The 72,089-nt window shown below is 42.3% G+C and overlaps 1 protein-coding gene and 1 long non-coding RNA gene across 6 annotated transcripts; one reads left to right on the plus strand and one right to left on the minus strand.

Moving 5' to 3' along the window:
• Positions 1-1,640: 1,640 nt before the first annotated feature.
• Positions 1,641-18,481, minus strand: LOC120397181. Its single transcript, XR_005593701.1, has 3 exons — positions 18,387-18,481; positions 14,123-14,214; positions 1,641-1,697 (listed from the first exon to the last, which is right to left on the minus strand). It is a non-coding gene; the product is annotated as an uncharacterized LOC120397181 (long non-coding RNA).
• Positions 18,482-33,606: 15,125 nt separating this feature from the next.
• Positions 33,607-48,623, plus strand: PTHLH (parathyroid hormone like hormone). Of its 5 annotated transcripts, none has more exons than XM_039522744.1 (4): positions 33,610-33,818; positions 36,937-37,059; positions 43,289-43,711; positions 48,122-48,623. In XM_039522744.1, exons 1-4 carry the CDS (start codon positions 33,811-33,813, stop codon positions 48,129-48,131), a joined length of 564 nt encoding a protein of 187 aa, XP_039378678.1. In that variant the 5' UTR covers positions 33,610-33,810; the 3' UTR covers positions 48,132-48,623. The 5 variants fall into 5 exon arrangements, with proteins under 5 accessions (XP_039378689.1, XP_039378678.1, XP_039378720.1 ...); XM_039522786.1 differs by lacking the exon at positions 33,610-33,818 and adding an exon at positions 33,902-34,168; XM_039522775.1 differs by lacking the exon at positions 33,610-33,818 and adding an exon at positions 33,902-34,153.
• Positions 48,624-72,089: the final 23,466 nt, after the last annotated feature.

The following is a 72,089-nucleotide window of genomic DNA, read 5'->3' on the forward strand; positions in this document are numbered from 1 at the left end:
TAAAGGCTCAATGAACTAAAACCAGAAAAACTGTACTTGGTACCTAATAAAACATTTTAACAATGGAAAAACTATCCATTAGGAGTTAATTACCATTAAGAGTAGCAAACATATTGAAGTTTCTAAAGTCTTCTTTAAAAAAAAATCACAAAATGAAAGCCAGGTCTAAGTAGTCTTCAGCCTTTCCCAGAAAGTTTTAGTGTGGTTAATTATAGAACAGTAAGACATTCTAACACTTTCAAATAAAATTGCAAATCTTTTCTCTCTCACCCCCTCCACCCCCTTTTCTATTAAAAGTCAACAGTGACCACCAACCACCACACCACTAAAGTTACATCCTTTTCCATGGATACCGCAGTGTGGTAACTTTACTGTTGATTTTTTAAGTGAGGTTACCATATTGTACATACACAGACATACCCTCTGCACACACTTTTCTCTAACAGTGCCACTCCCTTGCTTCGCTTTCTGTACTGAAGATAGACACCGTCTTTCTCAAGGAGGAAGCCTGAATGTAGTTCTCTTCCATGCTCCCATGATACCACTCTTAATCAGCCAAAGGGGTTGCAGTTGAGCGATGCTAGACATTTCCTGCCACTGTGAAAGCTGTGCATCATGCCTTCAGTGCATCCTAAAATCCTGCCAACAACAGGCCAAATTATAGCATTTAATCTCTGACCCAAGTAGGAATCATGCCATTCCATACCCACAAGGGGCAATTACGGTAGGGATGGTGCCTTGTGGGGTTGGGTAGCACTGTTATACCAGCTGTATAATACCAGGATTCCCCCAAGGCTGGGGAAATTCCTAGCTGGCCAGATCCACTGTGCACCATTCTAGTGACAAAATGTGGTAGCAGAGTGGGGACTCAGGCCCAGCCAGTTTGCATCAGACTTCAGAGCCAAAGGCTGGACTGAGGTCATATAAGGCTCTTTGCAACCTGAAAAAGAAGCCCTTGCATCTATCACAAGTATACACACTTTACAAAGTATTCTGGTTAACTAAGGGCCCCTGCATTCACAAGATCTTCAGCTGTCTAGGGGCAACCATGGCCAGTAAGAGGAAGAAGCAGGCTGGCTGTGAAAGACACTTATCAGGAGATTTTCTTTACAAGGACACAGAGGGCACGCAAGCAGGCCTTCATCAATTTTGTTAAGGAAGGGGAGAAAAGGAAAGAAAGTGGGGGAAAAGCAACAGAGTTCAGTAATAAAAATGTGATGATGGGTCAAATTCTCAGCTGGTGTAAATTGGCATAGCTTCAGGCCACACATCTTTTAACACCCCCAGCTCTGCTTAGCATTTTCCTGATCAGTGATGCAATCAGCAGCTATAACAGCAGCAGATTCTCTTTTCCTTCACATCCCACCCCGTCATTTATTTAGATCCATACACAGCACAGATAGAGAACGGAGCCGGTTACCTGTGAATGAGCAAATGGGTTTCTTTCCACTGTATAGATAGGAGAGTTTTTCTAGCAGTGCTTGGGCCTGGAATAAAATTATTAGTAAAACTTAATAAAAGCATCCCTTGTCCCCCACCAATGAATCGGACTACCCAGGACAATTAGACTGTCCAAACTCCTATGCCATTTGTCTCAGCTTCAGTGGTGCAAGACAATGGACTTCTTTTCTGTTGTTTGTCTGCGAATAGGGAAAGGGTTGTCTTGAATGTGAAGTCTCTCCACGTAATAGGAAAATCTGCAATGAAATATAGAAAGGGTTTTAATTACCCTGGTACAACTAAGTGCAATGATGAACGGATGTTATATTTGCAGCTATTGGACGTAAAGAAAACAAAAACAGGTGCTTCCTTCAAAGATGTTCAACTTCAAGTTTATCAGCGCCCCTTCTGCATCTTGCTACTGACTTTGGAGCTAGGAGGACTGGGTTTGGAAAGCACTGCACATCCTAAAGTGAGCCTAACTCCTCCCTCTCATATCCCTCTTTTATTACTCCATCCCCTTTTGCAAGGCTAATCTTGCTGTAGCCTCTTCCTTCCTTGACTCCTCTGTCTCCAGCCTTGGAGCCAGGATGCCACCTATGCTGTTCCTTGACCAGGGGAGGATCACAGCACTGTCAGGTTTTACTTCACACCCTTCACTGCTTCATTCTGGGTGTAACTCTCATACTTCCCTGAGCAGACTCCAGCCCAGTGCAGGGAACACATCCATCACTGGAGGCTCCTGTACAGCACAGCAAAAGATTCAAATAGTTACTCCAGGAGGGATTGTTGTACATGCCCCTTCTGTGAGGAGCATACCAGGTGCTGTCAAGGGCTGCTGGTACAGACCCTGAAGTGGCTCACAATCCCCTCCTCAGCCCTGCCAGCTTCACTGTCCAATGGGATGCTGATAAGGCCCAGTATGAGGAGGCAACAGTGAGACTGTGGAGGCTGACCCAGAACACCTAGAGAATGAGGAGCATGTAATTCAGCACCACTACTGGGAGGAAGTGGTAGAGGAAGCCTCTCCTCCCCCACCCGACAAATCTGAGGAGGACCCCGAGCTGCGGCAGGAATCAAAACCAGAGGCTAGTAAGTTACAATGGGCCCCACCTCCCCGCCACCACCAATATTGCTTCTTGCTCTGGTGTGAAGTTCCTGATTCTAAGGTCAAGGGCGTTTGAAGTAGTGTGTGCTGACTTTTCCTCCCTGGATAATAGGCCTTGCATTGCTATGTTTCAGAGTTTGAACTTGCAGTGCTGAAGCCCCTGCATTATCACACCGTCCCATTCCCCTTACTGAACTCAGACTTTCCCTCCTCCATCCAGACCACACTCTGCTGTAGCCCAAAATGGTCCCCAAGCATATATGGCTATAAATGAAGGATTGTATTGATTTACGATGAACCACTATTATGCACTGGGCTAAGCTACATCTTAAAACCAGATTAATGAAAAATTACTGTGCCCCTGTGTCGGTGCACTTCTCAGCCAGCAGTCAAGAAGCAAGGGTCCTGGGGCCGTGCAGACTGAGGGAAAGATGGGGGTGGGTTAGAAAGGTCCTGGCTGGGGATGGGACAGTTGAAGAAAACTTTAGACAACCAACTATAAATTAACAACAGCTATCTTTTGTCCCTTGAAAAGAAAATTACTCAATTTCAATGCTTCTCCCACACCTCTGATCTTATCATCCTCTTACAAAGGGGAGCTGTGCAGAACAAAGTGGTGGTGGTGATTGGAGTGGGACGGGGAAGGGAACAGAACACAGTTGTAGAATACTTTCGGTGTCTCAGGAAGAGTTAGTCTCAGAAGTCCTTTCTGCCTTGCAGGAGTAGATGTTTTTGTTTAACCATCCCTGTCCTTGGTGTCTGGCCTCTCCTTGAACAGAGTCATGCTGAACAAGCCAGGTAAAATGGGGGTGGGAGAAGATTCTGATGTGGTAGCATCCAACAATTACTGGAAGGCAAGGCATCTCAGGAAGTACTGCCTGAAGAAATCGGAGCGACCAAACCATGCAGCTACCTGATTGGTCCACACCAATAATTTAAACCAGAAAGTTGCTCCAAGGAGCTGTCTGAGTAACAACACAGCCTCTGGCTTGCTACTGCTGCAGAGCTTGTCTTTCATCCCATCTTGCTCCTGGCCTAGCTTGCCCTTGGAACCTGTCTCCTGGCTCAGCTTGGTAACTAGTCCCAACTCCTGCCTTCAACCCTGGCCCAACAGATGCTACTGTGCTGGCTGCCTAAGCGCCAGCAATTACTCACAGAACCAGTCAATCTGCAACTACCACCTCCTCCTCCAGCTGCTGCCCAAGGTGCTGCTTAGCCAGAGGATCCTGTTTGAAGGAGTGCCCTTCACCCCACATGACCAGGAGAAGAACATGGAGCCTACAGGACCCCGGGACCTCACCCTCCACTGGCACCCAAAAACCCCTCACAGGGTGACCCCAGTAAGGGAACCAATAAGCCTGCAGGAGTCCCGGGCCGCACCAAGTGCCTGTCACTCAAACTCCTAGCAGGAGATGTACCCAGTCCCCTTTCCCCACGGAGTGATTTTCCCTTATCATTTCCCCCCTTGTCAAGAGATGGGCAAGGAGACAGGAGCAGAGACAGTAACATTTGGACAGTGTTCGCAGTAGCATTTCCTTAATTTTAGTATTTGTTGTGGAACTTTCTTTTTTAAAATATTTCAATCACTCTTTCCATCTGGTAGTTTTCATAATGGTTGTGCTTTCTTTGACTTGGGTGAGGCCTCTCTTTCCTAAGTATGATGAACTGAAGATGTTTTCAGGTTCTGGATTGGGCCTGATGATTTACAGTACATGAAACTGAATGGTGTATAACTGTTTGGTGCCATGATACTGCTAACACTTTTCTGTCTCTACCCCACCATCCTCTCATGGATTCAGAAAGATCCAAAGTCCAAAGGATCCAGGGGAGGGATGGAGAAAGAGCAGTTAGTGTATGTGCTTACAGACAGCACTACTACTTTTCAACGAGACAGAACTTAGTCTAAAACACAGAAAAGGTGTAGGTGAACATCTTTATGGCTTAGTTCAAATCTAAACACAATTAAATACAGGTGATGGCAGCATTTGCTGCTACCCTGTGCATAATGGCTTGTCCTCCCTCCCCCCACCCCCCAAACACTTAACAATTTCAACCCTCCTAGGGATTAGTGCTCTGTAATGGCTGCTAAGTGCAATTAGCACTGCTGATAATGAACCAACGGTTAAAGAATAAGAATGTTTACACACTCCACCCCACACAAAATCTTCATAAAGTCCTTAAAAGATTGAGTGCTTCCATTAACAGAGGTTTGTAAGCAAGCAGGAATAGTGAAGACCAAACATTGTCCAATGACTGCATTACAACTCAGCCACCACCCTCCACTGCACAAGCCCAACCCTAAGGTGATAACCCAGTGAAGATGCCCTGTTATAATTGTCTTTAATGTGCGCAACGTCACAGGAGCGACTGTCTAATGACTTTTGGCTGCAAGGGAACAAAACCCTCACAAGTCCACGTATGAACCAATGTTCCCTCTTGTGCATTTCCAGCAGCTGTACAACGTGTGAAGGTGTCCATCAGCACAGGCAGATGTCACCCTCTGCCTCCCTGCTGTGCCAAGATGTGTGGACATATGGCATGCTGTATATCCCTTTTCTGCTAGAGACAACAACCGGTGTGCACATGTAAACCAGACTTGTCCTGAGCCCACTTTGGATGGAGGCACTCCTTTTTACTGTCCCAAAAGTTGTGGAGTGCACAGTCGGCAGTGATTATACAAATGATGTTTGCCACGTTGGCATCTAGCGGGGTGATAGGCAGCACCAACAAGATTTCAGTCTATCAAATGTGCATCCCATGACCATTCTGCAGCCACTGAGTTTGTAACTGAATTCCCTTTTTCCAGGGTCATTGATGTTAAGGTACAGTTTTATGAGCCAAGTTAGTAGTGAGTATGCAAAGTCTCCAAGACAACAATTGGCACAGACACACCATACAGGCTCAGTTTCTCCATACATGCACAGAGGTTGCATGACTTAGCCGATTTAAAACATCAGTTCATAGGGTTGGCCACAAAAAGTACCTAGTGATCAGGTTCCAGGTTTTAAATAGGCCAAAATGTCCCACCATGGACAAGTCATGGCATCTGAAGCTGGGAGTTGCCCCTGGGAAGGTAGAGATGCTCCCGGCAATAAAGGCGGTGGTCTTGTAGATGAAACCTCGAATCTAGGGAAACACCAGTGCTACTTTGTGTTTGGGAGACTGGTGTCATAAATGGGTCGCTTGGAAATAAGGAATAGATAATGATTGTCAAGTGACCAGTGATGGTCCCACAGACAAAGTGGGAAGGTTTAAGGACAGTGGTGAGAACTGCTAGTTCCACTTCGCTTCTTTGAAAAAATGAGAATATCTAAGTAAATGATCACAAATTGGTTGAGGATGCCTCTGAAGATAAAATATAGTGGGGCTGTTACATAGGCCCAATGCTGACCAAGTATTCAAAATGGCCATATCTGGTTCAAAATGTCATCTTCCATTCATCCCCTTGCTGTATTCTGATCAGGTTTTATGCTTCACATTGGCTCAGGTCTTCATGAAGCTCACAGAGGCTTTCCAGGAGTTCATTTATGAGAGGAAGGGGGTATCAATTGCAGATAGTAATCTCGTTGAGAGCTCATCAATCAACAAAAGGTTGGAAGAAGCCACAATAAGTTAGCTGCTCTTGCTGGGCAAGTGGAGAGCTGGATGAACCTTTTCCACAGATTTTCCTCAAGGTACTCCCAGAGGGCCTGCAGCTCATGTTCAGATAAGGCATAGCTATATTCAAAAGGAACCTCCATTTCTGAGTGAGGATTGATTGGGCAATCATAACTGTGGCAAGGTGGCAGAGTGTCTGGGTTCTGTTTTGTGAAATACCTTGGTGTATTCTAGGTACTTGGCAAGATTTCCAGGCATTTCCAGGAATCTTTGGTTTGCAACTTTGGAGCACATCACACAATGCAACTGGCCATTTACTGGAAATGGGAAAGCATTCTCGTCGGCACCACAGTGAACAGAAGAGAATAGATCGTGAGCACCTGCTGATTCAGGAATCATGAGTGACAAGCCAAGGGACACCAAGGATGACCGGTGAATGTGGAGCAAAGATGATCTCTCAGTAACCACCAATGGTAATGACTTCTAGGGGGCTGTCTGATGCGTGATGGGGCCTGAAGAGAGGAGTGATCCATCAATAGCCTCGACAAGCTCAAGGAAATCCATGATGAGGATGGGAATTTGATGCACCTTAAATTTTTGGTTGATGACGTTGCCAGAGATGGCATGGCAGAATGCCAGAGTCAAAGTGGGAGATGGAACGGGGTAGTGTGTTAGTTAGGGATTGCCAAGATTCTGGCAAATAGGCGGTAGTGTCATTCATTGTGGGGGAGGAGTGGAGCACCAACCCAACACTAGCCTCTCTAATAGGGATTGGCTTTGGCATTTCCCGACCCAGAGGTTAACTGGACCTTGGCCAGGCACCCTGCTGTAACATGCCTAGGCCTCCCACAATACACACACAACCATCATGCCTGATGATGGTTCTCTTTGCCAGCAGCGAGGTGGGACTGGACTCAGTCAATTTGCATCAGTTCAGGGTCTGGTAGGGCAAGTGGGACCGTGGAAGTTGGGAGAGTTCTAGCTGGCAGGGGTTGGGTACTGTGCCATTTTCCTTGGGCTTGCTCCATTAGCCAATCATTAATTCAGATGCACAGATTGATTAAAGCTTTCAGGTTAGACAGAGGTTCCACCTGTGCTAGTTTGCCATTGATAGAGTTGTTGAGCCACTGCCTAAAGTGGTGTCTCTGCATGGCCTAATTCCAGTGGGTGTCTACAGTCCGACATGGGAATTCTGATGCATATTTGGCAACAGACCCTTCTAGAGGGTGTGGAGAGCAGCTTCTGCAGTATGTTCTTGCTTAGGGTCATCGAAGATGCCCACCACTGCCTGAACTAAGCTCTTTAAGAGTTCAAGAAGAGGACTGGACTCTTCCAGGAGCAGGGACACCCACTTCAGGGCCTCTCTGCTGAGCGGGCTAAGTACTAATCCAGGGGTAGGCAACCTATGGCACACGTGCCGAAGGCGGGACGTGAGCTGATTTTCAGTGGCACTCACACTGCCTGGGTCCTGGCCACCAGTCCGGGGGGCTCTGCATTTTAATTTAATTTTAAATGAAGCTTCTTCTACATTTTTAAAACTTTATTTACTTTACATACAACAATAGTTTACTTATATATTATAGACTTATAGAAAGAGACCTTCTAAAAACGTTAAAATATATTACTGGCATGTGAAACCTTAAATTAGAGTGAATAAATGAAGACTCGGCACAGCACTTCTGAAAGGTTGCTGACCCCTGTACTAATCCCACACAGTTATGACTGTGGTGGCAAAATAATTGGAGATGACATTGTGTGGCAAAACCCCTACTTATCTCCTACCGGCTGTTCAAACTGTCACATACTGAGGTGTAGCTGGTGCAACCTAGTGGACAGAGCAGGAGTCTGGCCTACTGATCTGAGCTGAATCAGAGGATAGACTTGGAGGTGTGGTCAGGAGACAAGGCAATGGTTAGAGCCAGGAGTCAGGAATTCAGATGTAGGCAGGGACTCAGGCTGGAGTGGGACCAGGCACAGGTTGGACCAAGGTCTGTATAGGGAGTGGGTCTGGCACGGCTGCTGGTGTGGAATGCATTCACTAGCCCCTGGGCTGCTGTTTCTACATGGCTTAAATGGTGATCTTTTGGCTTTTGGGGGTCCAGATAACCTCACTGAGTTGCTAGGCAACCAAGCCCAGAGGCGGCTGAGTTCCTGATAGTCCGGATGTGGGTATACATGTGTACACATCGTTATACGTGTGTCCAGCACAGCGTAGCATGGACACTCAGCATAAATATGGAGAGCATGTACAAGCATGTACATGATCCAGTGCTCAAGTATGCATGCCAACGTAGACACAACCTTAGTTACTAAATACCCACCGTCAGAATGAATCAATGCAGATTTCCTTTAGTCGGTGGCAACAAATCAAGTTTCAAAAACAATTAATTGATACAAAGATTAAGACATGAGAGGACAAAGGCAGAATTAAAAAGGTGTGGGAAAAATAAATTTGGAAAAATTATTCCCCTAGACTGTCATGTGGGTGGACCATGGCCAGAGGCACCCCATTTCTGCCTCCCTTGAAAGGGAAATAATCTCTCCTGAAAGCAAATTAATGCCTTGGCATAAATCAAGCACAGGCATGTATACACTGACCCAGACATGAAGACTTTTGCAAGAATGTGGTTTTCAACTAAGTATATTGCATATCTTTTTTCCATTTACCAAAGCCTGATAGACTTGGTTAAAATGTGCTAATGTTGGAATAAATATTTGGTGAAATTTCTGGAAAGTTTCTTGTAAGTGAATACTATGTTAACCATCTATAGATAAAGAGGGCAGAAGAACAAAGAGAAGAACTGTGCAATTAGATGTAAAGATTCCCAACTCCCTGCTCCCACAAAATGTTTCTGTTGTTCAAGCTACATAGGGTAATCCTCCAGCAGTGTGTTGTGGGGCGAGGTCTCCAAACCAAAGCTGAGGCTAGCCTGTACTGGGAGAATGTTGTTGCTGCTTCACAACTTGGTCATTGGAATTAACCCTTTACTGCAACCCTCTGACGTAGCAAAGCCACTCTGTCATGGCTCACACAGAGATGTTCTGTCAGTCAAGTACTTATTCTGAGGACTTCAACTGTTTTTTTTTTAATACTTGTCAGGGGTGAGAACTCCTCTGGCTATATTACGCCTATAAATCAAGATTTTGTTCGGCTACATGTTATATTTAGCAGGAATGATGGCTATAGTCACAGATGTCCATGAATGAGTACAGGGAGTCAAAACTTTCACCTACAGTCACACTCACCTGGGGAAAAATACCTGCATGCAACATCATTAGCATGACATTTTTATTACATACTCTGTGTCGGGTCTGTTTTTTCAGCATATGCTCTTATATAATGTGAAGAGGCGATGGCACGCCTATCATATAAATATTTTCAAGCATTCCATCATTAGGATACTAAAAGTGCTAGTTTCCAAGTGGTTTCCCCCTTCCTTGCCATCTATTATGGCAATATTTCTATTCACCTAAGGAATCCTGTTGGAAAATTCCCGTTCTCCCCACCCCTAATAGAAGTGGGGGATTTCCCTACTTCCCAAAAAAATTAAAAACAAAAAACAAAACACTACAAGCAGCAGCACAGCACTTCACCTTGTACATATGGATTGGGAGTCTTGGCTGGTACATCATTGAATTACACAACACTAGTAACTTGCCAGTACATTCATGATGGCTGCATTTAGAATAATATATACCTACATAAGGAAATACTAAAAGATTGTTTTGCTTATTATGGGAAACAGCCCCATTGTTTCATCCTTCACAATATTTGACCCCAAACACAAACACCTATGTCTTACCAAGGAGAGGGGGTGCTGAAAACAATTATCTAAATAATGTGCATACTCAGACTTGAATTTCTTCCTTTTTTACCAGCTATCATTAGACTAAATCCATTTCCAGTCCAGCCTATGTCTGTGCAATACCCACATAAGTCTATGCCCCTTCTCTACTGGATAACCTTGTCAGCCCTCCAACCAGCTCCCTAGCTCTCCTGGGTTGGCCAGCTCATTTCTCCTTTTCGAGCCTACTCCTTTTCTTGGTTGCATTTCTTCTCTGCCCCCCCCCAACACACACCCACACCCACACACACCCCTCTACCCTCTTTTATACTTTAATAGCAAATGTAGTGGAGGTGAAAGATGTCAGATTGACAGCCCTGAACAAAGAAGTCTTCTACTTATTCATAGAACTAGTACTGACTGGGAACCGGCAGGGAAAGGTGCCTCCCACTCTCCCCCCCCCCCCCCCATACATATCACTAGGTCAATGTGCTCCAGCACTGACTTGGAGATATCACTTCTAAAGACAGTGTGATCTCCATGCCCAGTTAGTACTCGGACTCCCTGCTAAAACTGCCAAGGAATGTTCCAGTTGTGATGATCTTTGTAGCATAGCTATCTGCCACCCACTGAGAACCAGACTGAGAAGCCATCAATTCATAAATTTATTCTATTTATTTTATGACATCACATCAGTTAAACTTCCATTCCAAAACCCCATGTTATGGCTGAAAATACCTCCAGGCAATACCTTTGCATTTAAGCTAAAAATGTCTCACTTCATCTGTGCCCCGTCTGTTCTTCCTTTCCCACCATTGTAACTCGGAAATTACATACAACGGCTGAATGAGTATGGAAACAAACTTAAAATCGCTGGGGTAGAAGTTACCAGCAAGTGTTCATGTTTTAACTATAAGTTATTAAAAAGCAGTAAATATGGCAAACTAAGCTATTCATCTTGCAAAGAGGGTGGACCCCTGCAGAGAGCCCGAACCACTTTGATGGGGCTATGCAGGGCCACGAGGGTCCACCTTGTAGCACTCACTGAAGGATCTGGGGTGAGCTAAACCCTTGCGCTATTGCCTCTTCAGAATTTCCCCTCAGAGCTGTTGAAAAGGCCATTTGAGTTTACTTACTTTTATATCTTTTTGGATGTATGTCAGCATTTGGGATATTTTCCTTTTTCAGATGTAAACCACTCAACCCAAACAAACAACCTGTCACTACTAAATTTTACTTATTCCTTTCCCAGCATGAAGTAAGATGACAATTGATAGTCTGGAAGTAAAATTACAAAGCAGGAGAACAGATAGCCAGCCAAATCACGCTCTCACATGGAACTCCTCCATGAGTGTAATCGAGAAGAGAATTTGGTACATCAGCATTCATGCCAGGGCATTGTGGAGCTACTCAGATATTGTGGAATTCTCTCTTCCAACCTCTCTTTCTTAACCCCATGCCTCTCCGACTCCTGCCCTGGTTTTACAGCTGGTAGGAAGCACTCCCAGACAGCAGCCAAACTTGGAAAGAGGACTGAATGTGCATCCAGTCTCAAGGTGAATGCAAAGTTAAAGGCATTTTCATGAAATGTAGTATTAATCCTATATTGTGGAGGTCAGAGAGGTGTGACAAAATTAGGCTGGACAGCTGCAAGATGATGGTGGAAGGCAGGCATATTAGCCATAGAATGAAAAAGCCCCTTTTCCCTATAAGCTGAAAAGGAGTTACCTCAGGTCAGCTAGGGACACATGAGCCCAATTAAGGACCGCCTGAGACCTTTAACCCCTCACCCCTTCCCACTCCTCGGTGAAAGGAGAAGGAGGAAAGACAAGCTGCTGCAGAGGGCAAGTGTAAGCACGGAGAAAGGTTTCTTCAAAGTGGGAGGCAGTTCTTCTCCCTACAGGGGAAGGACTAGCTTCCTTGGGCCAAAAACAATGCCACCCTTCCTCCTAGCCCTAGACAGGGGATAGGGAAAGGTATTCCCTTTTGTTTTGTGTTGTGAATTTGTTTGGTGGAGGAGTACTCTTTGGGCCTGCCTCAAGGCCTACATGGAAACACAAATCCTGGTGAAGTGGAGGAGGTGTCTTGTCACAGAGGCCAATAAGGATACTTTGGATACTTTGCATGAAGATACATCTTATTCCATATGCCACACTAGTGGCCTGATCTGCAGAGGTGCTGACATGCAAATGCTGTGCTCCTCTGAAAATCAGGCCAGCTGGTTAATAACATTAAGGTTGTGACAAAAGCTAAACGAGAAATTTTAAAAAAGACATAAAGCTGACGCTCCGACCTGAATTTGATCCTGTGTGACTGGGCATGGCATGACAACGATATTGCAGTGGGAGCTGGCAGCAAGCCTTACACTTAAGTTGCCTAACACTTTCCATTATAAGATTATTGCAACCTATTTTCAAACAACACACCCCTCCATTGTTTGCATCAGGACTCTGAAATTTGGCAGAGGGGGGTTGCCTTGAGGGAAGGAACATGCCTTTTTCTGGTTCCATGTATATCTGTTCAGATTTGGCCAAGTTATAAATGTGTTGAAAATCACCGATTTCTTGACTGTGTTCTCACAGAACGCAGCTGTGTTTTTCTGTTTTGTCTTTTTGGCAGCATGCCAAAAACCCTATAGATGCTAAAGACCTGCATAGGCACCCTGCCCCAGTGCCGCACTACAGCAGCTCCACAGAGAGTTTATACTTTGGATAGGACAAAGACAAAAAAGATCCACCAGCAGATCCAGGAGACCAAACGTGGGAGAGATAGGGGCACACAGAACACAGCGGGGCACAGAGCATAGTGGGGGGTTATATTAGAGGACATCATTCATAGAAAGCATGGTTGCAGCACTGGGTTGAGAGACTTCTGAGGGATACAGAGCATGGGAGTGGGACACAGAGACAGAGAGAGAGAGAGTGTGTAACATATGGACACAGAATGCTGATGAGGAAGGTTTGTTACATTCCCTCCAATGGCTGGTTTGCAGACAACAGGTTTTCTTCCTGGAGCTGATAGCCAGGTCTGCCAGCTGCTGCAGTTAGGCCTGTTGTTCAAGTGGTAGCAGTCTGTGCTGGAGCGCTGAGGGTTCAAATGCTGCAGCTGATGCAAGATAGAGTTGCATAAAGTAGAGTTTGGTTCTACCTTTGGAAACTACACAAAATTACAATAAAAATGATCATTCAAATTGCCAACTCAAGCATTCAAAAGTAAGGAAATGCCAGCTTTTCAGCTGCCTGTTCAATATCAGTTCTGCCCCCTTGTGTGTATGTATAAGTGATCACATACTATTTTCCTCCTACAGGAATCCTGCCTCATTCTTTTACCCGGGTTTCTGTATGTTCTTTACATACTACAGCTCCCCTGAGGAGTTTTAAATGAGACAGAATACAACAAATGAGGAAAGCAGACAAAGGAGAAAGGGGAGGGATATAATGTGACAGGTTACATGCACCTTTTTCATTCTCTTCATTTGACTGGTTTTAAGTTAAGTTTTAAGGGTTGGAGGAAGGTCCAAGAGCAGGTATATACAGCAGTGGAAAGGAAGATAGCAGTGGAAGGCTACCCAAGAGTAGTGAGTTTGAAGGAGGTTTTGTGACTAAAAGGAGGGTGTGGGGGTAGCATGGAATCACAAGGAAAATGACAAGGAGGAGTTGGCAGAGCACTGTGCTCTGTTGGGAGGAGGTGGAAAGAAGGGTTGAGATGTTGTCTGGATGTTGCTGTGTAGAGCCTTTTAGGGGCAAATGAGGCAGCTGAACTTAGAACTCCTTGATGAACTTAGTTAGTAGCCCTATGTGTTGATCTCACATGAAGACAGACCCCAGTGGCTGGCAGACATGTCTCTGAAAGGCAGGGTTCATTAGGGAAATAATGACCGATGTGAAGATTGATGCAGTTGGTGTTGCTCCTCTAGAAACCCCACCCAATAGTTACAGATGAATTTCTAAAGGTTGAGCCCCAGTTCAACTAAGCCCCACCAAAATGCAGATGTTTTGCTATATGAACCTCTCCGAATATTCTCCCTCCCATTTCACTAGTACTTATCCTACCCTTTCCCCGCCAACTCCTCAAACCTTATTGCTAATTCTGCTCCCTTTTATCTGTTCCTCCTAACTTGGACCCAATGACACCCATCCCCCCTTCCCACATTTTCTCCAGATTTCTAACCTGCATTTCCCCAACAAGATACCTTTATCAGTTTAGATCCCACCCAGTCCTGGCAGTCTGGTACACTCTGCTTGCCAGCTGTTGTCTTCAAATCTTGGACACTCCAGTCTCATCCTAGGAACAAGAACTCATTGTGTGCCTCTGACCACAGTTACCCCAGAAGTTATGAGATTTCTGACCTAGGTTAGATTTCCAGACTTGCTGAGACCCTGCAGTAAGACTTTGCAGGTAGCAGCAAAGGTAAAGGACCAGAGGACTTATATAAAGCTATCTAAACAATTTGAAAAAGACCAGTGGCCTGATTTTCTGAGCAGCTAGCAATTCCCGCTGTTAAATTATGGATTTAGAAGCTTAACTTTAGCCTCCTGCCTTTTTTTAAATCTCAGCCCCTGGTTGGTTTACTGTGGTTTTTGATAACAGATTCAAGCAAGTCTTTAGTACTTTCCTATGTATAACCTGTCTAATAGATGAGAAGAATATTGTGAGAAAAGCAGTTTCCACAGTTTCTAGCAAATTCAGGTTAATCTCCAGCAGAGACTAATGAAATATGTGTTTGCTTGTTTCCAAGCAATGTTTATACAAAAATTATCTCAAGATTTCAAGGGACTTTTTTTTCCTGAGGGCTTGTGATAATATATCCTTGCTGAACTACTCTTTATGTTATTGTATACTGATCCAAAGGTTGCACAAGCTCTTTACATTTCTCCCCTGCAGTTAGGTGCATTAAGTCTTTCAGATTAAATCTAGAGGGAAGGTCTTGACTACCTGTGGCCACTTAAAATCCCATTGCATTTTGCATAAACCTGGGGAGGGAGGGAGGTTAACACCAGTGTCCCACCCAAATTTCAATGTGGATAATTACATTCCAATTACTTTGCATTTTCTAATCTATATTCTTCTTCACATATTGTCCTGAGATGTGTACAGTGCTTCTGAGCAGTATTAAACCACTGTTGCATTCTACCCTAGAAGCAACTGCATTTCAGTGATGGGTGAAATGGTCATAGTACCCAAGGCAAAGCCCATCAAAGTCACTCAGAGTCTTTCCAGGAACTTTGGATCAGGTCCATAGGGAAATTTGTAATTCATTTTTTTAAGTCTGCAAGGCATTTGGGGAAACCTCCTGAAAGAAGAATGCTAGAAAAGGTAAACCAAAAACATTATAACATGGGGTGCGGGAAATTACACTGATGGATCCATGTCAAAGAATAACCACTTAATCATGTTTCCATAGCAAGACAAAACAAAGCCCTTTATTATTGAAAATTCATTTTGGCAACCAGAGGATTAGAGGAAAACTGAGTCAGGTATGACATGGAACCATTGAATTCTTAATGCTCAATAAAAATATTGTAATCTTAATTTTAGAAAAAAACACTTTGTTCAACTGTACGTGCATCTTGATGATTAATGCTTCAGCAATGGTTTTAACACCTGAAGGGCGACAGCCACTACTTTCCCATTAATGCAAATATGAATTTAGGGTGTGGTAAAACAAAGTGCTCTGCTTTGGCTGTGTCAAGTGAAAATGGAGTCACTTCTAATTACTGTACAAGTTTGAATCCAAAATAAATGGATACAGGCATGTAGTTAGAACTTGATGAATATGGAAAAAATAATTTATTCCTGGGTGAGTCTACAAACCCATTATTTGTGATTTATTTTCAAAAAAGGTCTTATTGTTTAATCAGACATTTTAGTCATGCTTGTTATCTTCTAGTTCACTGATATACAATGCTAGGGGTGTGGAGGCTGAGACAAATTTGAAAAACCTCAGGATGTAAGCTGTCTAGAAACAGATGTGCAGTTTAGCATTTGTGGTGGTGAATGCTAAGATTCATATGTGGTTTTCCAACCTTCATTTTTCAGTTGCTTATAATATTCTAAAACAAATTCTTTTGAGGATGAAACTTTCCTTGCTTGGTTTCTGCCCAAAGGTGTTTTTTTTTGAGGGGGGGGGGGTTAAAGTTTGAACAAATTAGCTTAGTTCTCTGAGTTACTTAAACATGGAATCTCACCCTCACATCAAACACACACTTTCTATATGTTCCAACTAAAATTTGGCACTTACCTAACTAAAAACATCACTGCTGAAAAGTAGGTCCAAATCCTGCTTCTCCTACTGACATGAGTGATGACCCTGATTTAAATGAGACAGCTCATGTGAGTAAGGCAAGCAAGATGTGGCCTTAACAGTCCACACTGAAGAGGAAAAAACAGTCTAAATTTAAAGAAAACCAGGTGAATATTTGATGCAGCACACTTTCTGTTCCATTCTGCTGGCCTACTTCAAGGCATGCACTCTACAGTGGTTGTGTGTTTATTCACTAGGTTTCAGGGTGAAACAACTGAACTCATGTCAACTTCTCCAGGTTTTTAGCCCAGGTCTCCAAAATTGAAAAGTGAGGGCTTAAATCCAAGAGCACTGTCTCAACTTCACAATTTATTTTTAATATAAATCTTAGTGCTGTGTTCTTTGAATTGCTATAAATTTTCAAGGAACAACATTACCCTTCGAATACAGGCAGACTAGGCAAATCTTATGTGTAAACCATGAGTGATAAATATGAAGTCATTTTTTACTGTGTTTTCCTTTGAATTTTCAGACAACATTTTTCTGTTTACATTCTTCCCATTTGCATTGTTGTTTGAAAGCTTTGGTAAATTACCTGCCAGTTTGTAATCCATAGTAGCTGCTTATATTAAAACATGTCACACTCCTGACATGTTGGGAAGTATCACAGCCCAGTATAATATTTAGCTTTCAAATTTTTGTTTTGCAACAAGAGAACCAACAGTCTTGATCGGCAAAAGCAACTTTGGTTATTAGAGTTAGGACATGAACTTGGCTTACCAATGCCAGAAGGAATACAAGTGCGTCCTTTCATGATCTTAATGAAATCATTAATTATGTCAGCAGCTGAAGCGATAGATCTCTGAACACTTTGCACTACTTAGCAAACCAGTAGGCTTCTCAGTCACTTAGAAATCTTAGAAAAGGTCTTCTTAAATGGACCTCTCCTAACCATAAATAGCTTTCCAGTTTCAGAGATTGCCACTTCCTCCCAACCTCTTCCTCAGTCTCGTCATGGCAGAGAACTCTACTGGTGTTTAAGTAGAAAAAGCAGGCTGAATTAATCTGTCTATACAGAGCAGCATTGCTGCAACCAAGAAATATACCACACTTTTGGACAAGAAAAATATACCACACTTTTCATTCATAAGAAAGCTCTCTCAATAGGCTGCTTTCTTTTTAGTTACAGATTTACTATACTTGAGCTCCTTACCCTAGTTAAGGTAATTATTAATACGATTTTTCTTGATATACATGTCCACATTTTCACCTTCTAAGAACAGTCTTACCTAAGAAATGAAATTTTATGTAGTTATCAGAATTTAAAAGCAAAAAAAGCCATCTCTGGCGGGGAAAAAATGTTTCCAACTGGCCAGGGAGAGAACACACTCCGTGTTTTAAGTTAGAGCCCATAGTTAAAGAAGGAGAAGTTGCAAGTGAGAGGTAGCAGTGTATTAAGGCAGCTTTTGTTCATCCTGAATATAAAAAAATGTGATATGAAGCAGAGTTTTATTCCAGGAGGTGCTAATAGCCTGTTCTATTTCACTAAACAGTCATTCACCTATTCCCTTTTTCATGGCATTGAAAAGCACAGCCACCCTGTTCCCTGATGGCATGAAATGAAGACAAAGTGAATGGCAGTATGATGGGGCAGAGCAAAATAAATCAGAAGTTATTGAACAGATCAAAGTGAGGACATTTTGATGCCAACTTGATCATTACATGTATGTCAGCACATTGCATCAACATGCCACGTTGCCACATGATGATAATGCTGTAAAACAGACTGACAAAGAAGTCAGCCATTTGTTGTCACTGTGGGTGTCATGGGCCCCAGAAGTGATTTCTGGGTAATGACAGTACCCACTATAAAGGCGATAGCACCTTATTTATAAGGTTTTGAGGATAGCTATGGCCATAATAGGCAGATAGAGAAGCTTATGGGTGGTTTTCACTACGGGGAGATCGTAGTGAAGGGACTGAAGTAGAGATCAATTTAGTGGGTCTAGTGAAGACCCGCTAAATCAATGGCAGAGCACTCTCCAGTCAACCCTTGTACTCCTCCTCCCTGAGAAGAGTAAGGGAAGTTGACCAGCGAGCATCTCCGATTGACGCAGCGCAGTGAAGACACTGGGATAAGTTGACCTAGGGCTATGTCAACACCAGCTACATTATTCACATAGCTGGAGTAGCGGAACTGAGGTTGACTTACCCCGGTAGTGAAGACTCACTCAGAGACCAGTGCTTGAGGAGGTGCCTGCTGAAGTTCTTCGATGTTCTTTGAGAATCTGCCAGTCCCCGGCACAGATGAAGAAAGCGGCAGTAGGACTATGGAGATAAACAGATACCTGAGTGCATGGGTTCAGGTTCATAGAAAAAGGGGCTTTCCCTCTGTGCACCTTTCAGATTGGATAGCTTCCATTTGAATTGCAAAGGAACTAGTGTAATAAATTAGGAGAGCTCTAAACTAGGCATAAAATGGGATTGGGAGGTCAAGTAAAATGGGGGCAAAAAGATAAAATGTGCCAGGGAAAGTCACAGCAAAGTATGTGTGTGTCTAGCACCAAAATGGATGTAGGAAGCAAAGTCTTTGTACAGCTAGGAAATACCACAAGGGATATATGAAAATTTGAATGGGCAAAAAGGCACCGAAAATGTGTTCAAACTAATGTGAAAAGTATTGGTAATAAGCAGAATAAAATAAGTACAGTTCTGCCCTCAGTTATGTGATCCTCACTCCCAGTGAAGTTAGTGGCAGTTCAACGCATAAATTAGCTCTTATGAGAACCTTATTATTCAAACAAAACAATACATTTTGTTAACATTACAGACGCATGGTGAAATAAAACACAACTGGACTATCAGTTAATCTTTTGTTTGTTTTTCATGCTATCTGAGACAAAGAGATATAATTTCCCCTATCTTAAAAATAACTCCATACTTGACCTTTCCACTCAACTCCAACTGCTCTCAGTTTAGTCCCCAACAACTTCCTCATGGCTAAATCCCAGGGCTTCTACTCTATCCACATCCTCTTTGGCCGCACAATACCTTTCCACACCGCTTCAGCTACTCCTGACTTTTGAAATCTTGTGTTCTGCTGGGTTTTGTAACTCCTTCCTCTCAGGATTTTGCTCCCATCTCTTTGATCATAACTTCAGCATCTGATTGGGTGGATCTTCCTCTTCTTCCCTTCTCCACCCTTAGGTGGGTTTCTCGCAGGGCTCTGTCCTTAACCCTTGCCTTATTCACTATCACAACCTTTCACTGAAGACTCTTCTTCCATCCCATCGCACATCTCAGTTTGTCTCTTTGACTTCTCCTCAAAGATATTTTGCTAGTATCTTAAGCTAAACACAACTAAGATCTCATCACCTCTCTCATAACCTTCCTTCGCCCCCATTTTTGGTCGCTTTTGATAACACTACAATCAGTCATTCAAGTCCATACTCTGGGCATCATTTTTGACTGTCCTCTCTTTGGATTCCCCCCATTCACCACCACTCCTCTCCCCTCTTGGGCTATAATCAAATCTTGCTGTTTTTCCCTTTGTAAGATCTCCAAGATTCATCCAATTCTCCCTGTTTTGAAGTTGAAAGTTTTTATTCAGGCTCTTATCTCCTCTTACCTGGCCTCAGCCACAGCAACCTTGCCTCCACCAAGTCCATTCAAATTATTCCTGCCAAAACCATCTTCCTTGTTGGTTGCTTTATTCATGTCACACACACTCTCCAAGTCCCACTATCTTCCCCATCGCCAGTGAATAAAATAACAGCTTCTCACCCTTACCTTTAAGGCTTTTCATGATTTTGCCCATCATACCTGGCAGACATTATTTTACTGCATTTTTGACCAACACTTTCCCTTCACCAATGGTGCCAGCTTTTATTGTCTGTCATCCACCTTTCCATCAAGCACATCTGTGCTTTCTCCCATTCTGTTTTTTATGTATGAAACACCACAAAAAAGACCATAGAGCCACTACTTTATACTCCTTTAAATCCCTCCTTGAGATTCGCTTCTGCCTTGATGCCTACAAAACAGTGCCTGGTAATAATGGTTAGGGAAGATGGCTAACCAAAGTGACCCAAAGCTAGTTTATGCAAAAGCATGTTGGTATTACTATTACCTCATCCTCTCTCTCCCTACCTGTTTGTTTCATCCATTGTTGCAGCCAATCCTCAGTCTGGATTTGGCCATATTCTCATCTAGGCTCTTGCCACTGGTTCCCTCATGAGAGCCCCCACTCCTGGGCAAGCTCACTCTTCCCTACAGGAGTTGAGCTCACTTTCTGGGTCCAGTCATTGGCACTACTTCTCAAGTCCAACTACAGGGCACTGATGGAGAGCAGATGTCCAGAGCCATCTCAGGGCTGCAGTGTATGTATACCCTAAACCAGGGAGAGGGAAAGGGAAGGCTAGTCGCTGCCTTGGGCTGAGCTCTGTTGGCTACTAAGCTCCCACACAGTCTTTAACAGCTTCTCTTCTTAGGCAAAATACCCCCTCCCCATCCTGTGGCCAGCTTCACCTTTTTAAGCTCTCCTTCTCCAGGTAGAGCTTATTCTGCAGGTGCACCTGATAAAGGCACTGCCTGCGTGCAGGGATGCTTGTTAGGCTTACTGTCAGTGGAAGAGGACCATGTGCCATGACATCCATCTACTGCATCTTGTGATTAACCTTGGTTGTAAGCTTTTGGGGCAAGAACGGTTTCTTTTATTAAGTGGTGGTATGGCACCCACTACAATGAGACCATGATACTTCCTGGCAGTGTTTAGATAGTACTATAGTATGAAATAATATTTAAAATGTACACGAATGCTCTGAGGTGCAGATGGAGCTAGGATTTTTTGATGAAACATATGTCACATTTTAACATTTAGAGATCTTCTAGAGAATGCCTTATGCAACATTTGTTTGTCTACCAAAACAGGCACATTAATTTCACAATGACACCATTCAGTAGAGCCTAATACACAGGGTAGCTTTTGTTTTATTTTCTATTTTTTTAGTAAATTCGTTTTGCAACATAACAAGTAAACAGCCATAAGGACGAGCCTGGACCTGAAGTTGAGCATCTGCAACTAAGGTAAGATTGACATTGTGTGAATGGGGCTTAAACAGATTTGTGCAAACTGGCTCCCCACAGGTGCAGACAACTATATCATCACTATTTCTTAATGAGTCCAGGTTTCCTGAGGATTGTACAACTATCACAATTGTTTTCAGAATGCTTATCAGTACATCCAAACAAAGTATTTCATAAACAAGCAAGTGGAACCCTTGATTACAAATCCTGTTCTGAATTTTATACAACAGATTACATGGTACACAGCTGTCTTTGATAGCACAGTTTGCTGCAATTCCTCACATCTGTAGATGCTGAAGTGAAATTTGCTTCCCTCCTCCCCCTCGTGCTGGTTTTATATAGCGGCTGGTTTCTTAAGCAGAATTTATGGCTTTTCTCTAAGAGACACATGTGGGATGGTGTGCACTTAAAATGATCTGTAGGATGTTTAAATTGTCAGGACTAACCTAACACACACTGGTTTTGTAATAGGACATTTTGTAATAGGGTTTGTTATTCCTGCTAATCTCATGGCTTTATGCAATATGCATAGTGGTGTCTGGTGAATGAATGGAGAGTGCCATGTACTGCCACTTTGTCTATTACACAATTTTTCCATATTTATGACTGAATGTAGGTCTCCAGGAACAGCTAATCAGAAAGCACACAGTTGAAATCGAGTCTGATATTTGGATGTACTTTCTATGGCACATGGGATTCCTGGAGTTTGGACTTCAATATTTCCAGTCTACAGTACTGGGGGTGGTCTCATTCTCGAAATTACTGCAATGGCTAGGGTCTGGAATGGGCCCTCTTTAGTACTTTGCTTGTGTGGGTTTGACTCCCCAGAACGGCTAAATCCTCCTATGAAACACGGGTCTGAGGAGTTTCTGCAGGTTGGGACATACTATAACTTTGAGATTGATCTTGCACCCATTACAACAAGTGGGAGCTTTGTCACACTTTGTGCCCAGCTCCTAGCCCCTCCCCAGCTCCACCCAAAAGAATGCCCACTTTAGATCCAGAGCAACCCTGCAGAAATAATCAACAGCAAGTCTTGCTGAGCAGGGTGTAGCTAGCTGCACATCCAGCTCAACGACTTGCAGGATCAAGAGCTAGAGTGAAATCCACTCCATCAGAGTATTTTGGCTGTGTGCAGGTGGAGTGCAGAGCAAATGAAGTGAAAGCTACCCCACAACACAGGGCCCAGCCTGTGGCTATATTTAAGCCTCAGAGATGGAATGGCAGCTATGGCCTCCCCTGTCAGTTGTGTGGGGCTTTGGTGCCAATTGGCACAGATCTCTAGCCTCTCTTTGGAGTCAGCCCCATCCTGCCCTAAGTGTGGCCTTCAGTACATCATATGTGGGGCTAGTGCAGAGACCATTTCTGTGGCATGCAAGGAGTGCACAGACTGCTCTCATTAACTCCCTCTTCCCCCAAGCTCCCAGAAGAGGTCTAGAGGGCTTGCACTAGCCTTCCAGACCACAGTGAATTTCACCTGAAGTGATTTGCCTACAGCTAGGAGAACCCAGGAGGTCTGACTAGCAGTGCCCTGTGCTGACCACTATCCCAATTCTCCCCACTTTCATATTTTAAGACAATGCTACCATGACCCGAGTAAAACCAAATACAGCTTTAGAGACTGCCTTACTCTTCTAACCAGTTCCATACAGAGAATCACAGGCTATTTAACAGTTGTACACTGAGACCAGCTGACTCTGAGCCAAGCCAGTTGACTCTGAACTAACTACTTTGTTATTTGGATTAAGAGATGAGATATTCTCTTTAAAAAAAAACCCCACACATCACTTTGATACAGGAGAAACTGTCAGAAGCCACTATAAGATTCATCTGAGGAAACCGTTTCAGTTTCTTGTTCATTAAAGCCCCAATCCTAGATTCCAAGGCCAGAAGGGACCACTGTGATCATCTAGTCTAACTTCTTCTATAATACAGGCCATAGATCTTCTCCAAAATAATTCCTAGAGCAGATTTTTTTAGGAAAACAGCTCATCTTGATTTAACTATTGTCAGTGATGGAGCATCCATCATAATGACCCTTGGTAAATTGTTCCAAATGCTGAGCATAACCCCCCACTGACACTAGCCATTGAAACAACTGCTTTAGTGTGTGACAAGCAAGTTTCAGGTTCCTACAGGATTTAAATCTTGAACTAGAAGGGTAGCGATAATTCCAGTTAATTATGAGAAAACATGAAGGATAGTTGGGTCTCAGAGGGACAGAGATGGACAAATATTATAATACCTATTCTTATTAAAAAGGGAAACCCAGAGACAGACAGAGCAATATTCTTATCTTCAATGGCTGGTAAAGTGTTGGAACAATTTAAGTAACCATTTTTAATCACCTAGAGAAAAAAACCAGGTGAAAATGAGTAGATAACAGGATGAGACCTTTTAATTTTTTTCCCAAGTGAATTTAATTTCTGCCTTTGGTCTGCTAGCAAACAGAGTCCTATCCTTCAAAGGTTAATCATGGCTCCCTCAGGCATATCTGCTATACCAGCTTGCCTGTGCACTACTTCTGTTGCTGAAGTAGACTATGCAGTGAACCGTGGGAACTCTATGCACTACATTACATTACAGGTGACCTGTGTAAAGCAAGTAAAGTAGTTACTCCATTTTACTTGGTGCTGCTTAGGCCTCAGGGGATATGTCTACACTGCAGTGTAAGCCCAGCTCAGAGTCAGGCTTGATCTTGAGCGCAACCCTCTCTTCTGTCTACACACAAATCTATCTGCCTTGGGCCAGCAATCCCTCTGGACCAATGCCCCACGAGACCCAGCAAGAGGAGTGGGTCCAAGTCTGAGTCCCAGTGGAACTCGGGTCCACAGTGCATCATTTTGCAGTGTGGATGCAGCTTGGGCCCAGGTCCCTCAGACTCGTGTCCTGAGAGTCCACCAGTGTTATCCCACAGTCCCATGGGTCAGTGTTCCTATCCTTTCTATACAAAACTCCGAGGAAATGGAAGCAACCACCTGGTTCAAGTGTAGCTGCGCAGCATTTAACCCTTTCGTTTTATTCTGAGTGTTGAGCTGCAAACAGAGTGAACCTTCTACTGCATTAGCTATGGCCACTGACAAGACATCCTTTGCCAAGTGTGCTGCAATCTGGTCACCACACCGCACTCAGATTCTGGTAAATCTGTGGTGCAAGGTGACCATGCCAGCAGGTAGGGGATCTTGGGGGACAATTACTGCACTGGTGGGGTGCAAAATAAACTTTATTAAGAAAATGCAAAAACAGGGAAAATTCAATAGTGAGGGGTATGGGGCTTGTTAAGGTAAACAATTGGGGAGGGGCTTCTTTTGGTGAACAGTATAGGGGGTTTCAATAGTGGGGTACAATACAGTAGGATACAATACAGTGGGTAACCAATTAACACAGAAATATAAATGTAACAGGTAGCTAACAATTTCTATGTAAAGGGTGTGTTACAGCAGCATATAACCAACTAACAGTTATGGATAAAATATGTTAAGTAGCAACAATCCTAGGTAAAAATGTGTCACAGTGGTGTAAATGTAGAATGTGAGGTGTATCAGAGAGAAAAAGTAACCAATGGGGTTTTATGCTAGACTTTAGCAATACAATTGAGGTTTGGCAGCAGTAAGAGCAGGGTGAACACGTGAGGGAAGGAATTAAAAGAGAGAGAGCATGAGGTGGAGCAGAGAGCAAAGGCAGAAGCGCTGTGGAGGGAGATTTAAACTCAGAGAGACACAGAGAACAAACAGGCTGTAAGTTTAAGCAGCAAAGACTGCAACAAGTCAGGGAGACACAGAGGAAGCCCGGGGCGGGGGGAGGCTGACAGTGAGAAGACAGACTTAATCACAATTATACAGAACACAGCAAAATCTTATCTATGATCTAACTTAACCAAGACTACACAAATTAGCAAGTAACAAAACACAATGCAACAATTCTCTAAGCCTAACTTACAGAGTACAATGCAAACAATTTTCTAAACCTAACTTAACCACAGCTATGCAAAATGAAATTACAATTTATCTAGACTAAAGGCTAAACCTAACCTAACGGGTGCACCTTATACTAGGGGTAGTTCCAGAGGGCAGAGTGGTGTGTGCCCAGGATACAGCTCCAAGGGGCGGGGAGGGTTTAACTAGTGGTGGCTGCAGCAGTGGGGCGGCTGCAAGCAGGCTTATTTCGAGCAGCAAAGGCGCTGCAGAGCTACAAGCAGATTACAGATACAGACCAAGGAGTTAGCTTGGGTCTGCCTGCTGGGGAAAGAAAGCCAGCAGCTAGGACAGGGGGAGTTTGCAAGAGGGAGTTCTTACCAAAGCAGCAGCAGGAACTGCAGTTTCAGCATCAGAGGACGCAGAGAGGACTCGATTCGCTCACAATAATCAGGAGATCTCCAGGCACAAATTTGTTGTTCGTGGGAGGGGAGTTTAAAAACGGGGGTATGCTCAAAAACAAATGAGAGCGGGGAGAGGGCGCCCCAAAGACCCCTAGCTGATCAGACCAGGTGGCAATGCAGGAACCTCTCTGAGGTCTGATCAGAAAATGTCTGGTTATAAAGGCAAACTCAGGCAGCTTCCCGCCAGTAACTTTGATTGGTTCCCCTTGTTAGAGGGGAGGAGAGGAGACTTCAGGTGAGCACAGGACATGCCTGGGCAAGTTTCTGAGCCACAGGCATGACTCATATACTCAGCTATTTGGGCCACTTTAGGTCTTGCATTTTTTGGGCAGCGCCCCCTACACCGAGCCAGGTCTGAACAAAGAAGCTAGACAAAGGAGCAAAAAGCCCCCCTCCCTGAGCAGAGCAATGGCTCCAGTTAGTCTGCACAAGCCATTTCCATGAGCAGGGCCAGGCTGTGACTTTTTTAGCCCAAGGCCGGGAGGGGCGGCCACACAGAACAAACAGAAAGGAGAGGAAAAAAAGGAATGCAGCAGGGGGACAGCTGTAACAGACACAAGGCAAGCAAGGTATTTGACTTACAGTAGGAGTACCAGAAATAGCAGATAAGCTGGCAGCATACGGGATTCAATGTACTGCTGAATGATGAAGGGAGCCAATTAATCAGCTCCAGAGTGACCACTAAAAAGGCATGGATGAGAACTGCACCTCTGGGAACGCCCCATCATTTGGCCTCTTTTACAAGGATTGTGACTGGGTGCTGGGTGCTGCGCCGAGCACTGAGCCCCTAGGGGTTCACTCTAACCAGGTAATCTGGGATGGCAACCTTCTGACCCCTGAATCTAGTCTAGGACTGGAGGGGATCCAGAAGGCACCAGATCAGGCTAGTGAAGTGAGTCTGGTGCTCACACCAGTCCCCAAGGAAGCTTTGCCACCAGAGCAGCTGCAACACATTCTGGATTCATATTTGGAGGAGCTGTTTGATAAAGAAGCAGCCTGCTGCAGAACTGGCATTAGAAACGGAAGAGGCAAAAGTAGCCCCAGAGCCTGGTAATTGTTTGATTCAGTGTTTGTTGTTGTTAATATATGAACAGGAGGGATTTCTGGTTTATAACCCAATGCAATTTTTATTACAGGCCATGGGGTAAGAGTGTGCATCCACTATAGGCAGAATTCACACCAATGCCACCCCACCATGTGGAATTCAAAATGAAGACCAGGAAGCACAAAGAACAGTTAAACAATCATTTAACATTACATTTTTACTAGATACCTGCACATTTTTACAAAGATATGCTGGAGTGTTAACATATTGCCTTCTTTTTTTAGCATGCTGCACTGGAGAAATCAGCCATGCCACAGTGTTACAAGCCGTCTGTAAACAGGCTAAGACTCAGGACGGAGGTAGCTTGCTGACTGTAGCTGCTGTCTCAACTTGCTGATCTACTTAACAAGGCAGTTTACTTAGAGTGGGGTCAGCATACTTAAAGGGGCAATGCACATCTCTCTTTCTCACACAGCGTGTGTGTCTCTGTCTGCCATGCTGTCTCCCCTCCCTCCATTCGTGCTGCCTTGTAGAGTGTGAGGCTACATTAACAACAAGTATTAACTCTTGAGGGCTCAGCCAAAAGCTAGTTCATCATTTAGCAGCAAGGCATTCCCTGGGAAATAACCCACCCTCTTCCACCCTCTGACTTCACCACCTCAATCAAGCTTCACAATCATCATTCCTGTGTACAGTATTAAATTGTTCGTTTAAAACTTATACTGTGTATATGTGTGTGTGTACATAGTCTTTTGTCTGGTGAAAAAAATTTCCATGGAACCTAACCCCCGTTCCCCCCTCCATTTACATTAATTCTTATGCGGGGATTGGATTTGCTTAACATTGTTTTGCTTAAAGTCTTATTTTTCAGGGACGTAACTACAACGTTAAGCGAGGAGTTACTGTATAGTGTTTGTAAATTTCAACTTTCCATTGTGCATGCACTCTTTTCACTCTGCTTAACTTAGCTGTGTCCATGCACCTTCTGGGCATCGAAACATTCCTCTAAGACTATACTGAAGCTGAGTTTTATAAGGTATCAGTTTTTGGCCTAGAGATTCTATAGGCCCTCTTCTCTGAGGATGCACTGAACCTTTTTTGAAGTACTGAGACAACAATGTGCAGTTTGTTGTCTGAGTTCAGACCCTTCCACCTCAGCTGCCTAGCCACACTGCAGCAGGAGCCTGGGATTTTGAACTGTCACAGACCAGTCAAAGAGGAAGCATTTATGTGATGAAATGATGGTGGACAAGCAGGTATATGATGGGGTGTACACCTCACACCAGCCATGAAAGGGTTAACGAGGGCCTAAGAAGCCAATTAGGTTACCTTGCCTTGCCTGAGAGAGGAAAGGCCAGGATTAATTTAGAGTAAAACCCAGCTGGGGAAGGCTGGGCCACCACTATAAAGCCAAGAGGTTGAAAGCAAAGGGGGCTTCAGAGAGAGAGTCTGTAGTAACTGTCCAGGGCACAGAAGATGTAGGAAGTGGTCCAGAGAGACAGCAAGGAGTCTGAGGGAGTAGACCTTGGCTACTACCTATAGGGTCTCTGAGCTGGAACCCAGAGTAGAGGGTAGACTTCAGCTCCCCTTCCAACCACCAAGGAAGGTGGGGTGAAACCTCTTGAGTGTAAGGGGTGTAAGGACTATGGAAGTCAGAGACAGATGAAAGACCTGCTGTAAGGATGTTCACTATGGCTGGCTTGGACTCTCTGTTACCCCAGAAGGGGTGGACTAACGTGTAACCTGGCCAGATGGCCAAGGTGTGGGAAGAGAGACCACAGCAGCAATGGAGTGCCTGTAGGCAGGGATTGCCATATACTTCTGCTATGCCATGCTTGGCCACAAAGAAGTGCTCCTGTGGTGAGTGAACCCCTTACAAGGTACAATACCAAAGGGAAAAGGATTCAGGGCAAGTGGAAAGGCACAGACAGGCAGCACGGAATGAGAAAAGAATTGCAGTGCATGAGGAGAGACTTGCAGTGGTTTCTGGAGCAGGAATGTCACTTGAGGGATGAAGATAGAGCACAGCAGAAAGACTCGTTTGAGACACCGCTTGCACTAATGGCCGCAAGACTTCAGGCTCCTGTTCCACCCATACCATGTCTCGAGTCCCCTCTGCAGTACCATGTCCTGGAGACCAGAAATGAAATCGACAATCCATGGTTGGGTGACCCATGCAACTGGGACTGAATGCTAGTTGGACAGGGCAAGCATGCCCACAAGCAATCCTCCATGTCCCTGCAGCTTTGACAGTTGTGTGCTAGAAAGGGAAAGGAGAATGCGGGGAGTCAAGGGACATGCAAAAGTAGGGAATTTGATTGCACTGGTTTCATTGTTTTTCACTGGTCGATGTTTGTGTTATGCACTTTAGTTTATTACTAGGTTTGGTGTTGATTTATTACTGGTGTTTTGGCCTGCCTGACAGTGCTTCAGTACGGTTTTTGTTATAATACAGCCATGTTTACAAATAAAGGCTTGTATTTTATTTTAAAAGTGTATTACCATCTCTACATCACATCCGATAATATGTATCTCAAAGAATAAAGATAAAGACATAAGGCACAACTGGTAAATTGTATCCAAAACACAGTTTCTCAATACAGCATTCAGATCAATGATCAATAATGGGAATCTACAAATCGTGTCACACAAGCCACTGTCTCCTCCCCACTCTGTGTATAAGCAGTCACCTCATCCACAATTAACAATTCATGACAATAACTCCCCTCACTCTCAGTGTACAGTGAAAGTACTTCATTTACTGTAAAAAGTGCTATGCAAATACATCCATAAACACACTATTCTCCTGCTTTTCTTGGCCCATGAAAGTCCATAGTGTGGTGCACAAAGCAGCCTTGATTTCTGGTGCCTGTGTACATCCTGCTCCAGCTGTGACAGGTGAGCTTTCTGGCTCAGTATACCGATTCAGCAATCCACTACTGTCATAGGTCCTCTCGAGGCAAATGGCTCACCTTTGGATTCACAAAGATTGTGAAGAGCACAGCAAGCCACAGTAATGTGGACAGCATTGCTGACACTGGTATCCAAATGGTTCTGTAAACAGCACCAGGAGGATTTCAATCTGCCCAACGCACATTCAACCACCATTCTACGCCTACCATGGGTGTAATTAAACCTGTGACAGCACAAGGAGCCCAAGACCCGTCATGAGACTTCTTCAGCTTTGAATACTTTGTTGCAATGCCAGGGCATTCTTGTTCATAGGCAACTTAAATTTGTGGTTCAGCATTTTGGAAATATTTCTGATTTTTACAGTGGTAAAACGTTTTTGTTCAGACAGGGTTCTTCTTCCCTAACAAGAATGCTTTCTTTCCTCATTTTGGGCTTCCACTCCATTACCACACACTGGAGCTGTAGATTTCTACGTGTGTATCCAAAATGGCAAGCTGCTCAGTATTAGGAGTGGTTGGGAATTTTTTGACAAATGTATCTCTTTTTTTTCCTGTTTGCGTGTGGAAATGTACCCACTTTGACAAAAATTTCTGCTGGAAGTTTCCCAGACCGACCCTGGAAGCCACTACAGTTTCCTGGGACTAGGGAGACTCAGTATCAACCCACTGCTCTGAATCATGCAGAACAAGGACATGATCCTTGGTCTCCCACATGCCTGATGATTGCCCTACCACTGGGCTATTCATGGGTTGGTCATACTTGCTTGCTTAAAAATGTCAAAAAGGCTAGTTTTGGTTCCACAGTGGAATGAAAATAAAGTGAAACCTCACAATTTTTTGAAAACCAGAATTCTCATTTTCCAGCCAGCCCTGCTCATTATCAGTTTTGTATAAGTTAAATGGAAGAGCCACATTCATTTCCCGGGTCTAAATTATGTTCAACTGAATCCAAACAAAACCAGCAACAACAATAAATGCCTATGTTAAGAGAATATTTAAAGGTCAGGTAATGACTAGGCCTAGATAATTACAGCTAAAGGTAAAAGTATGAGAAGTTATTAATATGAGATAGCAAGGTGTCATTAAGGGAATACTTAGATAACCTAAATATAACTGCTGCTAGCACTTCAATTATCATGACAATTGTGTGTGTGTATATGTTTGTAAGTCTGGTTAGAACAGGGACCTAAACTGAATTTCTTTGTTACATCATACATTGCAGGCAATTAACCAGAAAGTAGGGGCACAGGACATATTAGACCTCCAAGTCCATCACCGCTACCAAAGATGGGATTACAGAGCTATTAATACAGGATATGGACATACCTTTAAAAGGTCCTGTGGGTACACTTTTCAATGCCTTTTGTATCCAAAACCAGTGGGGAGGCACCATGATGATGATATTAGCAGAAAAGGCACCTATGGGGTGGTGGTCTGTGACTTGCTATGACAAGAGGAAAACTTACATCAAGAAGTCCTTAACCACCATGGACAGCTCACTGGTTTTAACCAGCCAATCCAACGCATTCTCAAACTCCACCGGAGCCACAATCTGATTTGCTTTTTATCCTCTGGAGTTTTGCCATATTCCACAGGCTACACCAACACAGAATGCCAACTACATTCACCATGGAACTATATATAGTAAGAACAGGCTTTATGAATTAATACTAACTGACTCCTTGCCCTCAAACTTAAAAATTAGTCGTTTCAGTGTCTGCTACGTTCTAAGAACCAGACAGCAGATTTGGCAAAGCATAATTCATTTCCACACAACTTTTTTTTTTTGCTTGAATGCACTAAATGAAATACACATTGTCTAACTAAACCGTGCATTATTTCAATAGCTAAACTGTGGGAGCTTCCACTGCATTTTAAAGTGAGAGAGGCAGTCCCGTTTGTTCATTGTTTAATAATACGGTTCTTGTGCACAAATAGTATGCAAGGAAACGTCTGAGACCTGCTGATAGGGAGGAGGGTTTTGGTTTTTGTCCTCCCTCCCCTCCCACCCCCAGTGATTTCTTTACCTCGTTAGAGGAAAACATGAAATTAGACACTGGCTAAAGTGTGTCTCTAATCTGAGACCCTATTAGCATTGGGAGTGGGAGGAGCCAATTCCTGTGAGGAATTGCCAGGGGTGTTTAAGCACATAACTAGAGTTTCTGCCTCGTAAACAACACAGGCGTGTATTCAATGTAAAACCGAGTATGTATAAAGAAATACTACTTTCAATCTCCAAGCAATCGTGTTTGCTAGCGGGTGCGTGTCAGAGCTGCACTAAATATCATTCTGTCACAACACGATTTTTAAAAGCACTCCAGGACCTTACATTTTGATTCCACAGAGCTATAGCCACAAACTTTGCGGCACATTACATATATATTTTTGTAAATCTTGGCGAATTTCTCTCTCTTGCGGAATGGAACCAACAAATCCTTTGTCTAACGCTCGATTCCCCCCCCCCCCCCCAAAGAAGCGTCTGTCAAACTATCAGAATGAATAGATTTTGCTGATCTTCACACATTTTTCCACCCGGGAAAGAATAGGAAGGTTTAACTCCTCATCCAAGCTGAAGCCCTGTCTGAGTGCAACTGAGGTTATAGATTCCTGGCAGGGAAAATTGACAAAGCTGCGAATAAAATGAGAGGAAATGTGCTGAACTTCAAACCCAAAAGGTGAAGGCTGTTAAATTTGTAATGCTCCTAATTTACCATGCATTTAAAGACTAGTATCAACGCTTTTTCTTTCCTTTCTTTCTCCAAGGGTATAATTACAACTCAAATCATATTAACTGAACCTGTCCCTCCTGTTTTCTTAGGTTCTGTGAGTCTGACTGAAGTTCATTCCTGAGCTATATTAGATAAAAAAAACTTACTCGAAGCGACTGTCCTCCTTCACGCTGAGGAGATGGTTCTATATCCCCGCACCGCATTTAAAATAAGAAAAAGAAGGGCAGAGACACCCCCACCCCCAGTAAGTGGGTTCCATCACCCACCTTTTTCCAAGATATGGACCTTTTTCACACCAGTAATTAAGTGACTGAACTGGAACAGTTAATTTTCTTCCAGTATACCAGTTTTCTTAGCAATATTCGCAGGTCACCTTCTTTTTAGGAAATTTGATTTACGTCTATGTGTTTGGCAAATCGAGACATAGGCAAGCAGAATTATTCAAGAGCATCTTTCCAAACGTTTCTCTTTGACATTGGAAGGGAAAATATTGTTTTAATGTAATAAGATTTGTACACACACACACACACACACACACACACACACACACACACGGATTTGTCTGTCTCTGGGGCTTTAGCCGGTTTGCTAAAGACACTTGTTCAGGATGGCTTGAATGCTCTGCCTGAAATTATCGTTTTATCTATCCTCGTTGACGGAAAAAAACTGAATTGCTGCTTAGCCCTGCAGCACACCTTTTCCCTAGTAAGAGTCAAACAAATGAAAGGTAAACGTGTGCTCTCCCCTACTCTGGTATTTCCTCCTGGAGCACAGGCAAGGATTATTCAGATGATATCCTTTGGTCATTTTCACTGGGTCTTTGGTGGGGTGCTTCTAACAGCCTCTTTCATTCCTGCCTATGTCTATGCTCTATCATTTAGATCTTGGTGGTTATTGTTCTGAATAAACCTGGGTCCGCTGCTGTCCTAAGGCAACGAGGAAAGCCATAAAAGTGTATCCACTACATATTGCGAAGCCACATTCTCGGAAGGGACGGATTTCAACACAAAATGCCAGCGAGATAAAGAACATTCCTGAGATCGAAAATCATTCAGTCCCATAGACATTTTAATAGATGGCTTCTCACAGAAGGCAGGAACAGACGCTCAGCATAAGTTTAAGAGAGGAAGGAGGCAGAAGCCAGACATATACACTCACAAAATTTCCTCTCAGCGTTGTTGCAAGACAGGGCTGAGACTTGGGATGGGACGATACTGGGGGAGGTTAGAATTTGCTCACGGGCTAGGCATTCGTGTAGGTGGCACATAACTCAGCCAGACCCATGCCAGGTGCTGTAGAACAGATACCATCGACTCCCAGTCCTGCTATGGGCTAAAAGATGCTGAGTGCGTGCCTGCCTATGCCTTGCTAAAGACCAAGCCTTCTTGGCACTTCTCCCTTCTTTGAGCATTAACAAAACTTTAGGAGCCCTAGGATTTAAGTCACGTATTTCCAGCCCTATTGAAGCAGGGATGATTACTCAGTAAATGGGAAGGTAGGCTATGATGTCACGAGTTATTCTTTTCAGTACCGGGAAAAGGGTCTCTCTCTATATATATTAAGAGGAGAAGCTCCTGTGCCTTGATAATAACAAGAGCAACAAGGGAAGGAAGCACCTGCTTTTAAAATCCTTCGTTTTACTTTAGTATGCTAGGTGCAGAATAAAAGCTCCTAGGGCTGGATTTTTAAAGTCATTTACATTTTGATTTATTTCACTTAAAAAAAAAAGAGAGATAGAAACTAGTCGTGGAAGCAATTGCTAAGAAGATCAACCTCTTTTTGGCCAGGGTGATCTCTGAAAGGCACAGAAGACTGTAACTCGAGGAAAAGGTGAAGTAATAAATTGTGAGGAAACTTCAGTATTCCAACTTTATAAAGGCTATTTATTTTTCCTGAGTCTGTACGAGGATTTTTTTTAATTTGTGGGGGAGAGGAAATTCTAAAAATATTTGATAGATGTTTTGCCATTAACACCAGCAGTAGACTTATGTGTGTTGGTGGGGGTGGGGGGGAGAGATTTGAGGTGGGTCACAATTATTGTTTAATTAGTGGAAAGGGCAATGTAAATCAAAGTAGCCTATTAATTTTACATTTTAATTTATAGCCTACCAAGTGTATAGTGACTTTACAGCATAAGCCATTTAATGTTTCCAGCGTGATTTCAATTTCAGCCCTTTTCATATTCGGTTTTATTTGCTCGTGTGGTATGAAACTTGACTAAGTAGGTTAGCTGTTTTATTATGGACGCAAATATCGTTTCAAATGTAAAACAACCTGCAGGTATAAAATGGTCTACTTGTAATTTAACTTGCTATAGAAAATGTATTTTTACGTTTTAAAAATATCTAAATATTACGTTAAGGCTTGTGAAGCAGCTTGGAAAGAATGTATAATACTAAATCAGTGAACTGAACAAATGACACTTCTGTGGATCGACTCCTAGTGGTGGGGACGACAGTATCTCTTGTACCATGCAAGCAGGTTTGGCTTGCCCGTTCTATGCGTTTGTGGAAATCCTTAAACTCCAACCTTGAGGGCTTTAGTAAAAAGGTAAACTAAACAAGGAAGAAGTTTAAAGAAGCATTGAAAAACAAACCCTGAGAAGTGATGCAAATGTGAAGCCATCCTGGGGTGGCGGGGGCTGTTGGATGCTGTATACTTAAAGTTGCATGCTGCAGTGGTTTGGGGATCTGAGAACATTACGCTATCAGAGTGCAACTTAAATTCGGATCATAGACCCCAAACGTTTATTTCTCCAGCACAACGCCCCCATTATGTTAAAAGGCGGAGTAAGACAGCGAGAGATAATCCTGCCATGCTATTAAGTTCCTCAGAAGATAACTGTGTCAGATACAAAATGATTTTATTTTCAGCATTAAGAAAAACAGATTTTTCTATATATAGTCTCTGTAGTATCGATTACTTCATAATAGCCCGGGGCAGTTTCTTGCGCAACGCGGCTGAATAAAGGGATGGATTGTGTTACTTTTGGTTTTACATAAGTGTTTCCTTGTGATGGAAAATTCTGTTGTTCACTCAGCCGGGGTGATGTCTGATTGAAGTGAGAGCGCGTGAGCCAGTTCTTCCAGGTGACTTATTTCTAACCCGTTTTTGGAACTCCCTGGCAGGAAGAAAGAGCAGCTAGGCCACCAAGGGTATAAACCCTTCAGCGGGCAACCGGTTAGAAAGTATGTGCGAGGGGTTCTGGACGGGCGCCAGCTGTTCACAGCTGTGCTGAGGAGCAACAACTACTGCTCCAAACCAAAGCTGTGTCTCACAAATGACGGTCGCCCCGCGGTGCTTTTAGCCTCTCACTTCTGGGCACAGTGACTCAGATCCCTTCAACGCCCAAGTTGGGCTATTCGCTGAGAAAGGAGAGGAGAAACGCGCCACGATCCTTTTCTCCCCCTGGCCAGCAGCTTCCGAGGCCACAGAGTGTGTGTGTGACCCCTTTGCTAGCCTACACTTCCAATCGTTAGGAACCAGCCCCCCAGGGAATAGGTGGACGGCAGTAAACGACGGTAGGTGATGTGAAAGGAAAGGCGCCGTTCATCTCAAGCGAGGCGGCTGGTTTTGATCTGGAAGTGCCCCACTGGGGGGGGGGGAGACACCTCCTTTGCAGCGTGCTGCAGTAGGGGAGACCCGCTGCTGGTCCAGCGGTGAAAAAGGGAGAGAAACCAACCCTGCTGGACTGGGTTGGCGTGTGCGCTGTATGGGCGGGTGTTTTCTTCTCTTGATCCCGATCCCGGGGAGGGTTGAAATCTCTCCCTCTCTCTTTTTTTTTTTTTTTTTTTTGGTTGGCTGTTGGTATCCCGTCCTGGGCGCCCTCCGCACATGTTCCTAGGGCGCCATCTCTGTGCAGTCACTGACTCCTCCGGCAGGTTCCCCTCCCGGCGGCTCCTCCAGAGCGTGTGAACATTCCAAGCCCAGCTCCGCTCCAGCTCTGCTCCAACCTGCACAGCCAAGCATGCTTTCCAGCCGCTGAGCCTCCCCTGCTGCTTCTGCTCCTATTAGACCGCTCGGGCTTCCCAGATAAGACAAACACACACTTTGCCTGAGTTCAGGTTCCTTTTCTCAGTGTGGACCCAAACTTTCCGGAAGCAGCAAGACCTGAACCTGGCTTTAGAAGAGGTATAATGGCTGGATGTATATACAAGTCGGTCTCTCTCTCGCTCTCCCCATCTGTACAGAGAAGAAAATACTCTTGGTCTGAAGAAAAAAATAATAATAATGAGTTGAGGAATTTTTCTTCCCCGCTCTGAAAAGAGGGTTTGCCCTGTAACACAAACCCCTGAGATAGCAGCTTGCCAGATTAATTAAACATTGCTATGGGAGACATGTAAACACACTCCTTAGCCTGATTCATATACAAACCAGTTCATTTTTATTAGTATTTAAGAGAGGAATTGCCTCGGATTATTTTTGGAGAGAGGGAGAGAGAGCGCGCTCGCAAAGTTTGGAGCAGCTGATCTCTAAGAAGTGAGAGCTGCCGAGAGTCAAGAAAGTTTATTTTTCTTTTGCAACTTCGGAGGAGATGGTGTAGTCCTCAGCAGCTGCTATTTTAGAAAGAAGCCGGAGTATGTATCACTGGACTCATTTTCCTTTCGTTGCAGGTTCCAAGACCGAGAGGATACAATGTTCACTAAACTGTTCCAGCATTGGAGTTTCGCAGTCTTCCTGCTGAGTTATTCTGTCCCCTGTTATGGGAGATCACTAGAGGGGACCAGCCGCAGACTGTAAGTTTCTTTCGGACTGATTCCTGGGGAAAAGGGGAGGTGTGAGAAATCTGTCTGTGTATACAGCTACCGTAATGTTACAATTTGCAACGGGGCTCCCTGTATGTCCTAAGCGCTCCAGCAATTGCATTTTTCTGTTACCTGGTGGAGTTCTTTACCGGAGTGGTTTCAGAATTACCTGCACCAGGTATTTTACAATCAGTTTTGGTTAAGCAATAGATAAAGAACAGTTTATATGCTCCCCCATTTTAATGAATTACAAGGGATTTACAGCACTTTTCAATTCTCCCTGACTTTATAAGACACTCAGGTAAGAATGTGTGCTTTAACCTGAGGAGCCGAAGTGTATACAAGACAGCCAAACATATGTAGATCTGTATCTATTCACGCACCACGACAGACAAATGAGAGAGGTTTGGAGCTATACTTTACCTAATAAGTGTAGATTATATACTGGAATGTCAATATGTCTGTATTGGTGTAGATCCAGTAGAGGTATTGATATAGCTCAAGAAACAGATAGGGTAGCTGGCAATATAATAAAAATTAAATATAGAAATATTTTCTTTGGACTTGTGCCACTTTGTAATAATTTCATCAGTTGGAGCCAAATAACTGACCTGGAGACAGAAGCATTTTGTAGATAGATGACAATCTGATTTGAAATATTTTGCTCAGGAAATGACCCCCTTATCCCTCCAGTAATCATCAACATAGCTTACAGTAGTGATATCTAAGTCTAGAAAAGAAACCACAGAAGTGATCTAGCTCAATAGCCTACACATGTAGCTATGTTACTTACTCTCTGTAGACATTTAGTTAACTGATCTATATCAGATATTTTAGGGAGGGAACACTTCAAGCTGTACACTTGGGGTGTCAAAGGCTTAAAAGGCAGCTGACAAGACTTGACGTTTCTATCCCGTTCAGAAGCAAGAGTCAAACGAGAGAGAGAGAGAATTAGAAAACCCTGTCAAGAATGTTTAGAGGAAAGTGTCACATACTGTACATGTAATCAACTTCAGAAGTGTTTCCTTATACGTGCTCATGTATGTATTTCAGGATAAGTGTTTCATATATCATTTCCTCTATTATCATTTGAAAAGCAAATAAATCCCCTAAGTGAAATGACTTGAGATATGTCTGAACTTTGGCACCATATGGAAGTCTATTATAAACCTCCTAGGGCAAATTGTGTTCATTGTACTGATGATAAAGCTATAGTGTATTCTTCCTATTAACATTTGCTAGTTTGCACTGCTGCAAACTACCCTTGAACTATTTTGTGTTTTGTTTTGAAACCATTTTATTCTTATCAGCTGCACAGAGAATCCATGTGTAGATTCATGTAAATAAAAAGTAAAGCACAATACTCTATTTCCTTGGCTAAGAATCTTTGGATTGGAACTGAGCCAACTTTTGCTTAAATTAAGATTTGATAAGAAATACCTGTTATCTTTTTGAGTACAGTACTTATATATGCCAAGATTAAATACATCCCCTCCACCCTCCAAATCATGGGATGGAAAAATAGGTGCCAAGTTGTCCTAAAGCTTTTCTTGATTCCCTTTTTGTATAATATGTAAAACGCACTTGGGAAACCATTTAGCGGTCAGCCAGTGGCATTCGTGTAGTTTTGTTTGTGGGTACAGCACAAACACCAACACCACATGCAAACATACACCCTGTTTTAATATCACCACAAACCATTCCTAGAGCTAATGGTTAATAACTTGCCTCAAGTATAGACATAGGTTTCCAGTGAGGGCTTAAATCCATAGTAGATGAAATTAGACACATAATTATAGCGAAACAGAACTAAATCATAGGCCCCATTCTGCAGTCCTTATGCAGGCAAACCTTCCATTGAAACCAATGGGAAGTCTGCCTGAGTACAGATTGCAGGGCCCATTCAATGTTATACAAAATGTTTTAGCTGCTAAAGAAGTTTCTGGAAAACAAGCAATGACTCAAAGAGAAATTAGATATTTTTATCAGCATGCCTAGACATTGCATCACCACATCTCCAAGTCTGTTTCAAATAGGGTGACCAGATAGCAAGTGTGAAAAATCAGTACAGGGGATGGGGGTGTGTGTGTGTAAATAGGAGCCTATATAAGAAAAAGTTTCAAATATCAGGACTGTCCCTATAAAAATCGGGACATCTGGTCACCCTAGTTTCAAATATTTTTCCCTTAGCATAAATTGTGCGCTCACTTGTGAGATGGACTGAGCACCCTCAACTCCCAGCGGAGTCAATGAGAACTGAGGGCACTCAGCCCTTGGCAGGATACCTCCCTAAGGGCTAGATCCAGAGCCAATTGAAATCTTTCCACTGATTTAGATGAGCTTTGGATCTGGCCCCAAATGAACACTGAAGTACAATAATGATTCAATAATTAATTATTTCAATTAAAAAACTTGACAGAAAGTTGACTATTTGCTACTGACACAAGATTAAAAAAAAGTGAACAAAACTTTCTAAGAAGAATGAACTGGGGAAAAAAAATAGTGACCCAAAAGTAACATTTTGAAAATTAGCATGTTCACAAGTCCTGGATTCATAGTATTCAAACCTAAGTACTTTTTCCCCCATAATGAGACATAAGACTAGTTAGCTACATATGTATATAGAACGTTCTTGTATATAATAATTCGTCTGGGCACTTTGGGCAAACAGAAACCATGATCTACATCTTCCTCTCAAAAGTGCTTACCCACATGTTAGCTTAACATTTACTGCATTTGGTTTGGGGTCAGACTGTTTTCCTTTCAGTGAGAAGCATATTTCATAGAAGGATGGAAGGGACCTCTAGTGGGTCATCCTAACCCTAACATCCTAATATTTCCTAACTGTGTTGCTTGCAAGTACAGTACTACACATTTTTTCTTGTAAATATATTATTTGTCATATATAACATCCCAGTAACTGAATACACATATTAAAGATGCCACCACTTTCCTTACTGTGAATGATGAGGAGGGGGAAAGGGGAAGATGGGGACTTTTCATCACATTGTTGATACCTGTGTTATGGGACACTTCTCTAAAGGACTTCTGTACATGAACCTTCTTCAGCAAGTTGTTTTCCTTGGGTTTACAAACAAAGGAGTTACTTGAGCAGCTAGGTTGGGGTTGGTAATAGGGGAAGGAGATTTATATTTGCTACATATTTTTCACTTTGTATATTGTGAAACAGAAATTTCCCAAAGGAAACTGGGAGACAAAATGTAATCTTCAAGTCTGGCTGGGTAATAAAAGTCATGTGAAATATAACTCTGTGTAATATTATACAGTAGCGTGGAACAGCAGAATGTTGTTTGGGGCCAGATTTGCATGCTAAATATCAGACAGACATTTAAAATTGAAACCCACCCCCTCCTGGCACTGCATCCATTCGCATGTCAATTCATGGATTATAATGGAAATCTACACTCAAATAAGAAGTGGGTCTTGTAATGCTGTTTGATTGTATTGTGTGTACTCTAGGTTTAGACTATCTATGTTAAATGGAATTACTTTTCAAGCAAGAGTTCTTAATGACAAGATTTTAAGATTTAAGATTTTGTAACAGTGAGTGAATTGACTAAATACACAGTAGAGGATTAAGGCAGCTTTGTGTTCTCTGTGATAAAAGCAATTATCCCTGGTAGTTTATAAGAGGCAGTAGTAAAGCTTTTCATATGAGGCATACTATTTTAAACTCAGTAAAGCACTAAGATTTTGTATGCTTTTATAAACTAGGAGGGTGGAATGATAACTACATTTCCCATGAAAGCATCCTGGGAAAATACAATTCTTTAGTTAGGAAAGTAATGTGAGTCACAGTGGACAGATTGAGAAACATGACAGAAGTTTGCCACAGTCAGATGAGCGCAAGGTGCTGGTTTTAACATTTGACATTTGCAAGTCAGGTTGATCTAAGCAAGGAGGTATTTAGTAGCCAACCTTTGCTGGTTATGGCTATGAAGCAAGGAGTACAAGACAGAGCATCAGAGTGACTGTGGGTATGTACCTGATATAGGCCATTAGAGGGATTGGAGAATCCTGTGGCACCTTGCATACAAAGAAGTGGGTATTCACCCACGAAAGCTCATGCTGCAAAACGTCTGTTAGTCTATAAGGTGCCACAGGACTCTTTGCTGCTTTTACAGAACCAGACTAACACGGCTACCCCTCTGATACTAGAGGGATTGGAGTAGCATCACAGGAAAAGTTTTGCAGAATGGATGATTACTGATTACATATTTTTTCTGATAGGCCAGATCCTGAGCCAGTGTAAATGATTGCAGCTCCTCAGAAGTGAGTGAAGCTGTGTCCCTTTATACCAGCTCAGTATCAGGCCATGTTATTTTTGCTTAGCAGTGTTCAATAGAAGAGTATTATCTACTTGCACAAAAATCACAAGTCCCCTGAAACTCACCTGGCTACAGGTTTCTTGAAACTCAGAGAATGTTTAGCAAAAGACTTACTAGACTCTTTTGAGCAAATCTAGGACCAGTGTTGAGCAAATATACCCAATATATAGCTTTGCAGCAAAATCATGATCAATTCATAATGTTATTGTGGAGACAGGGAAAATTTGGCATTTTGGACTGAATTTCACTTTGAGATTTGGGATCATTTGAACCAAAAACTCAGGGTGTCATGATCTATGGAAGCAAAGGAGATGCTCTCATAAACTTATACTACATGAAGCTGCTAACTGCCAAACGGCTCTAGTATTGACTACATTGGAAGTCCACAACATATGGCAGCCAGCTCAGAGGGGACTGAAGGTAACAAATTACAGATCTCACTCAATCATTTGGCGTAGAGTTATACCGCACCACATTTTGAAACTCCACCATATAGTAGGATAGTTGGGGTGAATATTCTGTCAGACAGTTATCAGTCTTCTCCCTGCTCATCCGTATTCAGAAACTGTATCAGCTACAGATGAAATTACTGTACAACAAGCATTCAATTAATTCATTTTCTTTGGTTAGAGTGGGTCCGATCACAGGTAGCACCCTAATACAATAAAAGAGGATGCATAGCCCATCTCAGCACACTTAAGTAAAGCAAGCTGGAAGGACTATGGGTTTTAGCAGTCATGGGAACATAATTATAAGCCCACTTCATATGCTTTTGTGGTTCACAGTGCAAGTGTGCATCCACCCTACATTAAGGAAAAAAATTTGTATTTTCTCATGGTTATTCATTGGCCAGACAGCTTTTGGGCCATTCTTTCTCAAAGGTTTCTGAGGACCATACCTTGTTAGCCAAGTATGAACCATTGGCAGGGCTTCCAGTTAAATCATCTCCCAACTCCTCAAAAACAGATATAGGTTAAGAGTTCCAATGAACCAAAATGTCAGCTGCAATGAGCAATAAAAGGGACAAATATAGGAACTTTAGAAGAATGTCAGGGAAGAATCATAAGGAACAGAGATGCTGAGACAAGGGTGAGGGGAACCACAGAAACGAACTGGCACAATGCACAAGAGAAAATAGAGAACACCAGAAATTCAGGTCAAAATTTTCAAACTTGGGTTCCTAAATCCACTTAAATCCATATTTAGTATTGTCTGAAGTCAATGGGAGCTACTAAGTGCTCACAATTTCTGAACGTCAAGCCGCTTGTTTAGGTGTCTAAATATGGTTATAGGTTGCCTAAATTTTAGGCACTCAAGTTTGAAAATTTTGCCATAAAGAAAATACCAGCAGTTACACTTATTGTAACTTAAAAGTAAGGTGCATATTTTTTTAAGTATATGATGGGGCAGAAAAAAGTTATTAAAACAATGTTGCATAAAAAGAGGTTCAGGTTTCACTGCAGGTGTTTATTATTCCCTTTCTTATGTGACTGCAGTACTCCATTATCTGGTTCTCTTTTCCTAACTTTGGCAACTGCCTTCCTTGTTTTAGTGCCTAGATAGAATGCCTTGTACCATTAAAAAATGCTTTCCTAGAACAGAGCATTGACTAATCCACCCACAGGTCCAGTGCTGTGTGATGGGTCCACAGAGAATTATTACTGGCTTAGGTCCTTTCCCTCTCTGCAGGGAACAGCTACTCTGACAAGAAATTGCTGCAGCACTGAATTAGCAAGGTACACTAAGAGCTGGAAAGTTGGTTCACTGCTCAGTGTGGCTACAGCTGCCAGAGGAGAGATGAGTTTTGCCAAGTTTTGGCTGATAATGAAATTATAAAATCTTTTTTTCTCCCTGCTCTCTTTTTCTTTTAGCAAAAGAGCTGTATCAGAGCATCAGCTACTGCATGACAAAGGGAAGTCTATCCAAGATCTACGAAGGAGGATCTTCCTTCAAAATCTCATTGAAGGTGTTAACACAGCGGAGATCCGGGCTACTTCAGAAGTTTCTCCAAACCCTAAGCCTCCGACTAACACAAAGAACTACCCTGTCCGATGTGGCAGTGAAGATGAGGGTAAATACCTGACTCAGGAGACAAACAAAGCTCAGACATACAAAGAGCAGCCCCTGAAGACATCAGGAAAGAAGAAGAAACCAAAGCCTGGAAAACGCAAGGAACAAGAAAAGAAAAAGAGGCGAACCCGCTCAGCATGGCCAAATTCTAGAGGGTCTGGTAATGGAAATGAAGGGGTCCCCCTCTTGGACATCTCTGGTACTACACATGATCACAATTTAAGGTAATCATGCTTTATGCTTACCAGGGAGACATGCCATATATTTTGTTTATTTACTGGAATTGTTACATTTTACCTCTGCCTCACACAAATCTGGAATTTTATAATAAATAAAATAATTTTTTTAGGACATATCAAAATGTGCAACCACAATGCACTTTACAAAGGTAAGTGTTATTCCCATTTTACAGCAGAGGAAACTGAGGTACAGAAGTTAAGCAACTTGCCCATGACTCACACAGTGATTCACCAGCAAGGCAGGGACTAGAACTCAGGTCTCATGACTCCCAATACCCTGCTTTAGACTCTGGACAACTCTGTCAGTAATAATTATGGTAAATTACTTATCACAGAGATTTGTGAAACTGAGGTTACAGAAAGTGTTATTTATGCCAAAGAAATGAACCTCACATCTATTAAAATTTCCTGCGCTGCTCTTACTTTGGTATCCTTGTTTCAGATCTTTGTCTCACATTTGGGCCTCAGCAGACTGACAGCTTTGAGCTCTACTTAAAGCTCTGCAGCTATAAAATGGAGAGCTTTTCTTTTTTCCCCTTGCTCCTTGGCAATTTTCCTACCCTTACTTTACAGTTTTTCATTTTACTGTTTAACCTTAGGGGAGAACACGGAAAGTTTCTCTTTTAGTAATATCTGCAAACAGTGCAGACCAGCCTTTTGCCATAAAATTTTCGCTGCCATTAGGACTTTTTAATTCAGCTCCATCTTTCTGCCAGCTTGAGAAACAATGACGTTGCTGCTGAAAAATGTTGAGCATTACCCTTGGAGAGAGACATACTTTCCCCATGTATGACAATGAAGGTTTTTAAGGGCGATGGTGAGTTGGAGTCTCTCTACTAAGTGTCCGGAGATGCTAGCCCGCTTGCACACATCTCATGTCTGGATTTGAGCTTGAACAGCTTTGTGTACAGAAGGCAAACAGAAACATTCAATTCCAAAAAGAATTTAAAAAGAAAACACATAACACTCTTCTCCCTTCACCTCTTCCCCTTCACTTTTGGCTCAATGGACACGAAAGAGCAATTTGCTTCACAGTAAATTATTTGAAGAGAGATGCCATGAACCATAGGTTTTATTAAAATGCTGCACCTTGATTTACTCTTTATGGGACCAGTCCTGCTAGGTGCCTCATGTCCTCAACTCCCAATCTAAGTCAGGGGAGTTCCTGGCATTCAGCACCAGGCCTTATCTAGGCCAGAGTAAGAAATTTGGGATTGGGCCTTAGACTTAATGACGAATCAGTAGTTAACAGAACTTTAGTAAGAAGAAGTGGTGTAACTGGCACTGCGCTAGCTCTGTTTGAGCTAGCCTGCTAAAAATAGCAGCATGGCTGCAGCGAGAGTAGCAGCGGCTAAGGCTAGCTGCTGGAGTCTAAGCCTGCCCAATCCCTTGTCCAAGCTTGGGTAGCTAGTCTGAGTCTCTGCCAGTACTGCCATGTCTACAGTACTATTTTTAGCGCACTAGCTCAAGCTGAGCTAGCCTGAGTCTGCCTACCCATACTGGGAATCACCCCTTCCTGCTGCAGTTTAGAAATACCCTTTAAAGGCCTGTTCCAGGGCATATGCCATCAGATATTTGCTACATCTAGAAGTTGCAATAAATGTTACAGAGCTAGGATAGCTGAAAAACAGCTCCTATTTTCAAATGTGCACTTATACAGAAACTAAAGTAATGGGGCTAAAACTCCCAATGCATTTGGTTGTATTTCATTTACAGATCCCATCAGAGATAAGGGTAGTATTAAAATAAAATCCAACAAAGACGACACTATAGACTTCATTGGTTTAAGTTTTAAATGGCTAATGTCCTTATATGCCTAAAGGAAGCTCAGCTTTACAGTACATTGCAGATTTGGCCTAGCCTCTTGGCATGATTACCCTTATTGCAATGTTAGTCCAGCAGGGGAATAGAGTCTTAAAGGGATTGTATACTTGCAATACTTAATTATAAAAGCTAGCTTTTTTTTTTTTTTTAAAGAAAGTTATAAAACAGGAGTTTGCAATTCCTCCCTTACAGAACACACAGCAGTTCTGGTTTCTGAGAATCGAGTATATGCTGTTTATCTGTAATTATCCAAGTGAGCTGGCAGATGTTATCATTTCTACACCTTAAATCAAAACAGCTGTCAACTTGAAATCTGAAACCTTTTGTTTAATCATTTTTAATTCAGGAAATGACATAATTCATCATCATTTTTACTCAATAACACAAGTCATTCTTTACAAACATATGCAAGCCCTGTGTTTGAATTGGCATCTCAAATCCAACCCCTGCCTCTCCCTACACATTTTAGATAGGAGGGCCAGAGCCTCCAGGGCACCAGAGTCACTTTGCACGGCAGTGCTGGCATAACACATCTGTAAACTCAGTTTAGCTGGCTCAGGGACAATCATCCCTGTATATGGGTAATCCTCCAGTTGCACAGAGCTGATTTGAGGGTTCATATGCCACAAACGCTCCCTGCTGGTGGGGAAAGAAGGCATGACTGTAGTTTGGCTGAACTCGCAGATCTGGTCCTGATTCTCCCTAGCCAGTCCTGACCCCACAATTTTGGGACCAAGTCAGAACAAAAACTGGAAGAGACTTGCTTTCTAGTTCTGGTAGGAAGGTAGCCCGATATAAGAAATTAGTTGATTTTGCAATATTTCTGACATTTGAGATCAGAAACCACAGAGAGCAGTTGTAAGATTTTGGTACCATGAAACCCATACCTAACTCATGGTTCAACTTGAACTCTAAATTCAAGGCTAAAAGCTAAATCCAGAATCAAAGCATAATCCATTTTAAAAGTACACATATATAGTATAGACACATATATAATTCATTGTGTGATTAATATTCAATGTACATCAATATTATTAGTTTACATATAGTACAAATGTATGCATGCTAACACTTCCACTCCAGTTACTTAAAAAAATTTGTTCTTACAGCACTCCCAACTATATTCCCATTCCAATTAAATTAAATTATTAGTACCTAATTTCCTAAGAAACCTTTCAAAAGTGTAACCTCCTAACATTAGATGTAGTCTTGCTTTCATTACGCACATAAAACCCCCTTAAATTGTCAAGAATTTCCTCTTTTTTTCTGTGTCTCACACCCACACAAGTCTGCCATGTGAAACTCTACCCACAACTTTGGCAATCAGTCTGACAACACAGCCAATCAAATTCCATCCTATAGTTGTTTCCCAGGGAACCAACATACAATTACAGAAACGGACTGCACACAGTGAGAGAGGAAAAACCCTGCAGCAGTTCCACTGTTAGAAAAATATCAATATTGGAAAAAACAAAGCAAAATATAAATAAGATACAGAATGGGTGGCAGGGGATACTGCTTATAGCCTCTTGAATTCACTGTGGAGGGGGAGGATTATAGAATTAAAACCAGTCTGTCAGTGGCACCTATTAAGTACAGAAGAGCAATTCCTAACCTTAAGACGTGATCCTGTAAGGTGCTGAATGCCTTGAATTCCCTTTGAATTTGGTACAAGCTGAAGGTGCTCAGAGCCCCACAGGAAATGCTCAACATTTTCAAGGTCAGGCCTTTAGACTCCTCCTGGACTCACAAAGGTGGAGTTTCAGTTTTCCCAAAGCTTTAATTCAATAACCATTCAATTGATTTGTGCCGTGAATGGAGCTAGTGTCTCTTCAGAATCAGGGCCTGAACACATTGTACTAAAGTAAAATTCATGTCATAGAAATACCTACCTCACAATTAAATAATTCCTTGTCCAATGGTTGCTCATAGCCCACCAGCAGTGGTAAAGACAGACCAAATGACAACAGTAGAACGTATCTGACAATAGAAAACAGGGTATCACAAAGGCAGCATAGGAAACAAAGCTCAAGCAATATAATGGGCATGTTAGCTATAGATGGGCTTGATGGTTCTTTTAAGCCTTGCCCTTAATTCCATTTTTCCCATTTCTCCAGATGGTTTTACATGGGTTTTTTAAAACTCTTATCTGAACTGATCTTTATAGCCCCAATTCAGCAAGCTACTTAAAACTATGCCTAACTTTCAGCTCATAAGTAGCCTGATTGACTTGAGTGGTATTTATGCATGTGCTGAATCAGGGCCTAAATGAAGCAGAAGCTTCTTCCTACTTCTGAGTAGACAGCTGCAGATGATACAGACTCAGCTGCGTGACAGCAATGTGCAGTTCCTTGCATCGCTAGTTTAATTGCATTGAAAGAACTGTAAAGACTTAAAAAAAAGACACCTAATAGCTCAATGTTATTAATCTGCTCTCCCTAGAGGGGCTATTTAATGGAAAGGCACAGCCTATATTACTTGATTATTATATAAATCTTGTGTCCATTTATTTTCAAGGAAATTTAATTTTTTTCCCCCTTTGTGTCTCCCCTCCCCTCTCTTTCTTTGCAGGAGGCGTTGAATTTTCAGTTGAGATCTTTGGAAAACATATTGCAGTATTCTGTAATAGTGAACATATGGAAAGTATTAGAAATATTTATTATCTGTAAATATTGTAAATGCATTGAAATAAAACCGCCTCCCCCATTGCTCTCTGAAACTGCACATTTGGCTATTGTGAATTTTTTTTTTTTTTTTTGGCTAAGGCTAAGTCAATTATTATTGTCACATTTACCATAATTTATTTTGTTGAATGGTGTATTTATTTTGTTAAAGTATCTTGGTGCTGCTGACTTTCTATACATATATATATATTGTAACATAATGCACTTTAGATATACATATCAAGTACATTAATAACTGACATAATAAGAAAGTGTTCCTCTTTTGTGGTTGATTTTAAATGGATGCCTATGAACAATTGTTCAACTGATTTTCCTCTGTGCATGTAAAATAGCAATATTTTAAAATTTGTAAAGAATGTTTAATAAAATATAATCTTATGAAACCATGACTCGGAAGGAGAAATGTATCCTTTAGGAATTTCAGGAGAAGGAACACAGTGTGATTTTTTTCTTTACTACATTTGAAAATGGTCTTACATTTAATATGTTTACATTGGTTCAAGCTCCAACATTTTCACATTAGCTTTTAGTTAAAAATCACTTAGAACATATTTTGTTCCAGCGCTCTGTTTCAAATCAGCTAAGTGGCTGAACAACCTGAGGGCACAGAGTCAGCTCCCATTGACTTTACTAGCAGATCAGATTACTCAGCATATCGCAGGAGATATCCAGAACCTTGCAGGGTTGGGCCAATCCAGATTAGCAGCCTAATGACTGATCCATCTACCATACAAAGAGAGAGACTCCTGTAGTGGATGAGGGGATTAAGGACAAAGAACCAAAGAGTCAGGGCAACAAGAAGCTGATGGCTATTACTGCAAGTTTTTGCGCTAGTTTGTGTCAGACTCATTAGCCCAATAGTCTTTGAGCTACCATGATGATCTCTGTGGAGCGGAACCAGGGAGGCTGGGAAGGGGATAAATGAGAACAGTGGGCTGCTCCTTGTATAGGAAAAAATGAGATCCATGATTAAATATTATTAGCATTATAAATTGTTGTTTCACTAACCTCCGAGAGCTTGCCATTCCCTGACAGTGTGTAGCAGTTACTTTGCTATAATTGTTCTTTGGGGATAATCTCAAGATGTTCTGCAGTGAAATCTGGGATGCCCTACAACTGAAAAAAAAATGCTTTTCAAAGTGAAAAACAGGAATTTGTGTCCTCTAGGATACTGCCTGTGGTAAAATAACCACCTAAAGGACCAAGAAATGTTAGTAGTCTAATAGAGATGGGACTTGCAAGGCCAAATAGAATTTTACAGGAAACCCTAGGGTTACTTCAAATTGTTTACTTAAGGAGAGGGTGGGGGTCTACCTGCTGCAGGTGCTTAATGCTGTTTCCCTGTGTTACAGCTCCTATGTGACTGCTAGAGCCAAGGTTGGCAAACAATTCCAATCAAACCACCATGTCCGCTTGCTCATAATTGTCAAAAACATTCAAAATTGTGGGGCTGAATGTCTCTGTGTTTGATCTCCATCCAAAATGTCTGTTTCAGCATAAACATAACACACACAGAGCAACAGGTATGTTTATATTAAAAAAAAATAAAAAAGACACACCCTACCAAAACCCGACCCTCCACCGCACAGGCTTCTCCAGCTAGGGAGAGGATGAGAGAACAAACAACATATGGCAGATGTGCAACATGGCTTGATGCTCTATTGGAAGGTGCTCAGATACTACAGTGACGAGTGTGGTATAAAAATTATATTGAATAGAACAGAGAATAAACTATTTTTCTAGTTCTGTGAAATTGCAAACCAAGGAAACCACCTAGCCCCTCAAAAGACACCTCACATTTCTCCTATTCTGAAAAAAAATCTTGTATTATTTTTCCACACATGCACAGATAACAAGAAAATAATGGCAGATCTTCACAACTGGATGCCCATTGGTTGAATAAAGTGACAAACAATATACAAGTCGCCATGCATCGTCCAGGCATCTGTTAAAATGTTCCTGTTTTAAGCAAAGTCTTAATGAAGCCTCACTCACTTTGTGACATCATGACATATTCTCCCTGGCCATGACTGAACTGACAGTTACTAGAGCTGCTGCTGGGGCAACTTGCATAAGGGGAATTGTTTCATGGACACTTCTATGCACAGCAAAAGCCTTAAGACCTTCCTCCTTGTCCCAGTCTCTTTGCCCAGCCAGTGCCAGTCCTCTCCCCTCACCCCCACTCCTTGTCAGATATGTATCTTCCCCACCCGCTGACACACTCCCACTGGTTCCTAGTCTCAGTCTCCTTGCCAGCCAGTCCTCATCTCCCTAATGGATCCCAATCCCAGCCTCCCTCTCCCATCCTGGCTCCTCCCAGACTCATCAGGCAATTTGTCCCAGTCTAATCCTCTCCCTTCCATCTGGTCCAACCTTTGTCCCTTCTGCATTTGAATGAGACTGCTTCCTCCATTACACTGCTTGGGTGCCAGCGGGGGGGGGGGGGGTCACTGAGAACACAGGAGAGACACACTCCCGGCTCTCAGCTCTGGTGTCCAGCCTCACCCTCACCCATGACGACCAGCAGAAAGTCCAGCTTCACACTTGTACCTCAGGGCTGGAGGGAGCATTCTCAGTCACTCTGTGGGGATGACACACACTCTGGTCAGCACTAGGAGCTGTGAGAAACTTGAGCATGTTCAGAGACAATGGAATCTTCAGAGGCCTCAGGGTACTTCCGCTCTATGCAGCAAATAAATCATCCAAAAACAACAACAAAAAACAACCGTGCAGCAGTGAGTCTCAGAGCCTGGGTCAACTGACCCGGGTTTATGGAGATAAAAATAGTAGTGTAGACATTTGGGCTTGGGCTGGTACCTGGGCTCTGAGACCCTTACCTCCATGCTGGGTTTCAGAACCCAGACTCCAACCAAAACCTGAATTTCTACATTGCTATTTTTAGCCCTAGGATGCAAGCCCTGAGAACCCAAGTCAGTTGCTAAAAATCAAAGAAGTCTCAACTGAGTATGTGCACACTACAATTTTTCAAAGGCTTTTAACTTGACAAATTTGGGCAGATTTTCATGGGGATGACAAAAGGCATATCCCTGACACAAAGACCACCACCCCTGCCATAGTTCAAGTCCCTGTGCCAGAGCAAGTGAGTGCTAGAACTTTTTCTTTTAAAGCCATTAAAATTTTTAACATGGACAAAACAATGTGTTTCCCCCTAACGCCAATCTTGGAAACAACCAACCATTTTGGCTGAAGTTTTACCCCCTTTGTTCCCCATTTCCCCCCAAAAAAGAAAAGACAGAAAAAAGTCATTCTGAGATACATACCTGGCATGGAAAATTTCAGCCCAAATGGTTAAAGTTTGGCAAAATTATAAGCAACTGAAAACAGGATCTTATAATGGGCACTGTTGGACAACCTTAATAGTAGGCAGAGGTACCAGCCCATATCTAATACATTGTTAAAGTCCATTTCAAGACAGGGAAGGGAACATGAAAGGCCAAAAAATTCTGCAACATTACTGTCCTAATTATCAACCATTTAATTTTTTAAACACAAAACAACACTTTTTCACAACTAAATTGCTGAGAAATATCAAATGGAGAAAAATCTTCATACCATCAACAGTTAAACCCTCTATAATCAACTCTGTCAACCTCTTAGCACTATACACTGCACTTTCAGAATTTCTGTTTAATGGTTCTTTGTAAATAAAGAAATTATTTTTTTCTCCAAATCACATACAAACCCAGGATAGTTTACAAGTAAAATATATAATGATTGAAGCTGGACCCTATCAGCTAAGAGATCAGTCTTGTTGGCATTTCAAGGGCCAGAACTGTTCAGTTTAGTTTTAAGTATCTGACATCCCGAAATGTGGATAATGCTACTCTCTGACACAATGTACCTACAGTGTAGCAATCCTGTACATTCATTTATGAGTAAGTGGCCTTGTGCTCCAGAACTACCACAGGGAATTTGGCTGTCTTGCAGTAATCCAATAAGTAGGGGAATATTGACTATATGTAGTTACAGTATTTTAATGTTTAAACCATTTTGTTATTTAAACATAATTTGGTGCTGGTGAAAGGTGCTGGAACAGCACCTCTGGACTCTGAAGGTCTGAATTTAACTACAGGCTAGATACAGCACAAGCAGAAACAGTGCAAGCTTCTCTTACAGTGCCATGCCAATGTGCCTCAGTGGCAAACTGGGGACCACCAGAGCTCTACGATTCAAGTAGTTCATCCTCCAGAACAGATAGAATGCTTGTCCATACAATGATTGTCAGTGGACTCAGCACCTAGTGAATCAGGCATGGGGCTGGTGGTTGGGCGCTGAGATGGTCAGTAAATGGTTTTCCCTGTTTTATGAAAATTTCAGATTTCAATTTTTTCCCATTCTGCACTGGGACAAAATTGAGAGCATTCAAAGATTTTCAATGAAAAAACCATAGAGAGTAACACCACCCCAGATTAACCCATAGACCAGTATTTAGGGCATTTATCTAGGATGCAGGAGACCCAGGTTTGAGTCCCTGCTCTACCTGATTCAGACCTGGATCTCCCACATCCTAGGTGGGTACTTTAACTATTGGTTGCTCTGGGGTGAGTCTCTCTCTCCCTCTCTCCCATCCCCTCCTCCCACTTACTGGTTTTGACTAGAAATTACATCCTCAACCTGAAAAACATTTTCCTCCAAAAGTTTTGTTAAAACTGGTATGTGTCCATTTTGACAAATTAAAATTGTCCAGTATTTACTGCTCGACCAATTCTAGTTAGAGGACCATTGTTCAACTCTCAGCTTTAACACCAATGCCCTGTGACATTTTGGGCAAGTCACTAATTTGTTTACACTACAGATACCACATCTATAACTGGAGTATGACTTACCCACCATGTGTGTAAAGTACTTTGAGCTCTACCAAGGAAAAAATGCTATGTAAGTGCAAAGTATTATTATAACACCTTTTTATTTATTTATTTATTTATTTGCTCTGTGGGTTATCCAAGTTGTTTCGCTTAGGCCACAGATACAGCCATCAGATAATAATGGCTTTTGGTCTCTACCTATCCAGGCAAAGGCGACAGAGATAAAATGACTACCTCATCACCACTCCCCTCTAAACCATCACCACACCACTCTAAACACTGACTTTAGTGGAAGTTATGCAGTGAACATCCCACACAATGCTTTGAAAATACACCCCCTAGAGTCCTCCTTTTGATCAGTTTCCTGGACTCTTCTCACAACTAAACTAATTTTTTCCTACAGTTAATGTTAACTAATTTACTGTGGAAAGTATCTATGAGCTAACCCTCTCCATGCTCCTCCTTCCAAGAAAAGTTAGTCCTCCACCATAGTGATTTCTAATACTTGTGCCATAGATTGTCAGTTTCCAAGGGCTTGATCTTGTTCTCTGACAGGTAGGTGAGCATCCCTATGTATCTTATTAAATTAACTGCTCTGCTAAGATGCATGTTTGTGTTTCAGAGAAACATAGGCTTAAGCCCTCATTGTGGATGATGGGCCTGATTCAAAACTCCTTAGACATTAAAGGGAATTTTGCCCAGTGAGGAATACGGGACATGCCTTGTGTACATATGAACGGAAATCCTTGGTGAGCCACATAAAGCTGCTAGTGGCTATTTTACCCGCAACATGTACAAGAGGGTGGAGGGATGGATTTATGTGGATTGCGGCTACTGAGAATCAGACATTTTATAAATTCCACATCTAAAACAGAGAATAAAGTTTAATGAAAAAGTTTTATAGATTTTAAGGCCAGAAAGGACCATTATGATGATCTAGTCTGAACTCAAGTCTATCATTTTAACTGTAAGCTCCCAGGGACAAAGACCCACTGTCCATGTGTTTTCTGCATACTTGTGGTGCTATAATGTATTAAGAGGATCAGACCCCAGTATTAAAGGAGCCTCAGAAAGGCTAAGAACACAGAGATATAGGAGGATGAAAACAACCCAATAACCTGAGTTTTCAAGAATTCATCAGAATCTCCTTTATGTCACTTCACCGGAATGAAGAGGAACTACTTTCATATATTCCAGGCCAGTTTCACCATTGCCAGTTTTTATAGCCATGTGCTCCCAGGCAGGCATTCTTCTGTTCATACGAACGCCTTCCTCACCCTTTCTTTTGTAGCTGTGGGGGCCTGAACTTACACTAAACCCTATGGGCCAAAAACTGCTCAGTGGAAGACCCAACTGAGGGGGAGCATACGTGGCGCTATATCACCTCTGTGCTTGCCCAATCCTGGGGCCAGACATGGGCCGGGTCAGCTTCCAGTGTAAATTAGAGCTACCTCTGGGCTCCTTTTACCTGTGACCAGCTTCAATAGCCCTTCACATGTGACACACTTTCTATGCTGGGTCCATAGGGGGCGGGGTCATCCACAATGGCTCTGCACTAGTTGAAGAGTCTTAAAGCACTAGGCCACTCCTCAGCTGATCAGGTTAGCTATAAGTCTTCTTGACAATGCTGAAGCGGAGCAAAGAAGACTTAGTGGTGACCAGGAACTAGTCAAATAAAAGGAGCTTTAGCTATTCATACTGACAGGTGAATGAGTTCCCGGAGCATAAATGGACTGTTTTCTCCTTCTGAAGTACCAGCTTTCCTTCATTTCCTGTCTACTTATTAAAGAGTTTCAATGGTAACTGAAAAAAGACTGTCCAGAAAAGAACACAGCCTTCTGAACATATTTTTTCAAAAAACAAAATGGGGGGCTTAGAGTGGTTTCACAGAAAATGATGAGTCTTCTCATTGAGAAGTGATGACAATCAGTTCACTCATAACAAACTATAAGAGCTTGCATTTTATAGATGCATCTGAAGAAGTGTGTTTTTACCCATGAAAGCTTATGCCCAAATAAATCTGTTAGTCTTTAAGGTGCCACCAGACTCCTTGTTGTTTTTGTGGATACAGAGTAACACGGCTACCCCTCTGATATAAGAGCTTGGACAACCAGTCCTCCTTTGACTGAATACACTGAGAAGAGCTATAGCAGCTCAAGTGCGTTTTAGTTAGATATGCTCATTTTAGGGCAAAGAAACCCAGTTTGAGTTTTAACCCACCACCGTGAGTGACACAGGTATAAGGACAGGACTGTTCATGAAAATGCCAGTGAACAAGGGTTGTAAAGTCAGTCTCTTTGACATTAGTTGAACTACTCATGTAAGTAAGTGTTCATTATTGTGAGTAAGGCCAGTCAGGCCTTATGTGATAGTTAATGCTTTGGCAATGGAATTCTGCAGGTTCTGTGCAATGACAGTTTTCTACAGCATTTGTAACAGGTGCAGAGTCAATGCCAGCCATACCTGAGGGCTGTCTACAAGCAGGTCTGGGTTGAGGGTATGTCACTTGGGAAACAGAAGGCAGCACTACTAACTGCTAGTTGGATGACAGAGCCTCTACTCAGAAGCAGCACAGGCAAGCAGTCACTTACTGTGATGATGGGCACCAGTGCGAAAATCTGAATAGGAAGTTTGTCCGAAGTTTGGACTGATGGAGCAAGATTGCCCTATAAAAAGTCTATTCTAAATTAACTCAGCTAGTACACAATGACCGGATGGAGCTCCCTACCACCAATTGTAGATTATTTACATCAAACACTGAATCACAAAACTGGTTATTTGTATTAATGGACTGTAACCTACATTGGTTAAAACCTCTTCCATTGTGATTACTCTTAGTTTGTACTTCTGTTCCACAGTTGAGCCTCAGCAGATAGAGAGCCCAGCCCTGCCCAGTTTCAGGGCTCTTACTATAAGCACTTGATTGAGAAAGTAAATGAAAAATAAATACATAAATAAATAAATATGGTAGAACCATTGCTGTTTTATTTGGATTATTCCAACAGTGCTAGGGTGACAACAGATAAAGAAATTAGGTTAAGAGCTGCTCTAACAGTAGGTGAGTGTGCATTCATATTTAATCCCTTAATTAGATGTATTTAGCAGGCAAGATCAACTCGTTGGAGTCCTCAATAGCTACATTTTCTCCTGAAAAGGATAAGCAGCCGGAAAAAGAGAGAAGCACACAGAGACAGACAGACAATGCAGGAGTCAATTTTGCAATCCAAATTCACTAATGACCTTGGAACATATACTGATAGCCAGTAACAACCAGTTGTCCACATATTACTTAACCACTATTATTGTAAGTCCATATTCACCCATAATGAGAAACAGCTCTAAGAAGACCTAAAGAGTGTTCTCTGAACAATATCTCAGGAATATGTGTGAATCATCCTATGTGATTTTACTTGAAAAATAGTCGGTGGGCAGCACGAGGCTGTAAATAAGCACTCCAATGGTCTGTTGTTGGGTTTGTCAGCACGCTATATAAGATAGAATTGGAAGTTTGTTTTGTGCTATTTACTAGGTCTGTTGGGAAGTGCTCAGGTCATTCTAAAAGGAACACTTCTCTTGGTGCACTGTAAATAATTAGCAGAACTCTCACTAATGTTAACAGCAATTACCATCAAACATCAAGACCAATGTAGACACACCAGACCTTGCAGTGAAGACACTGGGATGAGTGTAAAACAATAGTTCTCAACCTGTGGCCCACAGACCCCAGGAGTCTGCAGTCTATGTCTAAGATTTCCAAAGAGATCCGCACCTGAAATTCAAATTTTTTTAGGGGTTCACAAATGAAAAAAGATTGAGAACCACTGGTGCAAAGAACTCACCTATTGTACATACTAGTACACTGGCCTCAGAAAAGTTGAATACTCCTTCAGTCTCTTAATTCAACTGGAAATAATCCATTAGCTAATTCTCAGAGCAGATGACGGAGTCTCTCTCTCCATTTCACCATTCTGTTCTCTTTTCTACCCCAAAATAGCATTCAGCAAGACTCCTGAATGAATTAGATACATAAGACATTCATTAGGACTGCTGGTATTTTCAAGAAGTGTAAGAAGTGTACAAGTTATCCTTGATGCATTGTTTGATGACATGCTAGGAAATTCTTTCACAATCATTTTCTTCAAAAATCAGGCTTATATGTATAGGATTCAATAAAAATAAGCATACTAAGGGACCAGATAAGTTAAAGCCGTCCTCATTTGGTGCACATACACAGCAAAGTCTATTGGGTGTAGTAAATCTTTTCTCCAAACAGTTTTAGTTAGGCCTTTTGGTTTTCTTTTAAGAGCCCTATTTAGCCATCCTTAACCAGGCAAAATTCCATTGACTTCAGTGGTACCTTTGTCTGAATAAGGTGTGCTCGATAGCAGCCTAAGAGTTTCATGGTGTTTGTGACTTATACTCCTAACGCAATTTCACTTTCACCTATAGTGATCTTTCCGTAGAATATAAAAAGGTCCCAGTTTTATCTGTTTCTTCCCTTTCTCTTTGTTGCCTTCCTCCAGGTCTCTTCCCCTCAGCTTCCTTGAAATACAGATTTATATACTGTATACATACATAAGGTGAGCAGCCTTACAGCTTCAGAGATTCTGGCACAGGGTACAAAGCAATTGCAACAAAAACACTGACATGCAGCTGTTTCTTTAAATGGTGGAAGGCAGAGCAGGAGACCCCTGCCAACCAGGTATGAATGTATAAAGAGAACCCCTTCCAGAAAGAGGACTCACAAAATTCTTGAAAATGGGACCACCTCAGAGATGAAGTTATTCCCTCCCCAACCCCTCCCCGACCTGCTCCAAACTTCAGCAAATCAGTTTTTCCAAGAGTCTCACCCCGCTTCCCTTGAGTATACTGATTTTTCTAAGGAATATTTTGGCAGATCTCAGAACAGTTTTACTCATTCATTTCGGAGTCACAAATAATGGTTCCATTTCACCAGTTAATTATTTCACCAGTTCACAGATGCATGCCTTCTCTGCACATTCAGCTAGGAAAGGTCCAGTGCCCACACAGGGAAGAAGAAAAAAAACACCTGAATATGTTCTCATTTCTTTCCTTCAACCACTTTTGTTTCTTGATTATTAAAAAAAGTACAACCCAATTTCTTTCAAAGGACTGAGTATGACTTGAAGTGAGCCACTGGAGGTCACTGTGACAGTAAAGGAGAATGAGTCAGATTAAAGCAAGACCTCCTATGCAGTAGTCACCCGTTTGAGGTGGCATGGAAAAGGGAGAGAGAAGAGACTACATCTCCATTCAGACTTTACTGGAACTTAAAAGAACTGGCTGCAGAACCAAGGCTTGGGACGAAGCTCTGTCCACATCAAAAGCTTGAATCCCAACCAGGTTTCCCTCCAAAGAATCTCATACTTTTATCTACTGTATATACTGGTGTGTTTACAGTCTTCAATCTAACTGTGAAGTGTCCTGGCCTGCTCAGAACTGTCTGACTCTATTTCACACTGAATAGAGCTTTTTTTTTTTTAAACCCACACCACAAAATTATATTATGCATTACATATATAATATCATCTTGCTTTAAAAATACTGCCTTTTACAACACAGGGAGGGAAAGCTAAACTCAAATGAAGGCTGCACATGCTTCATCTCTGCCTTAGCTGTCAGGGAGTTTTTATGCCCCAGTGCTGTACGCAGCAAATGGAATTCTTTACTCAAAGATTAATCAAAAATTGGTCGCCGTGCTGTTGACTTACTACCCTTAAAGTTTCACAGTTTAAAAATCATATTCACTGTATTAATGGGGGTGGGTGGCTAAGGAAGCATGTATGGTTTTATATAATATATACCGGTAAGCGTGCATGCACACACATATATGGGGGAGGGAGGGAGAAAAGGGAGGGATATTTAGGGATTCTTTGGTTTTGGACACTGGTGCACAGTTGGGGGAGGTAAGTTATAAACATATAGGTAGATCCAAGAATGAATACTTTAATATTTGCAGATCTCGGGGGTTGCCAACTACTAGCATTTCAGGGATGCAAATTCACATGCAGCTGGCTCCACACTTTGGAAAGCTGTTTATCTATTGCCAGTTAGGCTGCAGATTTTACATATCCCAGCAGACCGACACATGCATCTTAAACTGACTAGGGAACGTCTCTCCTTATTCTCCAAACTAATTAACTAAAACCAACCAAAATTACTTGAGGGGGATGAGGGGAGAGGAAGGGAGCAAGGAGATCGACTCCCTTACCAGAAATCCTGACCTTTTACTACAAAGCAAGTTATCCTTCCCAGGGCCTCAATCATCCCATAATCTGATAGTTCTGTAACCTGAAGGAAGACGGCAAAGCTGATTAGGCTTAATAAAATCACTGCACAGCAACCCCCCTGCGGGAGGTCTCACCTTCAGGATACTTTCTAGGCATTTGTGTTAAACAGCTCATTGCAGCTGGACTTTTTATTTCATTTCATTCTCTCTATGCTATCAAGCAGCTCTAACATTCCCCAGCTTGTTTACTGCAAGTCTCACCAGTATGCCGAGTGCCAGTTTAATTTAATTTGTTTTTCCAGTGGCAGCAACAATCTGTGTGGAAAATACAGAAGGGAAGACTCTGGAATCAGCAAACGGTCCACAGCTGCACACCATAATTTTTGCAAGTGAAAGTTTTAATTTAGTCCATCAGAAGAAGAGCAGAAGGATTGGAAGGGAAGAAGAGGTGGAGTACTGGAAGAAATATAGGGAGAGGAAATATTAAAATCCAAGACAGCTGGAGAATCTTGGAGTCACTATAATTAAGGTCCAACAGGTTACAATCCCTCTGAAAAAGAAGAATGCAGGAACACAGAGCAGCCAATATGGCTTCAAGAGGGATTTCTCAAAGACCCAATGGTAAAATATATTGTACTGGAAATGGAAAAGCATGCATGCCTCCCCCACTTCATACGCAAACCAGAATAGTCAGTCTTTTGTCTGCAGACAAAAAATAAGGTCGGGCGGGGTGGGGGGAGGAAGTGAGTGGATTCTACAGCCAAAGGAGTTAAGGAGACTAAGTAAGAAAACCGGTAGAAGGTTAAATTAATTAGTCTAAAAATCATTAATATAGTTTAAATCTCTCTTTAATAAGAATGCAAACCAAGCTACTGAAAGTCCAAATTTAGGAATTTGGGGGAAAAACAGAGACATAGACCAACTGTTCTATGTCTATATAAGAAGGGAGTAGAGTGAGTTAGCTAATGAACAGGCTGAATCATTAACAATTATATTTTTAAATCGCTAGGATGGTGCCAGATGGCTGGAGAAAAGGCAAATTTAGTAATGATCTTCCAAAAGAAGGAAAGAAAAGAAAAATTAAAAAACAAGAAAAGCAACACAATCCTAGCAATTCACACCCAGTAAATCTAATTTCAGTCCTGAATAAAACAATGGTACAAATACTCAGAGAAAACAGTCTAAGCATTTGGAGGAAAATAATGGGAGCATGAGAAATAAAAAGCCTAGGTTTAATAAATGGGTTCTGGCTAAATATCACCTGATTTCAAAATCTTCTCTTGAAGTGAAACAACTTTTGTGAATTCTAGAATCTTCTGATTTTAATCAACCCAGTCAGTCAGAGTTTAAGATTAATACAAGGTTTCCATTATTTTCCTTTATCAATAATCTACTCCTTGTCATGGACAATGGTCACTGTCCAGATGGATACTTTTAAATCCATCATTTGCCTTTTATGCCACTATCCATGAGGTGTTGTTGACTCGCCTGTGGTCCCTGGCAGAGGTGGATTATTAATTATATGATTAATTAATTAATTATTATGAGACTCCTTTCAAGGTAGACTCATTCTTCCCTCTCCAAGGGGTTCCAGAGAGAATTATATTGAACAATTGCTCACCCTGCCTAACAGCCCTGCCATATGAGATTCCACAGGGTTCCATTTTATTATGTATCTCGGTCAATATGCATGTGAGGCAGCTGAGGATGCTTGCAATATATACTGAGCTGCAATGTCATTGATATGCTGATGACATTTCTCTCTCTCTTTTTTTTTTTTTTTTTTTTTGGTATATCAGATATGGTTGGTGTTGTCTCTGTGCTTTCCTATCGATGGCCTAAGAGTGCTGGACAAGATGGACACAATAATTATAATATCATCTAGCTCTTACACAGCACTTTTGATCAGTAGATCTCAAAGTGCTTTACCCATGAGGTCAGTATTGTTATCCCCATTTTACAGCTGGGGAAACAGAGGCAGAGGTGAAGTGACTTGCTCAAGATCATCCTGCAGGTTAATGGCAGAGCTGGGACTAGAATCCAGATTTCTAGTCTAGTGTTTTAACCACTAGTCCATAGCCTCTAAAGGAAATGGTGGGAGCAGCATCTTAACCTTCTGTTGAGCTAGAGCATGCCCATCCTTTGTAAAGAAGTCCACAAGGGGTTATTTTATTCTCGCACTTGCTCCTGAGTTCTTAAGTAGGAGTAGTGCTTGTGAATATTTTTTCCATGTGTGATTGTCATGAATATTTTTGTCTTGGAGATAGACCTCACTAGATTTGTCCACCCCTTTGCCTTTTCTAGCTTGCACTATTCTAATTAATTCTTCTTGGGGGTATCTTTGGAGACCACTTTGGGGTTTCATTAAGTGTAGAATGCAGCAGCTTGTTTGTCTGGTGATGGTAGCCATATTGAGAACAGTACACTTGTGCTCCATACGCTGCACTAGCTACTTGCTTGCTTCTGGAGGGAAACTGCAGACATTAGCTTGAATTGAAAACCCTACAGGTCAATTCCTATCTATGTGTTAAAGACTATCTCCTTTCCTATATCAGACCAACTCACACACTGGTAGTTGAGCTCAGTTGAGGGGCTTTGGTTAACACTTCAGAGATTGGAACACTCAGGGACTGGTGGTATGTTATGTGCGGTAGAGGGTATTTGACTGAAAACTCCTCACTAGGTGGGCCCACCTAAACCCATGTTTTAGGATCTTTAGGATGCAGAGGATGGCCCATCTGCACACTCTGACCTTTAACAGATTGGAAATGGCATTTGCAAGTTTCTTTAATGTATGGTAGCTGCAATTAATCAGGGGAGTCTTGATTTGCTGACAGTTATTGGCAGTCTGTAATTTTTATTAAGTCTTGTGAATGTACCCAGAGACTTGTGTGATGGGTACACATTTTTAAATACAAATAAATAATAAAGACCAAGTATTGCCAGACAAACTTGACTAATTTTTAATTTCATATTTAAAGAAAGCAGTGGATTAAGGGAACCCAGTAGATGCAGTGGATCTGAAGTCTAGTAAAGCATTTGATACAGTGTTATAAAACCTCCCTCACAACATTATTTTATAATTGACCTGGGTATGAGTACTTTCACAGACTGGAAACTGGCTGAAGAACAGCAAACAAAAGGGCAATGATAAAGGCTGTGTTTTTGTCACAGCTGACATGTGAGTCGAGGGTTTTCATGTGTTTTTTACAGTATCCATGACTTTTGATATTTGGGGATTTTGCATGTGGGCTGGTAGACATGATGGTTAAAGGGCTGAACCAATTTCACTGAGCACTTCAACTGCTGCCAAGTTAAACCTGAGACTGCACGGGAGGCTAATAGAGAGCAGGAGCTCAGCAACAACACTGTGGTTAACAAAGGATCAAACCAATGAATTATCACTGAGAGCTTTAATTCCTCCCTCCCCACAACATTTGCTGTTAGTATGGGTTTACACTGGAGAGCTCTGCTACAGCAACTACTAACGTTGCACTGTTCTGACAGCAAAAGTACCACTCTCCCCCCTCTCTAGAGATATATTTTTAAAAGGACAAATAAAAGATTATCTGGGGTGCAGAACAGCACCTGTGCCAACTGAATTTGCCATCATCATCTCATGATATTTCCTAAACATTGCCAGATTTAACCAAAACTACTAGTAATGATAAATGGGAATACAGAAAACAATGGGGAGCCCACTAGGGGTTGCTCTTAGGTTTTATGTTATTTAAACATTCATCAATGATATAGAAAAGGAAGAACAACATCCAAGTGAGATGTACAGCTGATATTGCACTGGGAAGGTATGGAAGCACCGATGAAGACACAGGCATAAAGGATTCTAAAGAAGTCAGAAAGATGGACGGAAAACAACAAAAATGAGATTCTGATACATCTGGGGAAAAAATCTGGAAATACAGATATTCAGTGCAAGCTGACTACCCAGACAGCAGTGATGCCAGAGGAAACCTGGGAATGACAGCAGACAAAATTAGATCTAAGTTAGATATCTGACATGGTAGCAAGAAACTAATGCTGTTTTAGGTGGCATTGATGCCATTGCACATCACTCTATGTATGAGATTGCAATACCAGGCTCGTTTCTGAGAGACCTCATTACCAGAAAATTACTGACAAATATAGGAGTAAAAAGAACAGCAAGCACTATTATGGGAGAGATACCATCAATATGAACTCTAGTTCATTTTTGTAAGAGAACTGCAGGTAGTTTCAGGTATAACACCTGCTCCTGAGTCATCCTGCCAATTCATGTGGTTTAACAACTTTATCCCATTTTTTAAAAAGTGTTTCTCTCTCCCCATTGACTCTGTGGGTCATTCACACATTCAACCGGGGAAAAGTGGCTGACCACAGAGAGGAAACAGTGAAGCTAACTTTACACAAAGTGCTGCTATAGGTACAAAGTAAACAAATTGAAAAAGTAGAAAAAAAGTATTAGTTACAATGAGCTTAGGTGTTTCTTGCAGCAACAGTAGGGAAAAAGCTTTTAGACAGAAGCATGGATTTTTAAGATTTTTTCCTTTTAAGAGCCTAGACTAATGGGCAGTGATCAAACATCTTCCTTATCCGAATCCTTCCTTAAAATGTACTTAATTCACTTACAGCCAAGTTTTCAAAAGGGACACTGATTTTGCTTGCCTCCATTCTTAGGTGCACAGTTTAATTCCCCCAGTACCCTATGTCTCCAGCTGAAGCTAATGGGACCTCCAGGTTCTCAACATCATGGAAAAATAGCCTTCTGTGTTTCAATTTAGGCATCCAAGTACACATTCACCTTAACAAACTCAAACAAAAATGCCTCCTTTCCTCCACCAGACCTCTCCTTCAGAATGGGAACCTTCTATTTATGCATCACCGCGTACAAATGGTCCATATTGGCTGTGTCTAACTTAGACTGAGTTCCTTGGGACAGAGACCACATCTTCCTTTGTGTCTGTAAAAAGCTGACCACATCCTCTCTGCTCAAGAAACAATTAGAATTATAAGGAGAACATTTTAAGGAGAGAACATTTGTTATACCACAGGGGGGAAAGTCCCAACAGTGAACTCTATTAGGGACTGGAATAATCTTATTGCTTGCGGGTTTTAAAATCAGACTGACTGACTCTGCTAGAAAAAGTGCTGTTGAAAAATATCCTCCATTGGGACCAAGCTTTGGTTAAGTGGAGGAGTAGTTATGTGTCCTCGATCTGCACGCACAGGTACAGCAATCATGTGTGCAAATGGACATTTCTATGGACAAGCACATTAATGACATAAGCAAAGTAGGTATCAAAAGCATTATGAAAATCAAGCCCAATAGGGCTTTTTTCATTTCTCATGTCTACTACTCATATATAATAAACCTTTGAGAAACAATTCAGCCTGAGGCAGATTCCCAGAGTGTAAAATGGTTAAAGACTGGCAAAGTTATAAGCAACTGAAAACAGGGTCTTATAATAAAAAGTGCTGGCATGGCTGCCTGTAATACATAAAGATAAAGGTGAAGTGGTGTGTTCCAACATGTTTTACTGCAGTAGATGTCTGGTGACCAACTTCCTTTTATCTCTAGAGCCAGCACAAGCAGAGATGTAGTTTTCTAATGAAATAATCACATAGCCGTAAGACATCTTATACTAAGATATTAGGAGTATTGCCAACTCCAAATGTTCAAAAATCGTGGGTCAGGATCCCCCCCCAAAAAACTCGTGAGATTTAAAAAACAGCAAAATATATTTGTGTATTTTATTTGGCAATAGCAAAGGGGACAAATGCCCGGTCTTGCCAAAAATAATTGGGCCGCGTGGAGCAGGGCTTAAAAAGGGGATTGTCCCAGCCAAAACGGGACATATGGTCACCTTAGCACACATGCACAGCTGTGCAGCAATCCACTGCAGTGCCAGAGTCCACTCAAGACAATCTGTGACCTTAGGACTAGAGCCGCCCCTGCTGGAGCTGTCTGAGGCACTGTGGATCCCTGCTTCCCCAAGCAACAGGGTAGATAGTTCCTCCACTCCAAGAGTGGGGGACTCACAGCCGGGGATCCCTCAGAGAAGGAGCAGGAGCCGGTCTGGTGCAGATCCCTGGCTCCACTGCTCTGGGGCAGCCATGCCTCCTCACCCCATTAGCACATCATCCACAGCAGCATCATGCCAAGCACCTATGGTTGTGCTGGACCAAGCCACTGGACAGCTACCTGGAGGAGCAGCAGGTGGGCAGTGGCAGGGACAGAGGCTGCTCAAGACAATTTGCTGCCCTAGGCAAAAACTTTACCATGCCACTGAAGGCAGCTGCCTAGTTTGCCTACAGTTCAAGTGGCCCCTGTATGGTGCCCAGGTCACCTGGCTGCTGGGAGCGCTGCTAGCATAGCACCTGAGTCCTGCTCTGCGTGCTGGGCCCTCAACATGCCAACATGGCAGCTGAGCCTGCTGCTCATCTTGGTGCCGGGGTCAGAGAAGTGGATGGGATGGATGGACCTGAGGCTCGCCAGCAGGAAGGGGCGAGGAGCAGGAACTAGGGTGGGGAGGCAGGGATTCCTGGGAGGAGATAGTAGGGGTGTTTCCTAGATAGCTGAGGCTCCTGGGAGAGAGTGGGTGTAGGTGCTCATGGCAGGGGGGCAAGGCAGAAGATCCCGTGTCTAGTTGACCTCAGAGAGGCTCCCTGGAGGGCTGAGAGGGGCACCTCGGAGGGGGTGGACATAGAGATTCCAGCGAAGGTAAGAAGCAAAGGGATTTTTAACCGCCCCCAGACCCCACCTGCATGACTAGCTGTGTGTGGAGAGGGGGCGGGGTTCAGGCAGCTGGGGATGGTGAGGATAGGAAGGTGGCTGGTTTTTCTGCGCCTCAGAGGTGGCAACCCCATGTGCAAGCCCTTTACAGCCTTCTTTTCTGTTAGGCTTGTTCTGGGCTTGGTTTCAAGAACAAGGTTATTTTTTGATGAAAATAAATAAATATCTACCCTGTGCCGGATCAACACAAATATTTTCATCTATGGTCCCCATTTGGGACGTCCTTGTTCCATGTCCCTCCCCCACTTCAAATGGCATTCCACAGCCCCTGCATCTACCCTCCTACCAATCCTTCTGCCCTTTGCGACAGCAGACAGACATCTTGGAACTGGGAGCCCTGTTTTGAATGGACCTGCAATCTCCCATATCCGATGTGATTAACAGGAAAACCTGTTCCTTATTCTGTTTCAGCATTTAAAACACGAATAAGCCTTCTTCTCTATTAATTCCTATTTTAACTGCACACACCCACACACAATTTCATTTCTCGCTCTTTGGTGAGCCTCCTTTTTTTCAGTCCAAGAACTTGAAGGGTATGGGATATGAAAACACTCCTTTGTCTAGGTGCAGTGTATTTAAGCTGTAGTGATGACAGCAGAACAAAGGAGTCTCTTGTGCTTTTATAGAGCAGAACCAAAAGGAGAATAATTATAAAAGCAAAGTCATCTCCCATAGCACTTTACATTCGGGGATCTCAAAGTGCTTCACAAACAGCTGATTAAGCTTCACACCAGCACATGTGAAGTAGATAGGTATTATAATCCCCATTTTACAGATGAGGAAACTGAGGCCCAGAGCTGTGAAGTAATTTGAAGTCAGCATCTGAGCTGGGACTAGAAATCATATCGCCAAACTGTCAGGCATTTAAAAGAAAATAAAGGAGAAGAATCTGCAGAGTTAAATGACTTCCATTCCAAGTAGGAGCCCTGTTGAATTGGGTTATTTTTTAATCCTAATATTGTTGACGACATCCCTTACAGAGAACTATATATAGGTTTAAAATTATTTTCCCTGACTCCTCACCGACAACACCCAGAAAGAACCCAACTGTCCCTGGGAATTCCACAGTGCCATCTGCTGTGAAGTCCTGTCATCGCTGATGCTAACATCTTTCTTCAGCTTCCAATTAAGATGACTAAATGTTCCAGCTTGTCCTGATTCTTTTGCTCGTGCTCCTGCCATTCCAAGCAATTTCTCCAGGTTTCTTTTGGTTTCTTTTGTGCTATAGATATGGTCCTACAGTTCCTCTGTTAACTTCATTATAATGAATATTTCCAACCCCTGTGCTACCATTCTATTTTTTTCTTTTTGGGGTGGGAGGAAATGTCATAGGCCCATGTTGGTTTTTGAGGCACAAGTATCCCCATTGCCCGATCACAGAAACTGCCCATGTTGGTCATTCATTGGCTAGAGAGTCGGGAGAGAAACTCAGATCCCACAGGGCACTAATATCCTCCATGATAGAGCCCAGATATGCTGTCTGCAGCTCTTGCTGTCCTTGGATGTAAGAGACCAAGATGGGGAATCATACTGAAAGCATTAGAGCAAAGCCTAAACCGACTGACATTCCAGTATGACCTGGCACAGCTAAATATTTAGCAAGAACCAACGTAGCCAAAGATCACAGGAATGTGTGTCTTGTTTCTTCCTACGTCGTGAGCTGTTCTTTTAGGGTGAAATTCAGAAGGGCAGCACAAGGGCATAAGTGTGGCATAGTCCTTGGAATGGCACAGGAATGGGCCAGAGGCCCAGGTGTGAATTTTAAACTTTAATTTTTAGTTTGGTGCAGCTTTATCATTGTCAGTCAAAAGATGCATAGGTGCGCAGAAAGAAATACTAGTTCTATTACTTAGCAGAACTCTAGTAATTTAAACCAATTTTGGCATCACAATAGATCCGTCTTCAGTATCTCAGCACCCAGTTAACTTTCATATGTTAGCATCGCCTCGTATAAAAATAATATGCTAGCAGAAAGTGAACAAGAGACATCAAACCCCAGTGCCTTGAAGCTACTATTACACTCTGCATGATTCCCAAATGAAGGTAAGTTTGATGGTTTCATCCCTATGCCACGTGGAAGTTTGTCCAAACCCCCCCACACACACACACACAAAGTGACAAGACTGGTGACCTCAGATCAAGAGATGACCCAGCTCTGGAACAGCAGGATCATGGGGTAAGGCAGCACTGAGGTGCATTGATCAGGCTGTGTGAAGCTTACGTAGTATCTTCCCACAGTACAACCAGAGTTATCAGTCAGGAGATGTTCCAATACCTTGGTTATGGGTGTGGTATAAAAAAAACTAAACGGAATAGAAAAAACTGTAGGCAGAGTTTGCCCTACATCCCACATGCACCAAAATGACCAAACATGACATACCTTATACTAGTACCACAGTGTTAAAAGGTTCTAAAAGGGGTTCAAGTAAAATATAATTAATCATTACTTTATGATTCTCATCAGACAGGATTTTTGAAGTCCCCTTGTGGAATTCATGGTGCAGCTCCATAGCTTGCTCTAGTTGACTGAAAGGCCCACTCTCCCCCACACTCAACAGAACAGTATAACTTTTCAGAGGATTGGGGGCTCCTTTCCCACGCAGGAACTGTCCCCTTGGTGTTGGGGCCATGAAATCTGGTCAATTTACAGTTACCTGATTCGTTCGAAGCAAAGCAGTTCTGACAAGGGCAGTAATTACAAGAATGTAATGTTCATTTCTGCACAAGGCATGGTGTCTGCATGTCTGGGAAGGGCCCAAGATGCTTACAGCATTTATATTTTCCATGCTGTGGTGAATTTGGAACCTTTACACAGCTTAAGACAGAATAAATTTTACTTCAGCACAAATCTCTTGATCATTTCTCCTTCAAATGTGGGAAAACAGCACTGAGAATGTGGAAAGTGTAGAGCACATCATAAATCCATGGACACAGGAACTCAGAAAGCTGCATAAGGCACATAAGGTCTACTATAAAGGAAGCACTGTGCTTTAATATTATTTTCTGTTTAAAATCTACATGTGTGGTTTGGGACAAAGGCCTTTTAGTATGAAAGAAAGAAGGTTCAGTGTTCCCCCCCACCACCACCACCCTGAAGAGAGGTGCGTCTCTGGAGAGACAGTAGAGGGATGTGCTCTGGCCTCCAGTGTACAACACCAAGAGAAACAACATAGGAAAACTTGGAGACTTTCAGCCAGATAAAATGCTAGGGATAGCCAAGCACCCAGGACATGGCATGTGTCCAATTAATCAACAGGTGTTGTTTATCCACAGGCAGGGATTAGAATGCTGGACCTTAAATTGCTTAGTTTCTTTATGTACTACCTAACTCTGAAGGGCAGTTGCCTTAAGCTTACATCTAATACAGCATATTTATATATAAAGGTACATAAATATTATATAACTCTGAATTACGGATCCTCTGCATTGTGGCCCTGCCAGAACAGTACATCATTCTTCCCTCCTACTTCTCCTTCCCCCTTCAACTCTATTACCAGAGATTCTTTCCCAGGAAGTGAGTGTAATCCCAGCAGGCCCTCCCTGTAGCTGCCTTTATCTCAGCAGTAGCCCTGCAATCTGAGTATCCCTATTGTTGCTTTTGAAAATGGATCCCTGAGGTTAAAGGAACCCATTGTCCAGCTAATATTTTTGTCTGAAGACAAGATGAGAGATGGCATGTTAGAGCATGTAACCCTCAGTCCTTCAAGCATTTTATTTTCTTCATGTTTCTTGGGAGACCCAGCTTCAATTCTGTGAACTACCACAGATTTCTTGTGTGACCTTGGGCAAGTCACTTAGCTTCTCTGTTCCTCGATTCCCGCTCTGTAAAATGGGGATAATAGTACTGCCCTCCCTCATGGGAATGTTGTAAGGATAAATACATTAAAGATTGTGAGGCACTCAGATACTATAGAGCCATATAAGTACCCAAGACAGCTAGAACTCATCATGGGCTGAAAGACCAAAGACGAGGGACAAATACACATAATTTAGAAAATTTAAAACAAGGTAGGTAAAAGGCAGCAAATCCCCCAAACCATCTGGCCTCACAAATGCTTCTGGTAATCTGGTATATTTCTATAATTTATATATAAACACGCTAAATGAGATGTAAGCATAAGACTTCTTTTATTATTCATGTTCTAAGTGGTTATTCCTGTTAGCAAATTTATTCTCAGAGACTTTCATACCTTCAAGCTATTCTCACTACCACTAGCTAAGGCAAACTTGCAAAAATCAACTCTCCTACTTGTTCAGTGAAGTAATATATTGATAGTCAAGTAGAATATTTGGATTTTTCATTAATCTCACCCATGCTATGGCCCAAATCCTGTTCACATTTACACCAACATAAGTCTAGAGTACTTCCAGTAATGTGAGTGGACTTCTACCAGCATAAAAAGGGAGCAGACTTGGCCCCATGCTTGCAATTGTGTTAGCCAAAACTGTGTTAGACATTGTTTCTCTCAGCAGGTTTGTAGGCTGTTTCACTCACAAATGCACCCTGGGATTTTTCTTTTTCCACTTGATGATCAAAAAATTGTTAATGGAACAGTTATAATCATAATGTGGAAAGACCACATTTGAAGGTTTGGGGAGTTAGGGAGTGGGGTGATGGCGTGACCTGAGATGTCAGTTCATTGTTGCGCACACACATAAAAAGAGTCTATACCAAGACATTTTTCCTCATTTTTTTCCTAGTCAAAATTGCTTTTTGCTCATACAAGAAAGTATTTTTAAAAAGGGACTCCTACAATAGATTTTCCTCACCCACATCGTAATACAAAGGGAAAATATTATCCTGAGTTTCTAGACCCACAAAAACATGCTGGGTATATATTTATTTGTAAAATTTTAGGGGCAGTAATGTCTGCCTGGAGACACTGTGCTTAGTTTCATTGAATTTTTATAAGTTATCTTCTATTTTGTTAATTCTAGAAATCTTTATGTCATTAGAGAAAGCTGATGTTTGCTCATGACAAAAACATGCTGAACTCCAATGGTAAAATGCGCTTTTCTGCATCTTTTACAAGACTAAAACTAAATGAGAATGAATTATGGATGAAAGGCAGAGAGGTTGTATAAAGCCCGTTCTTTTGCTCTTTATACAGATGTTCTGAGAGAGGAATGGAGTGGGGGAGGATCCAGCTATAGACCACAGAGCTGCAAAGCAGCCTCTGTGTGGCTGCTGCTCCAGCATATGGGCAGAAGTAGAAAAGCTATTACATCTCAGTGCCACACAAGCAGGGGTTCCCAGCAACTGGATGCATTTAGGGACAAATCCAGCAAACCTTCTCCTAACCTGATGTCTGTGCTTTCTTTCACGCCTGATTATGTTAAGGTTTTATATCACCACTCATCACCTGAGCACTTTCCTTGTAAAATCAATAGCAATGAAGTCCCAAATAGACTTTCTGGGAAACTATTAAGATAAGCCTAATACACGTGAGGTTTCCTCAGCCGGTCTCCGGCTCTCCATGTATGCAGAGAACTGAATATCACCCCAACCGAAAAAAACATTTTGCACAGTTCTAAAGGAGTCATTGTCCCTCTTGCTAGCTTTTGTCAGCAGCACTGGCTCTTTTCTTCCGCAACTGTACATTTGTTGGCTAGAGAAAGCCTTAGAAAGGCCTGGGCTCAACCTCAAACTTCCCCAAGCCACTGTAATAGGACTCTGAAGAGGCAGCACATCAGTAGTTTGGATAGTAGAAGAAAAGAGCTTTATGATTTACTTTGGAAATCTGATTGGAAAGGCCTTGAAGAATTCTTAGATGAACTCTTGGGACAATGACTTCCACATACAGGCTATACAATAATTGTGGTGCAGATTATCCAGGAAAGAAAATAGCTTAATTAGAGCCTTATGGAGTTTGAAGCACCCAGGACCAAAGTTCTGTAGCAAAAGCCCCCTTGCTTCTATGACAAACCAGCACAAGACTCCGTGGCAAATAAGAATGTTCACAATATTATCAGAGGCATCCAAAATATT

The sequence above is a fragment of the Mauremys reevesii genome, linkage group 1, assembly GCF_016161935.1.
Source record: "Mauremys reevesii isolate NIE-2019 linkage group 1, ASM1616193v1, whole genome shotgun sequence".
Taxonomy (NCBI): Eukaryota; Metazoa; Chordata; order Testudines; family Geoemydidae; genus Mauremys; species Mauremys reevesii.

Bases quoted from the DNA above. Each gene is read 5' to 3' on its own strand.
- PTHLH (XM_039522744.1), top strand. The intron at 37,060-43,288 runs GTAAGTTTCTTT...TTTTTCTTTTAG, and splicing joins GAGGGGACCAGCCGCAGACT to CAAAAGAGCTGTATCAGAGC.